General features: G+C 38.6%; 2 protein-coding genes and 1 pseudogene across 8 annotated transcripts in view; 1 reads left to right on the forward strand and 2 right to left on the reverse strand.

Moving 5' to 3' along the window:
* LOC114455502 (sterile alpha motif domain-containing protein 9-like) overlaps nt 1-20,276 on the forward strand; it is a 25,416-nt gene extending 5,140 nt beyond the window's left edge. Inside the window, exons 2-6 of one of the 6 annotated variants that reach the window (XM_028436779.1) lie at nt 1-60; nt 2,079-2,224; nt 4,669-4,752; nt 9,655-9,716; nt 15,542-20,276. The exon at nt 1-60 is cut by the window's left edge and continues 2 nt beyond it. In XM_028436779.1, coding sequence (XP_028292580.1) covers nt 9,693-9,716; nt 15,542-20,035 — 4,518 coding nt within the window. In that variant the 5' untranslated portion in view covers nt 1-60; nt 2,079-2,224; nt 4,669-4,752; nt 9,655-9,692 and the 3' untranslated portion in view covers nt 20,036-20,276. The remainder of the gene's footprint in view (nt 61-2,078; nt 2,225-4,668; nt 4,753-9,654; nt 9,717-15,541) is intronic. The other 5 variants (XM_028436780.1, XM_028436781.1, XM_028436782.1 and 2 more) reach the window with 5 other exon arrangements.
* Nucleotides 20,277-27,058: 6,782 nt separating this feature from the next.
* Nucleotides 27,059-60,625, reverse strand: LOC114454847 (CLIP-associating protein 1-B-like). Of its 2 annotated transcripts, XM_028435649.1 has the most exons (20): nt 60,402-60,625; nt 59,206-59,269; nt 59,009-59,011; nt 58,408-58,571; nt 58,258-58,336; nt 52,753-52,896; nt 45,877-46,014; nt 45,679-45,785; nt 45,425-45,550; nt 45,060-45,207; nt 44,749-44,971; nt 44,571-44,627; nt 41,417-41,607; nt 41,218-41,346; nt 40,360-40,566; nt 39,868-39,984; nt 39,574-39,713; nt 38,495-38,510; nt 32,949-32,957; nt 27,059-27,068 (listed from the first exon to the last, which is right to left on the reverse strand). In XM_028435649.1, exons 1-17 carry the CDS (start codon nt 60,608-60,610, stop codon nt 39,630-39,632), a joined length of 2,190 nt encoding a protein of 729 aa, XP_028291450.1. In that variant the 5' UTR covers nt 60,611-60,625; the 3' UTR covers nt 27,059-27,068; nt 32,949-32,957; nt 38,495-38,510; nt 39,574-39,629. The 2 variants fall into 2 exon arrangements, with proteins under 2 accessions (XP_028291450.1, XP_028291451.1); XM_028435650.1 differs by lacking the exons at nt 27,059-27,068; nt 32,949-32,957; nt 38,495-38,510; nt 45,425-45,550 and having other exon boundaries at nt 39,409-39,713.
* Nucleotides 60,626-65,668: 5,043 nt separating this feature from the next.
* Nucleotides 65,669-70,982, reverse strand: part of LOC114455721 (CLIP-associating protein 2-like) — a 9,252-nt pseudogene continuing 3,938 nt past the window's right edge.

Below are 70,982 nucleotides of genomic sequence, written 5' to 3' on the forward strand. Positions count from 1 at the left end.
ATGATGAACTTCATTTGAAGAAGAAAAAAAACTACAATGGCTGAAGGAAATGACAGAGATGTAAGTAAACATGATTAAATTAATAACTCACCTGTTTTAGCATTTAACACTGTTTCCTGTTTGTTTACTGATTTATATTTCTTTGTTTTCATCACTGTTATTGTTGTTTTAACCTGTAAAGTGTCTTTGAGTGTATTATTATTATTATTATTATTAATATTATTATTATTATAAATTAGTGGTGTGTGGTTAAACTCAGATGTTTGGACAGGACACTGAACTCTCAGACTATCATGATAAATGAACTGAAAAGTAAACAAGATGCTACTTTGGATGTATTCAAATCAATCTTGGAAAGAATGGAGAAGATGTGTCTGTTAATTACTGTTGATCCACTAATACTGGATCACTGTGACCAGAGGTGTGTTCCATAAAGGAGGTTCAACAAACTCTGAGTCTATCCATAAACTCTGAGTATCTGATTTTATTACAGCTGGTATGAAGTGGATCAATCAACCCTGAGTATGTAAACCTTGGGTTACTAAGATAAGATAAGATAAGATAATCCTTTACTGATCTCACAATGGAGAAATTCACTAGTTACATTTGGCATTAAGTAAGATCACTCAGGGTGTGCAGAATAGACAATAAATGTCTAATGTGAACATGTGCCATAAAAAGCCATCATCAATGGATCAAAGATAACACAAACTACCATGGCAACCACCTGGAGGAGAGTGATTTATTCACCCTGATGGTGAAATAATCAGGTGTTTATAGAGATATATGAGCCTGTTCTAAATGTGTTCACACAGAACGTCACTTCAGAGACAATAGTTGCTAAATCGTACGTGATTAGTCGTGCTTTTTGGTCGCTTCATCAATTCATCGCTCCAGTGACGTAACGACTGGGGAATAATAATAATATTATTTGTCTGTGGGGGCGGGGCATCATCACTGAGGGCTGATCACTGTACGTTTACAGCTCTTATCATAGACAGCTCCACCTGTACTTACAGTTTAAATGATCAACTCATAGAGTTTATAAAGGATGAGTTCACTCACAATATAATGATAATTTAAAAGGTGTATTTAGGGAGTATTCCACTTTCTTTGGCCCCAGTAAGTAGAGGAAGTCCCGCCCTCTCACTGTAGTGGCTATAGAGACAGTAACGCTGTCTGACATCATTTATATTGATTTTTAATGTAATGTAGTCGTCAGAGTCGTCTAAAAAACAGTCATTAAAAAGATGACTGAGTTTGGATTCAAACCCTCAACGTTTCCTTACCCGCTGCCCCACCGTAATACACAACTGATGGTGACTATACATACACCTGTATTACAGTACAAAACAATGTCACAATGTAGAGCCTTAAATATGTATTACTTTAAATTTACATTATCCACAGGTTTGTATCCAGTCAACTTTACTACAGACGTCAGTAGATGTTTTAATGTAGATCAACCTCTCAGTGTGTTTCACTAAATGATCTACATCTACAATGTTAGAAAGAAAACTACAGATTGATTAAAAAACACCTAAAGCAGCATAACATTAGTAATGTGATGTCACTAATGTGTGTCAGAGAACAGTGTCATGGTTCATTAAAGTGTTCCTTAAGAAGCAATGTTCAGGTGGGCGGAGCCAGGTAGAAACCCAGAGTTTCTTAGACAAAACCTGCCAGGAAGCAGGAGAAGTTCATGGAGAATGTTACCACGGCAACAGACTCAGAGAAGAACATACCTCGCTTTCTGGAATGGGATACTCTGAGTTTGAACATAACCTGCTTTATGGAATAACCCTCTGGACTTCAAGGCTACTGGAAATAATGCTAACCTGTAACAAGCACAATTTATTATCACTGATTGGCCTCCACAACACGCCAACTATAGGATGTGTCCAATCTTTTCATTTAGATGTTTACATTTCTTTTTAAAAACAATTACATTTACCACTTTATAATAGTATTCATATTTATTTTGTTGCAATGAGTGATTTTATTATTTATATTTGTATTAATGTTTAACTTGAATTGTTTTTTGTTTTGAAAGAAAAATGTGTTTTTACATTTGTTAGAAACCTGCTCTACTGGGTGTGACGTCACATCCAGGAACGTAGTCTAAGGTTTCGTTTATGAGAAATAAAACCAGTTTGATCCCCTTCACAGTGAGTCTGGATGTGAAGCTGCTCCACTGACTTTGGTTTAAAGACATTTATCAAAGGTAAGAACTTAAAGTGTGACTGTAACCATTGTTCTGCTGTTAAACATCCAACTACCATCCAACCTGATCGATGGTTGGATGTTTTTAAATAACCATAGTTTTCCAGTTTATGTTCATGTTTTCAATGCTTTGTTCACAGAGAGAAAATAAAAACAGTTGCTAGTTTAATCTCAGTGAATAAAGGAAATAAGGTTTCAGATTACAGGAAGTAGAAATATTAACTATTAATGTGACTAAATGTATATATAAACCTGTGTTCAGGTGAATTATTGAGTTCAGATGAAACACTTTTCTCACATTGTCATTATTGACTGAAATCAAACTGATCATTATACAGTAGTAGAGCGCCCTCCAGAGGACAACATGTGCACTAATAATAATGTGTTACAGCCTGTTTTCCTCTCATTTTACAATTATAACTATTTTATTTTCATTTATTTTTCACATCTTCCTTATTTGACTTCATTTGATTAGATCAACAAAACCAGGCTTTTCCTCAGATACTGACCACGTGGTAGGTAGGGGGCGGGGCTCTGACGTAGTGGATACACACTGAAGCACACAGGAAGTCACAAACACTTCCTTGTTTATATGTTACACAACCTTTACTTCTAGACTACGTCTCTTTATATATTGTAGATTGAGTGAATATTAAAATAATCAACCAGTGACATTTACTTGTGTTCTACGTTCTCTGTCCTACACAACACAAATGTTCTGACCCAGAACTAAATGTATCACAATGTGTTGAAGACAACAGGTAGAAACTCATTCTCTTTGGTTTAGAACGTTTCATCAACCATTAGCATTAAAAGATTTAAAATTCATTAACCTCAACACAGTTTAGGTCCTGATTATATTATATTATATTATATTATATTATATTATATTATATTATATTATATTATATTATATTATATTATATTATATTATATTATAATTAATTAATTATATTATATTATATTTATTATATTATATTATATTATATTATAATTAAATTATATTATATTTATTATATTATATTATATTATATTAATAATTAAATTATATTATATTGATTATATATTATATTATATTATATTATACTTAATTAAATTATATATTATAATTATATAGAATTAATTATAAATTATATTATATTATATTATATTATATAAGTAATTAAATTATATTATATTTATTATATTATAATATTTATAATTAATTAAATTAATTAAATTTATTATATTATATTATATTATATTATAATTAATTAAATTATATAATAATATAGATTATATTATTAATTATATTATATTTATTATATTATATTATATTATATTATATTTATTTATATTATAGTTATATTATATTTATTAATATTATATTATATTATATTTATTATATTATATTATATTATATTATATTAGATCACTATGTAAAGCTCCACCCCTCCACTAGGGCAGTGATAAGGTCTCTGATGAAGATTAATTTATATATATAGTTGATACTGAAGTTGAGTTTAGAAAATTTTAATTTGATCAAACATCAAATGTGTGTGTGTTTGATCAGATTACATTAATTTCTAAAACTATCTCTGTTTTTATCAAAAACCTAAATCTCCCACAGTTTGTTGCTCATCTTCAGCCTGTTGTTAAAACCATCCACACACATTATTAATCGATCAATAATTGATCCTTCAGTGGATCAACATGTTTAACTCTAAACATAGACGTGTAAATTCTCACTAAACACATCTTTAATGTTCATCAAAACTAATTTTGGAATCATTGTTTGGAAAATATCAGAATTTTTTCTCAAACTCTATTTTTTTTCTTTTTTTTTAAATTACATCATTTATAATTTATCTCAATTAGAGACAAAACATAAAATATCATTTTTATGCATTTGTGTTTTTTTTTTCTTAATAATTGAGTTTTTGACAGTGGTTTGAAATCCTTCTTTAAACGTTAACGTTAGTGAATTAATGAAGCTAATTCCATGTGCTAATGCTAATTAGCTCAGTGATAGAAAGGAGGAAGTGTTTAACTTATTGATTTATTGTACGTTCAAGCCTCACTGATGTAAAATTCACATTAGAATTCAATGATATATACTGTAACTCAACAACCTCTGGATAAATCAGAACAAATTAATCTGTCAAAACTTGATGAAGATGACTGTAAGGCACTAGTGGAGAATATAACTAAAGAAGAAATAAAGTTTATTATTAAAAAGCTAAAAAATAATCACTCGCCCAGTGCTTTGAAAGTGAGCTCACTTCCATTTTACATTATGTTCAATTACGCGTTGAGTTCAAAAGACCCACAGAAACGTTAATTTCTGTCATACATGAAGATGGAAAAGATCCCACACAGTGCGCCTCCTACAGGCCAATTAGTTTATCATGTAACGATGTAAAAATGTGAAGAAGACTAATTAATAAACTCATTAATCTGGACCAGACAGGCTTTATACCTGGAAAGCTTGGAATGAAGATAACATCATGTCAGTCGCTGTAGAACGTCTCACCCATCGATGATGAGAAGGTATTTGATCTGATGGACTTGTTCTTGAAATGTGTTATCAGAGATGGGTTTTGATTTAATGATTGGTTTGATGTATTATACACAAATCCCACCTCCAAGTACGTGTAAATGGTTATAGATGGTCCCCCCCCTCCCCCCCAGGGTTGTGGATTGTCATCAATCCTGTTTGCTATTAGCAATGAACCTTTGGCTGAATTTATTAGGACCAATCCATTAATAATAGGTATATCAGATAAAGTCAGGACTCACAAGCTATCATTTTCATTTTACATAGACAACATTGTCTGTATATTAGAGGCGACTGTCATACCTGAGCTTTTGAGAAGCTTGAAAGCCTCCAGTGATGTTTTGGGTTATAAAGTGATGATAATTATGGGTTTCTGGCCTCCAGATCTATAAAACACAGTTCAGTTTAACTGGTCACAGGGGTTTTGATACATGGGTATTGATCACAGCTGACACCTCTCTGTTGTATGAAGCTAATTTAAAAAAATGAATAAACCAAATTCATAGGGATTTTAGATAAATGGGAGATATTGACGCTCTCTCTTTTTAGAAGGGTTGAAACTATACAAATGAATATTTTCCCCAGGTTGTTATATTTGTTTTTGTCACTTTCCATCTGGATCCCAGCAACTGTTTTTAGGAAAAAAGGATTTCAAACCAAGAATCAAATTCACACAGCTGACCAACGCTAAAACATGCAGAAGCTTCAACCTGCCTAGTTTTAACTATTCCACTGGGAAGACGAGACACAACAAAGAAACAACATGGTTGACACTGAAATTCCTCTTCAGGCTCTGCTGTGATGCTCCAAAGGAGAATAAAAATGTTTGGGTGAAATGTACACTTCAAATGTTCACCAACATATGGATACAAATCAGGGTTCCTCTTTCCAATGAAGATCACAGATATTGCAGATTTGAAACCAGTAAAACTAGATTTTAGATTCAGGGAATGGGCAAATAAAGAGCTTTTATTGATAAATGATCTGTTACTTTTAACTAGTTACAAGAAAAATGTGGGATGAATCCAACAGATTTTTCTAAGTTTCTGCAGCTGAGAAGTTACTTGATCTCACACAGAGTGGTTTTCTCTTAAAACGCAGCCTTATGAACTAAAAGGATTCTAATTACAGGTGCTGGTCATAAAATTAGAATATCATGAAAAAGTTGATTTATTTCAGTAATTCCATTCAAAAAGTGAAACTTGTATAATGTACACCATCTTTTAATGTTGATGATTATAACTGACAACTAATGAAAAAATTGAGTATCTCAGAAAAACAGAATAACGTTCAATATTGAAAACACCTCACCAGAGCTGGGCATTGTTTGGATTTTAACGATTCCGATTCTCAATTTCAATTAATCTTCTAAACGATTCTTTGAGTTGTGCAGGTCAACAGGTCACAGATTTCACAGGAGAATGTTTTCATTTAAAAAGCCTTTACACAGGTTATTTTTATTCATTCACAGTTGATACAGTGTAATTTGGTTGCTGTAATGTACCTAAAGTATTCAATCACAAAGGTTTCCAACTGTAACTGGAAAAGTGAAACTTGCTGAAATAAAACTACAAACAAGTTGTCATCAGTGTAAAAAACATAGATCTACAGGTAGATGTGAAACTAAATAAAACAAACTCAAACCCAGGAACAGTGTCATGGTCCAGTGTGGGTGTGGACCCAAACGCAGAGAGAGAAGGAGGCAGAATGTAGGAACCAACCCATGTTTATTTACTAAACAAAAGTAACTTCAATCCAACGAGGCAGGAGCTACAGGGAACAAACCAATGATCCACTGTGTCCAAGCACTCAGCTAAATAGTGAGGGAAACTTGATTGGGAATGGGCCACACCTGGGTGGAAACATGAGGGAGCTAATCAGTCACCAACCAAGCACACAGACATCACTGGGGGGTGGAGCCACAAGCAGGAACACCTGAAACACAGACAAGAGTTAAACACATGACCAGACTCAAACCGAATAAACAAAGACAGAATAACTTAAAAAGGACCTTAAGGGTTAAATAACAAACAGTCATGTGACAAATCAATCAACAGTTCTAGTTGAGGAGTTAAGTTAATTTTGGTCGTTCTGCACTCAGGCAACTTGCGGCGATGACGCGCTGGTGACGACATAATCCAAGATGGCGGTGGCCCGGACTCCAGCCGACACAATTTAATAACTGCTGACCTGACAGTTTTCCAAAAGACGACCATTGACACCTTGAACAAGGGTTAGGGTTAGCCGCTTAACTTCAGAAAAGGCAGCTAGTTTCTTGGCTACCTCAGGGGTGTAGTCAGGAAAGAGACTTATCTTTTTGCCTTGTAAAAACATTGGGGCCGAACTTGCCCTCGGGAAAACTCCCTCCCTCTCTTGAAAGTAGTGAAACGTTACCACAATCGCTCTGGGGGGATCTCCATCTTCATGCTGCGGCCGCGGCCCATGGTGCGCACGGTCCAATGTCGGAACAAAATTTAGGCCTAGTATCTCCTTCAGCATTGTAGCAATCACTTCCGTGGTTTTTATGGACCCTATCTTGTCATTTAAGTCCTTTGTGCTCAAGTCAATGCGTGCCAAAATCTTCTGTTCTGAGCTAGCAATAGCCTCCATAACCACGCTCATATCCGGAGGCCGCGGCTGCAGCAACAGGTCCACGGAGCCCAAGGCTTTTGCAGCTTGGTCTTTACCACCTCTGGCTTTGCTCATTTTTCCGCCAATAAAATTCCAAAATTCACACATTTCTAGCTCATTTTATTGTGTGTTGGTCTATCGTCCTCCTGGACCTGCTGCTGTCTTTTTAAAGGATTTTAGTCCCATTTTATCTTCAATGATAAAGTTGGAAAATGTTTTAATCCTTGGAGATTTTAATATTCATGTTGACGACAGCACATCCTGCACAGCAGTGGAACTTTTAACAATAACTCAAACTTTTAATTTTGAGCAACACGTCTCTGGCCCCACCCATCAAAAGGGTCACACTTCAGACCTTGTTTTTTCACTTGGCCTTAACGTTGCCATCCTTTGTGTAGAGGATGTCTACATGAGCCACCATTGCTGTGTTTTATTTCATCACAGAGAACACTGCAGTTAGTTTCTCCACCATGTTTGATTCTAAACTGTTCTTAGAATGTCATGATGGTGAGAGCCTCATCCATAGCTTTAATAGCCACTGTGAGCTCATGTTGGATCAGGTTGAACCTGTCAAATCTAATCTGGTGACTCATAAAGCAGCGTGTGATTAATGATGGTAATCGTGATATGAAGGGAATATGTTGGAAAACTGAGCGTCTATGGAAGTCTACCAAACTTGAGGTCCATAGGTTGCACCTTAGGGAACTTTTGTCTTCTTTAAATGCCAGATGTGACTACTTCTGACAGCTGATCACCTTCTGATACCATCAACTCTATTGTTTGTGCTGCTGCTCTTCCCACACCTGTGTGTTGTAAAGCTGACAACAGTGATTTTCTAAAGTTTTTTATTGATAAAATTCAGGATAATAAAGATCAACTTCCAATGCTCTCGCCCTGCACACCTGGTGCTGTGGTGAGTGGTCCTCTTTTAGTCCTGGAACACAGGCCGATGTCTCAGCTCTGGTAACTAGAATGAAACCTTCTTTTTGTTCTGCCCTGTAGACATTTTGTAAAACTATTTGATGTTGATATTGACCCCTGGGTTATCAATCTGATCAACCTCTCACTTTCATCTGGTGTTTTTTCCAGTTCTTTTAAACATGCATTTGTGGAACCTCTTCTCAAAAAACCTCATCAGAGTCAGAATCAAAAATACTTTAATAATCCCAGGGTGAAGTTGTTTAATTAATCTGGACCCAACAAACCTAAAAAATGTCAGGCTCATTGCAAAACTTCCGTTTTTGTCCAAAGTGTTGGAGAAGATGGTCCCTGATCAGTTGATACCCTTCTTGGAGAAATACAATATTTTTGACACATTTCAGTCCAGTTTTCGTAAGCATCACTCCACAGAAACAGCCCTGCTTAAAGTATCTAGTGATCTTATGTCTGAGGACTCTGGAAAATGTCCTGTCCTGGTCCGTGGTTCCCCTCCTCCTTATTAGGGAGGAGCTTTAGTGTCTCTGCAAATCAGATCCTGTTTGACTCTTGTGCGGGGTTCCCCAAGGCTCTGTTTTGAGTTCAATTTGGTTTTTACTTTATGTTCTTCCATTAGGAAAAAATATCCAGAGCTTTGATGATGTTTCATATCATTTGTTTGCTGATGATATTCAGCTTTACTGCTCTTTGAACACCTCTGAGACCAGGAAATGAAGCTCTCTGCTTAAATTTAAAAAATGGCTCGGTGCAAATTCCCTCCAACTAAACTCAGACACAACGGAGATGCTGGTGATTGCTCCTGATGACGTCATCCCAGGGATTCACTGCTGACCTTCAGAGCGTTGCATGGTCAGGCTCCTCCCTCCTACATTAGAGACTTGTTGTGTCCTTATACTCCCTCTCAGAGGCTGAGGTCTCTGGACTTATCACCTGCACACAGTGCTAAAGCTACCAGTACCTGGTTTAAGGACCATGGTATCCCTGTTCTTGATTGGTCAGCAAACTGGCCTGACCTTAACCCCATAGAACATCTATGAGGTGTTGTGAAGAGGAAGATGTGAGACACCAGACTAACCCTTATTTCCTCATCTTCTGTAAATAGCTCCTATATTTATGTATTGTTTGTACCTGAGCATCCACTTTGATAATCAATGTCTATTCTATTCTGCCTAAAATTGCCTGGCCCCGACCATAGCTGAGCAGAAGCTATAATCCCAGGATACTGAACAACACATCTGATGTATATCCATGTGTTAACCTCATTAGACGTTCATTTACAGGACAAAACTCTTCTGTTTGTAACCTGTGCTGATGAATTATTATTTCAGGGATGATGAACTTCATTTGAAGAAGAAAAAAAACTACAATGGCTGAAGGAAATGACAGAGATGTAAGTAAACATGATTAAATTAATAACTCACCTGTTTCAGCATTTAACACTGTTTCCTGTTTGTTTACTGATTTATATTTCTTTGTTTTCATCACTGTTATTGTTGTTTTAACCTGTAAAGTGTCTTTGAGTGTATTATTATTATTATTATTATTAATATTATTATTATTATAAATTAGTGGTGTGTGGTTAAACTCAGATGTTTGGACAGGACACTGAACTCTCAGACTATCATGATAAATGAACTGAAAAGTAAACAAGATGCTACTTTGGATGTATTCAAATCAATCTTGGAAAGAATGGAGAAGATGTGTCTGTTAATTACTGTTGATCCACTAATACTGGATCACTGTGACCAGAGGTGTGTTCCATAAAGTGTTCTTAGTAGAACCAGGCCTACGGTTTAAACCTGGTTAGCTAAGCTATCCGTGAACATGCTGCCTTTTAGCATTTCATCAAACTCTTCTCAGCTTGGAGCTCTCTGGCTGAGCCAATCAGCTGACAGCGTTTAGCTTAAGTGCACATGTACAACTTCCTGCAGAGATAGATCACAGGTTTTACTCTGATTAAACATCCAATAGGAACCAATGCTGAGACCAACAGGAAGTGACATCATCTGTTACTGAGCAGTGAAAATTAATGACACGTTAAAAAAAAAAAGACTGGCTGTGGTTTAAACATTTTAAAAGTATTAAAGGGTTAAAGAAAGTGTTATTTAGTCAATTTATCATAAATAACTGATCATGTGATCACACACTGATCATGTGATCATGTGATCACACACTGATCATTTAATAAGTGTTTTAACACCTGTCAGCGTTTAATAAAGAGATGATGTAATTCATAATTAAATAATATGTAATTAATGAGACTAGTGAGTGTTTGATGAATAGTTTGATGATCTCAGCACTAAATGAACAGCAGGAGCAGCAGTGGTGCTGTTGGATGCTGTTGGATGCTGTTGGATGTCACATCCAACACTGTAGACGCTGCAGGTACAGGTGAGCTGTGCACGGAGGTACGTGCACTGTGTGCACGTCTCTTAAAGTGATAGTGTATCTTTGTCATTGGGAGCCTTAGTGCTCCGCCCTGTCCCTGAAGCCCCTCCCTCTCTGTATATCCACAGCTTTCTCATTATTAATCTCTGATCAATAAATAAACACATTTATACGTGTGGTAAACAGAGGTGATGATACACACGTATATATTATATATTATTACTGATGGTTTAAACACACTGTGATATCATTAATAATACGCTACACATTAAACATGGAATAATGATTATATCATCATTTGTATGGATTTAAAATTACTAGTACAGTCCCTGTCTGAAGTATGTATTCATATAGTGGGAGGAGCTTAAGTAGAGTTGTCCATTACCAAATGAGTATGTGTTATAAGGTTGTATGTACATAGAGGTGTACATACTGTACTCTGTAGTGTTATAAAAGGTTTATTTGTGAGTGTAAAATAAAATAGTGTGTTTGATTTATCTGGTTTAATTCTATGAGACATGGTTTATTTTTATATTTTATGTATTATGTATGTTTTTTTGAAGTCATTATGTGTATTTTTGTATCTTTCCGTTGTTTTTGTGCATTTTTGTATAATTAATGTTTTTTGTTGCCAATGTGTGATTCTGGAGTCATTTTGTGTATTTTTTGTATAAATATTTAGTTTTGTGTATTTTTAGTCATTTTCATATTTTTGCTGTCGTTTAGTGTATTTGGAGCCTTTTGTTTATTTTGTGCATTTCTGTTGTTGTTTTGTGTACTTTATGTACACAAAACAACAGGGTTAGGGTTGTTTTATTTTATTAATTTAGTATATTTTTTATGTGTGTGTCTGTGGATCTCTCACACACGCACACGGCTATAGAATAAAATAGTGTGTGTGATTTATCTGGTTTAATTCTATGGGACATGAACATGATAAATGTGTTTGGTTTTTACTCATTTTTATATTTTTTTGTTTGGTGTATTTTTCTGTAATGTATGTTTTTTGGAGTCATGTGTATTTTTGGTGTAGTTTTATGCATTTCTGTTGTCATTTTGTGTATTGTTTTATATGAATATTTAGTTTTGTGTATTTTGAGTCATTTTCATATTTTGTTGTTTGGTGTATTTTTCTGTATATATGTTTTTTGGAGTCTTTTTGTGTGTTTTTGTGCATTTCTGTTGTCGTTTTGTTTGCTTTTTGTACAAATATTGTTTGTGTTTTGTTTTATTTTACTAATTTAGTATATTTTATTATAAATAAATACCGTGTGTGTGTGTGTTCCCGTGAAATGTTTGAGACGCTGATAACCAAACTCCATAGACATTGTAACGCCAATCAGAAAAACAACAAAACTGCGCAAAACAAAATGTAAAGCTCCAAACTACGTGAGTGAGTAAATTAAAGTATTATCTACAATTAGGCTCCTATTTTTTTTTTTTTTAAACAAACCATGGGGATCATTTTAAATAACCATGAAATATTAACTTTAATAACTTTTAGCAGTACAAAAATGTTTTTAATATTGACCGTCTTCTTAAAACCCAAACAAACTGCGACACAGTGACATCATGAACCTGGAAGTAGCGCGCTCAATACCGAGAGTGCCGTAATGTTGAACGTTTTGCAAAGTATTTGGAAGCCGTTGACAAAGTTTAGCTCAAACACACACCACGTCAGGGAGATATTCACTCCACAAACACACACACACAGACCTTCTTCGCTTTATAGATAGATAAAACATTTACCATGATATTCTGTTTAATTAGGGGCTGGGCCTCGCCTCGAGCAACTATAATTCTCCCGTTCATATCTTTTTCTTAGATATTATTATTCATCTTCTGCCAAAACTTCGGCGTAAAACTAGTCCTAGCGCTTTGAGAAAACCCACGCAAATTGTGCATCAAAATGTGTGCATTGGTTGGGAATGGTATGCTATGACTTTTATAAGCAATCCGTGACATTTTTGCAGGATAAATCGCAAAAAAGTGCAAATTTAAGGCCCATTGAAATGAACGGGGAATGAGAATTTTCCAAGAAAATTTCATCAAAAAAATTGATGAAGAGGTTCTCTATGAGTTGTTTACATGTTCTCTGAGTCATTTCAACCTTTCAACTCTTCATCTTCACTCCTCTTCATCACCAACCCTCCTCTTGTGTGGAGTTTGCATGTTCTCTTCCATTTCTCTCATTTTACACCTACAACTTAGATCTTTAACTGATTTCCACCATTCAAACTTTGACATGTTCAGCTGTTTGTTCACTTTCAGCTCATACTGGGAATTTAACACATACCACACTGTGAACTGGATTTCTAACTGGTTTACTGGGCTAATGCTAGTCTAATATTACACTAGGCTAATGCTAATAATAACGTTAATGCTAGCCTATTGCTAATGTTAACTCTAGGCTTATGCTATTGCTAGGCTAATGCTATTGCTAGGATAATGCTAATAATAACATTTATGCTAAACTATTGTTTATGTTAACGCTAGGCCAATGATAACGTTAAACTAATATTATAGCTAGGCTAATGCTAACACTAGGTTAATGTTAAGCGAAGGCTTTATACCTGCTTTAACATCTGTATACAGGCCACTGGTGTCAATATTAATGCTAAGCTAATGCTAGTGGTAGGTTAATGCTAACGCTAGGCTAATGCAAATATTAATGCTAATGCTATACTAGGTTAATGCTAATAGTAGGTTAATGCTCACGCTATGCTAATGTTAACGCTAGGCTAATGCTACAGCAATGCCAATGCTCACGCTATGCTAATGTTAACGCTAGGCTAATGCTACAGCAATGCCAATGCTATTTTAATGTTAATGCTAGGCTAATGCTAATGCTATGCTAGGTTAATGCTAATACTCATGCTAGGTTAATGCTAATACTCATGCTAGGTTAATGCTAAGCCAATGCTAATGTTAATGCTAATGTTAGGCTAATAACAATGCTAAGGTAATGCTAATGGTAGGCTAATGTTAACATTAGACTAATATGAATGTTAATGTTAGGGTAATGCTAAAGCCATTCTAATGTTAATGCTAGGGCAATGCTAATGCTAGGTTAATGCTAATGTTAAGTTAATGCTAATGGTAGGCTGATGCTAAAGCTAGGTAAATAATAATGCTAGGCTGATGCTAATGTTAGGCTAATGCTAAGTCAATACTAATGTTAATGCTAACACTGGATTAATGTTAATGCTAGGTTAATGTCAATGCTAAGCTAATCTTAATGGTAGGCTAATGTGATTGCTAATGCTAGGTTAATGCTAATGCTAGAGTAATGCTAATGCTATTCTAATATTAATGCTAGGCTAATGCTAATGCTAGGTTAAGGATAATGCGAGGAAAATGATAACGCTAGGCTGATGCTAATGCTAATACTAGGCTAATGCTAACACTAGGCTAATACTAACACTAGGGTAATTTTATGATAGGTTCAAGCTAATGCTCGTGCTAGGTTAATGCTAAGCCAATGTTAATGCTAACACTAGGTTAATGTTAATGATAGGCTATAATCAATGCTAAGCTAATGCTAATGGTAGGCTAATGTTAACATTAGGCTAATGTGCATGTTAATGCTAGGCTAATGCTAACACTAAGTTAACGCTAACAGTAATGCTAGGCTAATGTTAACACTAAGTTAACGCTAACGCTAGCCTATTGTTAATGATAGGCTAATGCTAATGCTAATACTAGGCTAATGTTAATGCTAATCCTAGGCTAATGCTAACACTAGGTTAATACTGGTCTAATGCTAACACTTCATACATGCTTTAACATCTGCATACAAGCCACTGTTGTCAAAGTTGCGAAGAAGTCACGACACAGTCATACAGACTTACCATACTGTATGTGGTGTTTCACACACACACACACACACACACACACAGACACATTTAAACATGCATTAACATCTGCATAGAGGTAATTGGCATCAAAGTTGCGACACAGTCATACAGGCTCTCTGAGTAGTTTACAATCTAATGCGATTGCTAGGCTAATGCTTCAGCGTCCGGCAACCGCCCTGAGTCCCTCCCACGATTTCCACGGAAATTGTCTAGTATTAAAGCTGTATTTTAAAGTCTTTTTGACTCCTTTTTCCTTTTGTAGATATTTGTTGAATGTTTTAAAGCATCACTAAATGAGTTCTTTAATAATGATGACGTGGTTTCATGAGAGTGAGTCAGCAAATTAAGTAGATCCTGCTGCTTAAACCTGGTCAGACAGGTTTGACCCACGGACTGTGTTATTATGGTAACCAATATGTTTTCCCTTTGATGAAACAGTCATTTCAGTTAGAACATGGCTTAATACCCATTCTTCTACACAATAGGTAGATGGTTGGGGGATTCCTCGTGACCTGTTGGTACAGGTCATCCAGTCAGATAGGATGAAATAGAATGAAAGTTACTTATGTAGCTGTGGTTCTATGAACCCAGGATGACCAGAGCAGTCAGTCATTTGGAATCTTTGTGTTTTCATGAGTAGATTCTAAAGAGAGCACCTCTGACTAAACCGGAAGTTAAAGACGTACCGGGTACTCCGGGTTACACGTGACCAGTGTGTGAAGCACCGCCTCTGGCAGCCACCCAGGATTCATAGAACCGTAGTTACATCCGTAACATTTGTTTTCCAGGCAGAGTCCGGGTCAGATCACAGACACAATGATAGTATTCACCATGTATGAACAGATTTTAAACATCCGTGTTTTACCACACAGATGACTGTTATATAGAGCATTGGTGCAGTGTGTCCCTTAACTTTATATGTCATTTGAGTTAATAAATCATAGTTTATTAAATGTATGGCTTTTTTCAGAGTATGGAGGAAGATCTTCCACCTGACATCAAGCTCTGGACTAAATGTGACGTCAGAAAGTGGGTTCGCAACTTGGACGGTGATGAGGAACGTGTTGCTGAGAAACTATTTGAAGAAGACGTTGATGGAAGTTCTCTTTTATCATTAAATTCACAAGACTTTAAAATTATAGGTGTTAAACTTGGACCTGCAAAACGTATCATTCAAGCAAAGGAAGAGTGGTTAAAAGAACATCCAAGCCAGTCTGTAAGTCTTTGCAAGCCATATCCATTTGACAGGTACCATAATGCAGACAGATATACTGAGAACAATGTTCTACAGAGCATGGAGTCAGGTCCCTCAAACCTAATAGAGCCTTGCCATGAGTTCAAAGCTTTCACCAAGACAACAGATGAAACTAAAATGAAAAAATTTACTGATGAAACGATACGATTTGCAGCAGCATGTATGAATAGTCGCACCAATGGTACCATACATTTTGGAATTGGAGACACAAAACAAGGCTTTAAACATGGACAAGTATTGGGGGTGGATGTGGAAGACAAAGAGGATTTTGCCAATAAATTAGAAAAAGCTATTGAGGTTCATTTTGAGCATAAATATGTAAAAGATGCAAAAAAATGCATTAGACATCCTCGGTTTGTTGGTGTACTCAGTAGGAACATGACATCGTCCACCAAATATGTGATAGAAGTAGACATTGTTCCTGATTCTTTGATCTGTAAGGAAAACTACTACCACACAAACACTCATGACATGACCACTAAAAAAGCCAAGAAAAAGATCAATGAAACAGAAAATTCCCTGCCATCCAAACAGTTCTTTGTGCGAGAAGGTGGAAGCACTGTGAACCTCCTCACACAAACCCCAGAGGACAAGAAAGAGAAGCGTTATCAAGATGTTCTTAATGGGATTTCTGAAGTGTCAGAACTCAGGAAACATGCTGAAGAAGAACACCTCAGTAGAGTTAAAAGCAGTACTCAAGGTCATCTATTGGCCAACATGATCACTGGTGGTTCGTTGTCTATGGATAAGTCACACTTTGAGCATTATGTGGTCGTCTCAAACAAATCCCATCCAAGCCAGCTGGAATCCCTGGCATTTCTTGTTGACCTCAATCCAGTTGCTGTTTTAGACTTTGATCCGGAGTCAGATAGAGGTGGACTACAGAATCATCTGAATCAGTCAATTCTTGTCAATGTACATTTTCCAAAAAAGTATAAAATTACTGAGAAAGTGGAAGATATGGTAAAGAGGTTGAATTTAGCTCGGAACACAAGCTGGGTCTTCTGCAACGGTGGTGCTGATCAGGAAACACCGTCAGAAATAGACCAGTGGTCGATGGAGAAGGGAGCTTCAGTTCGAGATGTTATTTCATTCCTATGTCGACCAGATGTTCTTCCACAAAACAGATTCCTGGTCATTTTCTTACTTTTGTCGACAGTAAATGATATGATGGACCCCATTGTTGAGACGTTTTGTACTTTCTCACAGGAGCTCAGGGGTACTCACCAAATTCTTTGCATATCTGACAATAAATCAGGATTTACTTCCTGGAAGAATCTGATTGAAGCTCGAAATAAAATTGACATCTCCCCTAGATGTATATATGAGCTCAGTTTTACAGAGGTCAATGGCACAATTCTGAACCTTTGGTCAGAAAAGCAAAGATCTCTTCGTTTTTTACCCTGTGGGGGTGGAAGTACAGTTGTACTTGCAAAAAAAGAAGAGCAAAGTATGAGTACTTTGGAGGTCTTGTGCACAAATGAATGTGAAGGAGGAAATAAGGACATCATTCCTCTAGAGGAGAACTTCTATAGAGGAGGAAACGTGACATGGTGGAACTTCTACATCTCAGAACAGCCCGGATCCTCACAATTCATTAAAAGAGACATGCTTGACCACATCTTAAACCACATTGTTCCAGGTCTGTGTTCTTTGAATAAAGTGTGTGTGGTGCTCAACCTCAAACATCTCCCAGGATGTGGGGGAACAACTTTGGCCATGCACACGTTATGGTCCTTAAAAGACCAGTGTCGCTGTGCTGTGCTCAGGGAAAACCAAGCTGACCAATCAGAAATTGCAAAACAGGTAGTCAAACTCTTAACGTGTGAGAGTAAGGAGGTCCAACCAACGGTCCCAGTGTTACTGATGATCGATGACTTTGAGGATGAGGATAAAGTATCTGACCTACAGGAGCTCATTGAAACTGAATGTGAGGAAAGAGGAATCCAGTCCAGCTCTGCTCTGGTGCTTCTCCTGAACTGCAGGAGATCAGAGTCCTCTCACTCCATCCAATCATCTCCAGATACTGTGTTCATTGGAAATGATCTCTCTGCCAAAGAGCAGACAAAGTTTGAAGCAAAGCTGAGAGAAATTAAAAAAACACACAAAAATGCTGACACATTTTATGGTTTCATGATAATGAAGGAAAATTTCCAGCCAGCATATATTCAGAGTGTGGTCAAAGCCACTTTGAAAAGATTTGATAGAAAACAGAAAGCAGACCAACTCTTTGCTGTTTTGGTTTTGTTAAATGTTTACGGCAGGAACGCCTCCCTCTCCGTCTCCCACTGTGAAGAGTTTCTCAATATTCAATCAAAACCATTTTGTGGCAAAAACAAAATTGAAGATGAATTTGGGAAGCTTTCACCTCTGCTAGGCCGCTGCCTTGTTGTAGGAAAAGTCAAATTCAGTGCTCTCAAAGTCATCCATTGGCGTATTGCAAAAGAGTGTTTGAATGAACTTTCATCCACTCACAATATGAAGAGAGCTGAAATTGTCGACATTCTACTGAACACAGACACAGTCTATGGTTGTATACAAGGCACAGACTATTTACTGCAAGAACTTCGCTACATTTTGGTGAATCGACAATTGTCCAGTAAAAGAGAGAATAAATTCTCTCCTTTCATTGAAGACATTGCACGTGAGACTCCCGGCCTTGAAGAAAGTGTACTTGAAAATGCATCAAAAAGATTTGAGAAAGATGCTGTTGTGTGTCAGTTGCTCGCCAGGTACAATTACCTGAGAAAGAAAAACTTTAGAGAGGCCAAATCCTGGGCTAAAAAAGCAAGAGATCTTCATAAAGACAGCTCATACTTTGCAGACACATCGGCACAGGTTATTAAGCATGAGCTGAAAAATGCTCTTGGAAACATCAAAGAGGAACCTTTGGTTCCAGAAAAACTGCAGCACTGTTTGAAACTGGCTCAAAAAGCAACAGAAGGTTTCAAAGAGACACAAAGACTAGCAAGGAAAGAGTCAGTCCAGCGACTGAAAAACAAATTCAACAACACTTTGCACAACACATCAGGTTGTCAGGGAGAGATAGAAGTTGATGTACTTGTTATTGAGATCCTTGAAAACATCCCTGTGTTTTCAGCTCACACAGTACGCCATGATATAATGAGCCAAGTTCTTGCTGGAAAACTTGTGCTTCAGAGTTTAGAAGAAAAAGATCCACAAAAACACAGAAACAAACCTTTCTATGACATCCTCAAACAATATAAGGAATACCTGCACTGCCTCAAAGGTAGGATGAAGGAGAACTTTGACTTCCTGGACAAGATCAGTATTAATCTAAGTACCCAATTTGGACTGAAGGCTGATTATAATCAAGACTTGGAGAAAAGGCTTTTGAACTTTTTCAGGCAGTATAGAAGGATTTTCTGCAACACCACTACGCCTGAGTTGAACCTACCTGAGTTACTCAAGGCCAGACAGTTCCTTGAAATGGAAAAAGTTGACAGCTACACTGGGATTCTGAGTTATCTCTCTGAAGGCAAAGCAGTTGGAAAACTGGAAGAGTGTGCTAGAGAATATGAGTATCTCTGTGCACGAAATCAAAACGTGAAAGACTGCATCAACTGCATCTATGTCAGTGTTGTGTTGAGTTGTACTAAAAGAGAATCAAAACACATTCCACCGTACCAGGTACTACTTCACAGGTTGCAGGACGTTTTAAGGAACCACATTTCATTGAAGGATTCCTCATCAACTTACTTCATTGCCGTTGTCCTTCTGTGGCCATGCCCTCTATATCCTACTAAGTGTGAAAGTCTGGAGAAATACATCTCACTTCTCAGGAGCTGTTACCATGACGATATGAAGGAGGTCTACTGTGGCAAGTGGCCTGTACTTCATTTCTTTTTGGGGAAAAAACATGGTTATGATCGACTGGTACATCTGAGACAAATCAAAGAGTGTTTTAAGTGTGAGCCAGAACAGTTTGTTTCGATGTGGAGAAACGGACAAATATGGAAAGATGAGGAAGTGAAGGAGCTCCTTCTCAGGGTCACTGGTGAGATACACAGAGATGTGATCCTGGCAGATGCAGGAACGTTTAAGCTTGAATTGACTCCAATGAGCCGCAGTCAGATCAATGGTTACTGGGACGGTTGTAAGATGTCCTTTTTCATTGGTTTCACCATGAAGGGTCCCACTGCACTCGATATTGTGCCTGTGCCAAAAACATTGGGGAATTACTTCTAGAAGCAGAGATAGAATGAGAAAAGATGGCTTCAAGGTATTTCCTGTAATAATAAGACCTTTTAACCAATCATGGTAGTGAGTTCGGCAGAATAATCTTTGTGTTTTAAAAACCAGTAACAGAAAATCTAAAGATCAGCCTGTGTTTATAAAGCATTTATTCAAAGCCTGCTGTGATGTTACGTCCACAAATGTCACTGATTTATTATAACATTCTGTAATAATGTGTGTTTTTATATCATGAGCCTCAAACATTACTTATCAGTTACATCTGTGGAATCTGTATTTTACTGCCATACTTTTGTTTTATGTATTTTATTTTGCCTTAAGCATATTTTTGCATGTCATTAGGACATTTATGTGAATATTCCCAGGTAGGAACAATTATTTGTTATGTTGGTTCCGCTGGGGCGTTTTAGAGTGATGCACACCCCAAGCAAGGAGCACAGCTTGGCTTATCAAGGCCACGGTTTAAAACAACAAAAGTGCTAAATAAGACCTCATTTCTGCCTTGTAGTTATGGGTCAGCCAGCGAGGTATGTTTTATATATTTTATGCAATTTTATGTCTTTATTTTACACCTTGTTTCTACCTTATGGTATTCTTATGTTGTGTTTTTAGTTCGACGGTGGCGTCGGTGAAAACATTGGTGTTATGCTCAAGCTATGTACAACATTAAACTTTCAAGCCATCAGTACAAAGAACTCTGAATGACGTTTTATTAAGTAAGACGAGGTGGAAGTGATAGTCGAACTCGGACCTGCATGATTCCCGGCCCCCTGGTGGCGATATCGCGTCACTGCACCAAGGACCAAGCTGCTGCAAATGTTTATGGAGACACGTGTTCAACAGTTGCTACCTCAACAAGACGTCCAGAGGCCAGACATTCAAGTTTATGTTTGGAAAAGTGACACAAGGAGGGAGAAACAATAAGGAACTGTGTTAAGCCTGACAACAACAGTAAATAAGGTAACAAGAAGGGAATTAATGCAACCAAGTTCACAATTAATTTCTCAAGTCAAGTTAATAAATAAAAAGTACATTTTCATCAAGTAATAAGTGAAAAGAGAAATAAGTAAATAAAAATATCAATAAAATCAAAATGTCAGAAACAAATGAAGTTGCAGAACAAGCTGCAGAAGAAAGGCAAATCGAAGAAACCTTAGAGCAAACAGTGCAAGTTGAGCAGCGTAAAAGTGAAAGGTTTCGCACACTCACAGATAAAGGAAAAGAATTTCACAAGGAAAAGTTACAAAGGCTGCAACGTCACTTTGACAGCATTTATGACAGATGGAAGGCATTGATTAAAGTTGCTAAAAAATCTGTGATAAAGGGAGATCCAGTAGACATTCTTGAAAGACATATAGACACTGTTCAAAGAGAAGTAACTGAGCTTAATGATGTTTATGATGAATATAGAGCAAATGACGGCCCACCTCAAAACATGCGTTCCAAAATAGACAAATGCACATCAGTGACTGACGCAATTGTGAAAAATGCTAAATCTCACATTGAAGGAGAAAAGCAAGAAGAGATCGTATGGCCTGATGCTAGCTCTATATTTGTATCCTCTAGCTCTGTTGGTAGTTCAATTCATAGTCTGTCTAAAGCCACTACAGTTGTTTCTAATGCTTCAGCCAAAAGACAAGAAGCTGCTGCAGAGTATGAAGCTACAAGGGCTGTGCTGCAGATAATGACTGAACAAGAGAGACATAGAGAAAAAGTGCAAATGCTCGAAGAAGAAGACAAACGCATAACTGCAGAACAAGAAGCAGCCGCAGTGTCACAACGCCTCCTAGAGGAGAAAGAGGAAACTGAGCGCAAGTTTAAAAGAGAAAAGGAGAAAGTGGCTATGATAAAGAGACAACAAGAGGAAAATGCTGCAAGGAGAAAGTCACTTGAGAACTTGAAAAGAGAAATTGAAAGACTGGAAAATCTCAAAAGATTCAATGCAGCGAAGGCAAAACTAGAAGTTTATGATGAAGACTACTTTGCAGTAAAGCAAGAAAGTTTCACTCTAAATCCTGCAAATGTACAGATATCAGAGCTCAAGAACATTGCTCATATGCCCTTACAATCACCAAGAGAGTCAAACATCACTCATGAGAGTACAGGTGAGCTTATAAAGGTTTTGGCAGAAGCTATGTCAGCTAATAGACTACCTATTCCAGAACCCTCAGTATTTAGTGGGGATCCACTTAAGTTTAAGCATTGGAAGGCATCCTTTCAAACTCTCATAGAGAGAAAGAACATTCCCACTGCAGAAAAGATATTCTTCCTACAGAAGTATGTAGGTGGCACTGTTAAAGAAGCCTTAGATGGCTATTTCTTGATTGGGTCTGAAGAGTCATATGAAGCAGCATGGAATATGCTCAATGAACGTTACGGTGAGCCTTTTGTCATTGCTATGGCCTTTAGGGACAAGTTACACTCCTGGCCAAAACTCACTGGTAAAGATAGTACAGAGTTAAGAAAATTTGTGGATTTTTTAAAAAGCTGCCAATCTGCAATGATTAATAATGATAATCTGAACATCCTCAATGATGGTATTGAGAACCAAAAACTTGCTGCTAAACTGCCAGACTGGTTAAGTAACAGATGGAATCGAAAAGCCACAGAGTACCAGCTGGAGCGCAGACAGTTCCCACTCTTCAGTTACTTTGTAACGTTCCTGTCAATGGAGGCAAGTATTGCATGTAATCCCATTACATCATACCAAGCCATAAGACAAATTGACTCTGACAAACCCAAGACAAAACCTCAATTTACACCCATTCAGAAGAGACAAGATACAGCAAAAATCTTCACAACCAACTCTACTGAAAGGAGCATGGTGTCCTGTGTCCTTTGTAAAAGGGCAGGACACAGTTTACACAAGTGTTGGAAGTTCACTGAGAAACCAGTAACTGAGAGAGTTAAGTTTATTCAAAGTGAAAAACTATGTTTTGGCTGTTTAAACACTGGCCATCTCTCCAAAAATTGCAGCAACCGGATGACATGCAGCACATGTTCCAAACGCCATCCCACTTGCTTGCATGAAGAAAAACAAAGACAAGAGACAACGAAAGAACAACATAAAAAGCAACAAGTAAGTGAACAAAAAGAAACCAAGCAACAAGTAACACAGTCACAAGATACAGTCAGGGAAAGTACATCTAACAGAGTGACTCATGAAAGTAATAATACACAGACATCTGCAATAGTACCTGTCTATGTATCCACAAACAGTGAACCAAGCAAGGAAGTACTTGTCTATGCTCTGCTGGACACACAGAGTGATTCATCATTCATTCTCAACGAAGTAGCAGACAACTTGGACACAAAGAAAACTCAAGTTAAGCTCAAACTATCTACAATGTCATCTAAGAAAACAACTGTCCCATGCACAAAACTTGAAGCTCTGCAAATAAGAGGACTGTTTTCCAAGAAGAAACTTACTGTGCCAGTTGCTTACACGCGTGAGTTTATACCTGCTAATCGTGGTCACATTCCTACTCCAGACACTGCAAGGGCTTGGCCACATTTGGAGCATCTCATTGAACATATTGCTCCACCACTGGACTGTGAAATAGGGCTTCTGTTAGGGTACAACTGCCCACAAGCTTTAATGCCTAGAGAAGTTGTATGTGGAGAAGAAAACCAGCCATATGCCCAGAAAACAGATTTAGGCTGGAGCATCATAAGTTACTGTGATTCATGTGAAGCAGTCAGTGATGTGATTGGAGTAAGTCACCGCATCTTTGTAAGACAAGTAATACCAGAGACTGAATTAAATACAAAGCTAAAGAATGAAGTTCATTATGTCTGCAAGACACAAGTAAAGGAAGTAACATTTCCAGATATAATCAAAGCACTCGAATCAGACTTTTCAGAGAGAGCAGTGGAAGAGACAAGCATTTCACAAGAAGATCTTCGCTTCCTCACAAAGCTACAACAAGGAATTAAACAAAAGCAGGACGGATATTATGAAATGCCACTGCCTTTCAAAAACGACAAGGATACTGAAGTCATGTCTAATGACCCTGAGCTTAAAACAGTTCATGTGCTCAACACCAAGGTACAGGAAAAGAGAACAATACTAGACCGTCTTATCAAATTCTCAGACTGGAGAAGAGCTGTTAAAGCTATTGCTCGTCTAAGGAAATTTGTGAAAGATTTTAAAGGAGTCTCACAAACAAAAGGTGAAAACACAAATGTTAGAGACAGAGAAGAAGCAGAACTGTTCATAATAAAACTTGCACAAGAAAACACATTCAGCAAGGAAATCAGAGACTTAAAACAAGGAAAAGACATTCAACTTAAGGATAAGACACACAAGTTGCACAACCTAAGTCCATTTGTTGATGAGCAGGGAGTACTTAGGGTGGGAGGACGTTTAACAAGATCTAGTCTTCACCCATATGTCAAACATCCTGCCATTATCCCAAAATCAAGTCATGTGTCGTCTTTACTCATTAAACACTTCCACGAGAAAGTGCGGCATCAAGGAAGAGGAATAACTGTCAACGAGCTGCGTTCCAATGGCCTATGGATTACAGGATGCAGCAGCGCAGTTGCTTCACACATCTACAAGTGCACATCCTGCAGAAAGTACAGAAGAAATACTCAAGATCAACGGATGTCAGACTTACCAGAGGATCGAATGGAAACGACACCCCCATTCTCCTACTGTGGTATTGACTGTTTTGGACCTTTTTTTGTGAAAGAGGGTAGAAAAGAACTTAAAAGGTATGGTCTTCTCTTTACATGTATGTGTTCTAGAGCAATACATATTGAAATGCTAGATGATCTTACTAGTGATGCTTTTATTAATGCGTTACGTTGTTTTATTTCTATTCGTGGACATGTAAGACAAATCAGGTGTGACCAAGGTACTAACTTTGTAGGTGCTAAGGGAGAGTTTTTGAATGCACTGAAAGACTGTAACAAAGAACAGTTGAAACAATATGGATGCGAGTTTGTTCTGAATACCCCCTCTTCAAGCCACATGGGAGGTGTTTGGGAGAGGCAAATAAGGACTGTTAGAAGTGTTTTAACTGCTATTCTAGATCAGTCCTCTAAGAGACTTGATAGTGCTTCCCTCAGAACATTCCTTTATGAAGTTATGGCTATTGTCAATAGCAGACCATTAACAGTAGAAAACCTATCGGATCCAAGTGTAGAACCTCTTACACCAAATCATATTCTTATGATGAAATCCAGTATCATTCTGCCTCCTCCTGGCGAGTTTGTGAGTCAGGATCTGTACCTAAGAAAGAGATGGCGCCAAGTTCAGTTTTTAGCCAATGAATTCTGGACAAGGTGGAAGAAAGAATATCTTCTCAATCTTCAACAGAGACAAATCTGGCAAAAGGATAAAAGGAACACAAAGGTGAATGACATTGTTATTCTTCAAGAGGACAATTCTCCAAGGTACAAGTGGAAATTGGCAAGAGTAACGGAAGTATATCCTAGTGCGGATGGAAGAGTCAGAAAGGTAAAGCTTTTGCTCAGCGATTCAACCTTGAATGACGACGGAAAAAGGACTGTCAAACCAGTGTATCTTGATAGACCAGTACACAAAACAGTTTTATTGCTAGAAGCAGATTGAATATGTTTGTATAATGTTGTATTTTAAAGGGAAATCACAATAGGTTGTGATTGGTGGGAGTTTTACTGCCATACTTTTGTTTTATGTATTTTATTTTGCCTTAAGCATATTTTTGCATGTCATTAGGACATTTATGTGAATATTCCCAGGTAGGAACAATTATTTGTTATGTTGGTTCCGCTGGGGCGTTTTAGAGTGATGCACACCCCAAGCAAGGAGCACAGCTTGGCTTATCAAGGCCACGGTTTAAAACAACAAAAGTGCTAAATAAGACCTCATTTCTGCCTTGTAGTTATGGGTCAGCCAGCGAGGTATGTTTTATATATTTTATGCAATTTTATGTCTTTATTTTACACCTTGTTTCTACCTTATGGTATTCTTATGTTGTGTTTTTAGTTCGACGGTGGCGTCGGTGAAAACATTGGTGTTATGCTCAAGCTATGTACAACATTAAACTTTCAAGCCATCAGTACAAAGAACTCTGAATGACGTTTTATTAAGTAAGACGAGGTGGAAGTGATACTGTATTTTACTGTTTTCTTCAACAAACAAGTTACTTTTTAAATCTGCTTTAATAGGATAACAGATCATGTACAGTATATGTGGCTCTTATCAAACAGAAAACAAGCTTTAAAAGTTATTATGTACATGTATTGATTGTTGTGATTCTTTTATAGATATTGATCAGTTGATCTTTGCTCTAACACAGAATTGTACTCATGTCTCATGTGTGGTTGATTTTAAAGCACTTTGTAATAATGCTTAATAAAGACTGTTTAAATGATATTATATACAGCTGTGCAATTTTCATTGACAAACTTTAACTATAATATTTAACATTCTTTAACAAATTCCCATTAAGTTTGAGTCCAGGTGAGGTTGAAGAAGCACAATTACTGCTGACCATATGTCATAAATAAATATATTTCTGACTAATAATATTGTAATGTGATGATGATTAAGATCAATGTGCCACTCGTAACCTCAACCATTAACTCCTCCCTCTGCTCTGGTCCAGTACCAACAACTCAATCTGCTTTATATGATCAAAAACATTCAACAGCTTAAAATCCATAAGTACATTAAAGTCGGCAAAAAAAAAAAAAAGGTAACATTTAGGGCTGTAACGATACACAAAAATCATGGTTCGATACGTACCTGGGTTTTTAGGTCAGGATTCGGTTCATTTTCGGTACAATATGGAAAAAATGCAAAACATAAATATGTTTGTTGTTTATTCTAAACTTTAGTAAACCAACAATACATTTAACATTTTACAGAATATAAAAAATACGATACTGTGTGCAGCCTGGTAATAATGCTATAGTCATGTTGTTATCCTGGATCAACTTATCCGTGATCCGGTAGCATTAAACTAGGATAGGGGAGAGTGGGATATGTTATGACATAAGTTACCATGGAGACTTATTCTGTGGAGCTAGCCTGCTACAGATCAGGCTAAGTTCCAGGATCTGTTTAATCTAATCCTTTATCTCAGTCATAGTCACCACAAATAGACCCACTACACATAGTTATCATATCAGAATCAACTTTATTGACCAAGAGTGTATGAAAACACTTGTCTTGGTGACCTGTGCTCTCTCTGATAGTGTAACATTAAATAATAACAATCAACTAGAATAAAGAAAAATAAATAAAAAAAGAAGTATAAACATAAATATAAGAGTAGTTAGACTAATATGTGCAAACTAAATAAAAATAACAAGATAATAGTAATAATAATAATAACGAAATAAAATAAAAATGCAATAATAATAATAAGATAATAGTGCAGTAGTGCATTGATGATTTAAATGAAAATAATATGTCTATGAACATTTCGCAGTGACAGGTTGATCCAGGGTTGTTATGTTTATTTAACTAGACACGCTGTCATTATTTAAACATTTGTGATCATTAATTGCAATAATTTTACATAAATGATTTTGCTATTATTAAATAATGTAGTTTATATATATATATATATATATATAAAATACACATCCCATATAAATATAAACACACAGTAAAGAGTAACATGATGTTCCTTTATTGAATCATCAGCACTTAGTCAAAGCATAGTGTATAACAATAATACATTATCAGAGCTCTATATAATACACCATGCATGTCTACACACTGCAGGACAAATCCATCTTTAACAAATAAACAGAAATGACAGGCCTGTATACACAGTATACAACACAACACAACATAGACAATATGTAACGTAAATGTACAAAATAGATCTGAACTGAAATAATTCATATTGATCTCTGACTAAATGACCGCTGTCATCATCTGGAAACATGACGTATTGTCCCAGTCAGTGTGTTGGCACTCTGGAAGCCCCTCCCCTTCCTTATTCAGGCCATAATGTGGAGGATAGCAACAATAATGTCACATGTGTCTGCGCTGACTCTCAGGTGCTGCAGACACCAGAACGTTCCTTCAGGAGGACGAAGGTCATTCTTGTCCTGGCGTGGGCTTTGTTGTAGGTTGTGGGTCTGTGATGGTGTTACACAAAAGGTCTGAAGGTAGATATGTTGTAAAATGTGATGTGAGATTGTGTATAAAAAATCTACACTTGAAATAAATTTAACGTCACAAATGATGGAAACAAATGTATAAACTGATATTTACACATAAAGTTACAGCTTGTAATCCAACATTCATTCACATGATTTTTAATTACTTGTATAAATGATGGTTTACAACCACAACTCTCTGGTTATAACGTCTCTAATCTACCGCTACACTAACACTAAATACTTTTCTCCTGTGAATCTGAGCTGCTTGAGTTTTGTAACACATTTTGTGAGACGTTTGTAGCAAAACTGATTCATGATCGTAGAAATGGCCCCTCCCCCCCATGTGTGGGATTGACCAATCAGAAGCGAGGATTTGGAGACAGCAGCCAGTGATATGACTGAAACAAAGTCATTTTTATTCACTGCAAAGGCAGGATGCTGATATTTACCTCCACAGATTGTTAGAAAAAGGTTGTTAGAGTCATTTATGAACATAAATATTCATAGACAGTGATTCTCTTTGTTTATATCTAGGGTAACGCTATGTGGAGATGAGGACCTAGAGCTGACAGCTGATGCAGTCGTTAAGCGTTTAATGTATTTTACAAAATCTTTATTTTTATGAGACAGTTCACATACATGTTCATTGTTTTATTGCTTTGTCACGTTATACAGATTGTAGATCAAGTGTTTTGATATGTTTGGGGAAATTGTATCTCAGGTACATTATGTACATTTCTTCTAGTCTTAATAATAATAATAATAATCATTAGTGTACTTCTAACCAATCATAGCACTTAGGTATGATAACAGATGACAGTTCCACAGTCTGATTTAAGTCTCATCTCTATGGTAACCCTAACTGTACATACATTAAACAAGCAAACATCAAAATGTCATGTCAACTTTTATTTACTGTTAGGGTTAGATAACCCTAACCCCAACACTGTTACCTGTGCACCGGAAGTAATTTGGCTGTCTGAAAAACCCGGACGTGTCAGACTGGGAGTCTGTGGCATATAGGCTATTGACAAGTTTTCTCGTCAATGGCACTAAGTGAGTTAAAGTTGCATTTTACACTTTCTATAATGATGAATATTTTTCATTACTGTTATATGATAAATCAAAAAAAAAAATAATCTAGACATTTCGTTTTCTAAAAAGAGAGCATTATTTCAATGCCAATCCACACAAAAAAAAAAAAATCAAAAAGTTATAATTCTGAATAAGTTGTTTTCTTGTGTATTTCTAGATTTTTTTTATTTTTTTATTATATATTATTTTTCAACAGGATAGGTAAAATTCAGGGACACATTTCACTGTAGCTACATTGGATATGACATTACATTATCATGTTTTATAAGTGTACAGGAGTGGGGGTACATGGCTTCACATTAAAGGTCTGAAGGGGTACGTAGTTTGGGAACCACTGTATATGGTTTAGATATTGATCACCTGACAATATATCCTCAAAATCCTATACTTTCAGATCACTTCTTGTTATCCTTTGAATTCAGAATATCAGCCAGCTTAAATTCTGAGAGTAGAGTACACTATAGTAGATCACTGTCTGAAAAAGCTGTAGCTAGATTTAAAGAATTAGTTCCATCATTGTTTACCTCTGATCCATATGATATCTCAACAGAGAGTAGCTATCAAAGTCTAACGTAAGAGTAAATAGATGATCTTATCAACAGTGCAATGTTGTCACTGTACACAGCTCTGGATGCTGTTCCTCCGCTTAAAAAGAAGACGATGTGTCATAAAAAGGTCACTCCCTGGTATAAATCTGAATTGCGTCTTTTAAAACAGCCATCGCGAAAATTAGAAAGGAAGTGTCTCTCCTCAAACATGGTAGAAGTTAATACTGTCTGGAGAGAAAGTTTATTAGTTTATAAAAAAAAAAGCTCTCCGCAAAGCTAGAACCTCTTATTATTCAACTTTAACAGAGGAAAACAAGAACAATCTTATTTATTTTATTTATTTATTCAGTTTATTTCCGACATGGTTACATTCACTTTTTTCTTTTTTTTTTTTTTTTTTTTTTACATTTTTTGTACATGCCGAAAAAGGAGACGAGAGAAGCAGTTTGCTTATCCGGGTCCCGTCCCCTGTTTTACCATCGCAGATTTACATGGGTTTACATGTCTCTCTGGTCAAACATTCTTGATTTCTTCTGAACGTCCATCTGTAGTCAGTGTTGTCCTCTCTATCTTTGTTTGTGTTGGCCTTGTTCCCTGTCAGACGTTGTTAGCGTTCCTCCAGTTCAAGAATAGTTCCTCTTTCGAAGGTGTTTGTAAGGTTTTTCCCTTTTCATCCACAATGTCACCTTGTTTTGTCTCTACATCAAGGGTAATCCAGCTGTTGTTAGTTCTATTGGCAGTGTTGTATTTTCCACTGTCTGATGATGGGATCAGATCCAACTTGTATAAACACATCACTACATCCCAGTTCACAAGCAAGGCAGTATTTTAATGTAATATATCTTAGTTCATAAGCGTGTTTCTAACTGCTGTTGTTAGTTTTATTGGCAGTGTTGTATTTTCCACTGTTAGATTTAACTTGTATAAACACATTATTATATCTTAGTTCATAAGCAAGGTAGTAATTTCATTGTATATAAAAAAAATCGTGTTTCTAACTGCACATATGACAATAAACACTTTGAATTTAAATTTAATGTAATCCTTAATCACCCCACCACCTAGTAATTGAAATGAATAAATGACAGACCTTTTTTACTCTTGGTTTCCACATTTAATTCAGTCTCCGTAAAATAATCACAGTCTGAGTTTTGTTTCCAGTGTTTATATAGATCTGGGTCCATATCCATGATTACCATCAGTAGTGTTGTTGTTTAGGTGGATCCTTCGTATTTTCCCAAGTTGTCCATCGTTTTGATGAGAACTGGTTTTCCGTCCTCTTCTTCCAGGATGTAAATCCTGCAGTTTTTTGACCAAGTCTTCATAATCTTTCCTTCTTTTTTTATTTGACGTGCTTTCCATGCAATGCTTGCATTTTGTTTCGTCAGGTTTTCATTGATGTACACCTTCGTTCCCTTGAGTTTATTTCCTTGCTTGATTATTTCTCCTTTGAATTTTATATTCGTGAAGGTTATTTTTACAGCTCTGGTATCATTTCTCTTTGGCAGGAGATGGCAGGAGTTGATGTTGTCAGGGTTCAGGACAATGTCCTTCGACTTCAGGAAGTCAATGACCTGTTGTTCAATCGATTTTGTTTCTTCGTAACTCCTGGGTTTTATCTTTAGGCCTGTGATGATGACATCTTTCTCTCTTTCCTTTTGTTCCAGCTGTTCAACCCTCGCGTTCAACAATTTTATCTCTTCAGCATTTCTTTCATTCTTTTCTTTCAGTACCTTTGTTTCGCTTTGTAGTCTTTCCAGTGAGTTTTCCAGCGTCTTTTCCAACGACTTTATCTCGGCAGATAGGTTTTGTAGACCCTCGCGTATCATCTCCTTGACCTCTTCCAAACCCGAATTGGGTTCTGAAGGGCCTCCCTGCGGTTTTTTCACCATTTTCCTTCAGTCTTGGGCCCAGTTTTTCAGGCTGTTCAGGCTGTTCAGCTGTAGCCAAGGTCGTGTTATCGGAGCGAATGAAAACACGTCTGCTCTCACCAAAGACCAGAGAATGAATCTTCAGTTTCTATTCAACACTGTAGCCACGCCCACCAAAAGCCACAGCTCTATTCCTGTCAACCTGAGCAGTGACGACTTCATCAATTTCTTTACTGATAAAATTCTAACAATTAGAAACAAAGCTAATGTCCCCCCTGCAGGAGTGAGGTCTATCTGAACTGACCTCAATAGTTAGTGCTTCTAAACCATAGGTGGGCAAACTACGACCCGCGGGTCACATCCATAAACAAAGACGCATGTTTGGGAGATAAAGCTGCAGGTAACAATGATGCTTTCACAACCACGGGAAATCACACCTGTTAACCATTGAATAAACTTCATGAGGAACATTACTCATTAACATATGATCCAGTCCATTACAATATCATAATTATGACTGCATTTATTTGACTTTGTCCTGTAATGCCTGGCGTCCCACTAGGTATGGACAGAAAATGTAAAATGAGGAAGAAAGCAGAGTTAGATTGGTCACCGCCATAACAAACCCACGAAGCAGCAGCAGCAGAGCTTACCCATGGTAGAAACAGAAAATTGGATACCTGGTCAGACAAAACAGTTCTTCCACGTCGGATAAAGTAAGATGTTTGTTGTTGTTGTTTTTTTATTGTGGAGTCTCGTGGTGTCGCGTAAATACGGTTGGCGCTGTGTCAGTTTTGCGGTTCTCCTCCTGGTGCGTCACGGAGCTAAACCGCGGCGCTGACACAGCCATACCCATCTGCAACCATGAGTGGTCCAAAGAAAAGAAGAGTCGACAGTGAGTGTTCATCAAAGAATGGACCAGTAAATACTTGTTACTGTAGTCTGGTCAAAGGCTGTGTGCCTTATTTGCACAGAAATCTTAGCAGTTTTAAAGGAATACAACATCCACCGTCACTTTTCCTCCTAGCATGCTAATTATGCTAATAACCAGTCAACGCAAGAACGCACGGCTACCGCTCAGAGGTTGGCAGCTAGTTTGCAGGCTCAGCAAAACACCTTTATCCGTCAAACTGCCATCCAAGAATCAAGCACAAAGACAAGTTATTTACTGGCATTCAAATTAGCAAAAAAACAGCAAACCTTTGTCTGAAGGACAGTTTCTCACAGAGTTCATGGTAGAGACAGCAGGCGACTCGCCGTGTTGGGCTAACTGAAGAAGACTTAGCTAGCAAGCTAAACCAAAAAGCAGAGTCATTTACATTATATTCCTTGGCACTGGATGAAAGTAATGACATAAAGGACACTGCTCAGCTTTTATCAGACGGATTAATGACAGTTTTGAGATAATGGAGGAGTTTTTGACAATGGAATCCCTAAAGGGGACAACGTGGGTAGAGGACTTGTATGGCAGCGTGTCGGGGTCATCGATAGGTACAAGCTACCTTTGAGTACGCTCGCCAACGTTACCACAGATGGATCGCAGAAAAAAACGTTGGCCTGCTCAAAAGAATCCAGGACAGGGTGAAAGAGGACAACCCTGAGAAAGAGGTCATTTTCCTCCACCAAGAAGTCCTGTGTGAATCCGTGTTGTAGTTTGACCACATGGTGAAACCAGTTGTAAAACTAATTCACTTTATTCAGCATCGTCAGTTTATTAAGTTTCTTGAAGAAACTGACGCTGATCACCAGGACTTACTGTATCACTCCAACGTCTGCTGGTTCAGTCTGAGGACAGTGTGTGAGCTCAAACAGGAGATGATGTCATCTTTAGAGCTACGTGATGAAGCTGAGCTGAGAGACACAGACTGACTTTGTGATGTAACTGTGGACAGACTGACACACATGAATGAGCTGAACGTTAAGCTACAAGGAAAGACTCGTTTGTGGAGGAAATGTACACAAACGTCCCCACCCTGGCTACGTTGAAAGATGACCCTCGACATGTGAAAAAATACAGGAAATCACTGAATGACCTGCATAATGAATTCTGTCGTTGGTTCTATGATTTTCAGCTGGTGTCATGTCCCTTCACACAAAACCTGAAACGGATCCACTGTTTCAGTTGGAACTGATTGATCTCCACCGTCTTAAAGGAGAAGCTGAACTGTCTTAAGAGTCTTTTAATGTAACGAACACCAACAAAGCAGAAACACATCCCAGTTGACAACAAAACTAACACCAGACTTTAACACTAGAAGTCCCACAGAGGGGTCAAATGAACGTTTTACCTATAAAACCCAGAGAGGTGTCATTTGACCCAAAGGATCTGAGCTAACGTCTGTCCTCAGCTGCTTTTGTTATGTCAATGAGGCAGTAAGTGTTGTACCACAGGAGGGGCCCTGCATCCTGGGTTCAGGAAGAATTTCAGTTAATATATAGTTATATACAGTTGCATTGATATTTTAACTCTTTTTGTTTTTTTTTTACATGTGTTAATGGATGATGTAAGAAATATATATTTAAAATTCTCATAAGGTGGAGGCTTTAACCCTCTATGACACAACAACCTGTTTTCCTGATTTTGTCATTTTTTGTATAACATCTACAATTTTACTATTTATTCCCCACAGCACAAAAGGCTGCATGAAAATAGGCTGTTCCTATAGGTATGGAAATGATCCCAGCTCCTCCCTACCCCACCCCAACCTGTGAACATACTCTGAACACATTCTGAACATGCTATGATTTCATCAAACTTCATAAATTCTGATGCACGTCAGTGTCTTGACCAGGTTGTGAAGGGATTGTGATAATAAATATATATATATATAATTTTACACTATGGCCCTTATTATACAGTTTATTGTTGAGAGGCACACCCAGGTTCTTGAAGTGCTCAGTAACAATGTCTTTACTGGATTTGTCTCAGGCCCCATTTACACTACACATTAAATCTGATGTTTTCTGTTTCTTTCAATGTTTGTAGTCTGTGTTTGTTCTCCCCCAGCATCAAGCAGAACGAGTTAATAAACGGGGCATTGTGACTTTAGCTTCCAGGGCACTTCCCCCTAACATTCCAGACTTCCATTGTTAGAGTCAGGCTCTCCCCCCTGCTGATTTCTCAGGTGATTCATTTACAAATGAATAGATGCAAATTGTAGCCATCAGAGTCATCAGTTTGGTCCTAGAGTTCATTTGACCCTGCTCTGGGACTTCTGGGGGGATATAGAAATCCCTGGGACTTCTAGTGTTAATGCACTGGTATAAAATCAACAACACTGTTCCCACTAAAAGTGGATGTAAGTTAACACTAATGCTTTTTATTATTTATGTTTGATATGTGGTCACCACATGATGTTCAAATGGTACAGAAATTTGCTTTTGTTAATGAGTGACATAATAATTCATAATAAATCAAAAACTAAATTAAACTAATTACCTGCATAAAAACAAATGTAAAAGTTCAGCAAAATATACAAGAAACACTTTGTTTACAATCTGTGACAAAAAGCTTAAGAAACAAAAAAGGAAATAAATGTTTTAAATGAGATTAAAAGTTTGTTTGTGGTTCTGCTTCACTTCACATGACATGTTTACACATTAATTACACGATACATTTTGTTCCTGGTCTTTAATTTAATGCTCTTTTAATTTCTGATACATTTTAGGATTCTAAATTTGCCTAATAATGATCTTTATTGTCGATGAAAAAAGGTTTTTGAAGAAGATTGACATGAAATTGAAAATATCCACCTGTCATGTTTCCGATCCCCCACCAGGGGGCGCACCACACATTACTAACAGGCCTGTCTGTCATTAGATCTACAAACATTTCTTTAATTTTGGGTGAAAGTTGCAAATCTGTAGCATATGGTTGATTTGTTATGAAATTCTCTAAATTTGAACTTTAGACAAATTAGATGTTTGCATCGGTTGCTGGCCCCGCCCATCTGTCAATTTTTAAAAGTCCCTGTGGCCCCTGAGCCCACCCAGGTTCTAAACCAACAACCTGTCTTTTAGATCCAATCCCATCTCCACTATTTAAAGATGTTCTTCCACTAATCAGCACTAATATGATGAACTACATTAATACATCTATAGTAACAGGTTATGAACCACAGGCCTTTAAAACCACTGTAATAAAACCTCTCCTTAAAAAACAACCATTGATCCATTTATAGATCAATATCTAATCTACCTTTTATTTCTTGAAAAAGTCATCACAGGTCAACTATGTGATCACCTTCATAGGAACAATTTATAGAGAGCTTTCAGTCTGGCTTTAGAGCCAATCACAGCACAGTAACAGTAACCAATGATCTCCTCTTAGCCTCAGACAGAGGGTTGGTCTCAGTTCTGGTGATCTTAGATCTCAGTGGATCATCATCTACTGCTGCAGAGACTGGGATTAAAGAAACAGCGCTGGGTTGGTTTAAATCCTACCAATCAGACAGAACCACTTTGTTCATGTTAATAATCTGTCCTCAGCACAAATCACAAGGACAGCCTTCTTCTACCTCTGTAATATCTATAAAATCAGGAATATCTTGACCCAGAGTGATGCTGAAAAACTAATCCATGCATGTGTTACATCTAGATTAGATTATTATAACTCTATACTGTCAGGATGTCCTAGTAAGTCACTAAAAAGTCTCCAGTTAATTCAGAATGCTGCAGCTAGAATACTAACAGGTACTAACAGGAGAGAACATATTTCTACAGTATTGGCTTCTCTTCATTGGCTTCCTGTAAAATCTACAATAGAGTTTAAAATTATCCTGTTAGCATACAAAGCTCTACATGATCTAGCTCCTGTATATCTATAGAGACCTGTTAGTGTCCTATCATCCAGGTAGATCACTCTGCTCTCAGTCTGATGGTCTTCTGGAAGTTCCTAAAGTGTCTAGAAGTAGAACAGGAGGCGGAGCATTCAGCTACCAGGCTCCTCCCCTTTGGAACCAGCTCCCAGTCTTACTACAGGAGGCTGCTACTCTCTATACCTTTAAGGCTAAACTCTAAACCTACTTATTTATTAAAGCATATACTGTATAATAGCATTAACATAAACACTAGGAACAAAGATCTAAACCTAAAAATAGGAACTAAGAACTAAGATTATTTAGTAGAACACCAACATTATAAACATGATCCACCATCTACACACATAGCTCTAATGGCTGTAATGAGATGATGTCCAGTCAGACACAGTTGTACCAGGTTGTAGACCAGGGGTGTCCAATTCCGGTCCTCGAGGGCCACTATCCAGCATGTTTTAGATGTTTCCCTCTTCCAACACACCTGATTCAAATGATCAACTCCTCATCCAGCTCTGCAGAAGCCTGATAACGATCCTAATCATTTGAATCAGGTGTGTTGGAAGAGGGAAACATCTAAAACATGCTGGATAGTGGCCCTCGAGGACCGGAATTGGACACCCCTGTTGTAGACCAACCCCCCACTTCTGTTGTATAACCATCATACTGCTCACACTGATATAAACCACATAGATCATTCTAGTTCCACTCACACATAGTTTAGCACCAGGTGTTGCAACACATGATGACCTGATAATAATGTATCATATTTTTCTGCAGTCAGTGTCTTCTCCTCGTCCTTCTCTCTCTGCTCTGTTTCAGGTGAAGCTGATGATGTCACTTCCTGATCTGTGGTTCACGGCTCTAGTCTGGAACACTCTGATGTTCTATCTCTATATCCTGTTCTGTTGGTTCTGTCCACTAAATGTTTGTTAATGTGGATCTTGTTGGGTTTTTTTCCTTTTTATTATGAATTTTATATTTTGATAAGCACTTTGAGATGATTTTGTTGTAATATAAATAAAGTTGAATTGAAATAAGAGGGTAAATCTCACTATGAGGTGGTCTAATCCAAACTAAATCTCTAAAATCAAGTCAACCTTTATTACATAACATACACACCTCATACATTTCACTCATAACATGTATATAAATCTGTGTATAGCCAATAGAAACCTTTAATAATCATCATTTGAATGATCTTATTATCAATATGCTTGTACATTATTAATATTCTCATTTGTTACAATAAATGCATGAATTATACCTGCTTTGTTATTAATATATTAATAAACAAGAACCCACCTTATTAATTAATAACCCATAAATTAATCTTTAACTCAGTCCTCGTTACCTCCTGGCAAATCTTAATGATAATATTATTAATAATTAATATCATTTTTCTCATCATTATCTTTACCTAATGTCTGGACTCAGAACATCATGTTCTCCACCCTGGACTCTCCTCCTGGTCCTGGTTGCAGCAGGTGGAGCTCCTCCCCTTTTATTAACTGTAAGTTAAGCCCCTCCCACCCCACTATGGTGACTCTGATCAACTCTAACAACTGCTGTTGAACTGTTTCATAAAGACTTGAATCCATCGTGTGTTAGAAGCACTTTAGTGAAGCTTAGGAGGAGCTCAGAGTAGAGCAGAGACCAAACAGGTGGAGCTCACTTTGTTTATTCCTTCTTTACATCGTTACAAATCCATCACAGGTGGACGTTAACAAAAAGCTTCTGTACATTTCATCATGAGAACGTCTCAAGTGCAAATAAAAGGTATAAATACAGGCTTGAATAATTCAGGACAAAGAGGGACTACATGCATAGTAGCAAACAGATGCTAGCACATGCTAACCAGTTAGCAAACACCTGTGGGACAACAGATGCTAACCAGTTAGCAACAGTCAGTGTTGCTGTTTAAACAAGCTGAACTTCTGTACATTCATTGACTTAAATAATCCAACGCCGCTCTCTCCTGTGAGGCTAACATCCAGCAACTAAAAGGCAGCGTGTGTTAGCGGTTAGCGCCCCTAAAACCAGACCAGGAAATTAAGAAGGTCACACTGGTCATGACCTCAGCACTTCCTGATCTACATGGTCACATGACCTTCAGTCCTGCTCAGCAGTGACGTACCTTTGAAGAGCAGCTAATGCTAGCTAAACATGCTAGCACTGCATTGACACGTGCTGCAGCTTACATGCTAGCTTCTGTGCTAACGTGCAAACAAAGTTAGCTCACATGTTTTTTTCCAACATGTGAAAGATTGTGAAGTTGTGCAAGTACACGTGTGTGTGTGTGTGTGTGTGTGTGTGTGTAAGGATGATGTGAGGATCAGCCAATCCTGGAGCTTCACCAACTTCCTGCTTTTCTCTGTTGACTCCTCCCACTTTACAATCACCGTATAATGACTCATCAGAAATTAATAAAGACACTTTTACACACTTTGATTTTTCCATGAAAGCAGCAGCAGCGACTTCACTGTTATTGTGTGTGTGTTATTGTGTGTGTGTTATTGTGTGTGTGTTATTGTGTGTGTGTGTTATTGTGTGTGTGTTATTGTGTGTGTGTGTTATTGTGTGTGTGTTATTGTGTGTGTGTTATTGTGTGTGTGTTATTGTGTGTGTGTTATTGTGTGTGTGTGTTATTGTGTGTGTGTTATTGTGTGTGTGTTATTGTGTGTGTGTTATTGTGTGTGTGTTATTGTGTGTGTGTGTTATTGTGTGTGTGTTATTGTGTGTGTGTTATTGTGTGTGTGTTATTGTGTGTGTGTGTTATTGTGTGTGTGTTATTGTGTGTGTGTGTTATTGTGTGTGTTATTGTGTGTGTGTATTTTTGTGTGTGTGTTATTGTGTGTGTGTGTTATTGTGTGTGTGTTATTGTGTGTGTGTTATTGTGTGTGTGTTTTTGTGTGTGTGTTATTGTGTGTGTGTGTTATTGTGTGTGTGTTATTGTGTGTGTGTTATTGTGTGTGTGTTATTGTGTGTGTGTTATTGTGTGTGTGTTATTGTGTTATTGTGTTATTGAGTCTTTAAAAGTAATAAATAGACGAGTCCATACGTGTCTCTGCGTTCACAGGAAAAGGAGGAGTTAGCTAGCACTGTTAGCTAGCTGTGTTAGCTGTTAGCTAGCTGTGTTAGCTGTTAGCTAGCAGTGGGAGGAGATGTCTGAGGAGCTGCTACTGTTGCTGTTCGTCTGAGCTCGTTTGATGTAGAGGTTCAACAACTTCATCTGCACAAAAACAAACACACACACACACACAATAAAAAGACAAATATATAGATTATTATATATAGATTATTATACACGTCCATGGTTTGGAAACAAGCTGAGAACATGATAACTCTGTTAGAGACCATAGTGTGTGAGTGTGTGTGTGTGTTACCTTGCTTCCAGTGAGTTGTATCAGGTGAGGTTTGAGTTCTTCACCAATCACAGAGTAGATAGCAACCAGACAGAAAACACTGGCCTTACGTACACTGCTCTCTGTGTTATCATAGCCCTACACACACACACACACACACACACACACACACACACACACACACACACACACACACACACACACACACACACACACACACACACACACACACACACACACACACACACACACACACACACACACACACACACACACACAGCAGTCGTGTTCTGAACACATCTTATACAAACCTCGTGTAAACAAACAAAACAAGCCAGAAAAACAAACTAATGCAGACATTTAGGAATTATAAAAAATGCAAACATCTTCGTAACAGTTCTGGAACCAGACGTTAGGAACCGGTTCCTAATTGGAACCGGTTTTCGGTGCCCAGCCTTAGTGTTCACTCCCTCTATGTTTCACTCTATGTTTCACTCTATGTTTCACTCCTACCTGCATCAGTCCAGGGATGATGTCTGGCAGCAGCTGCACTAATGAGTCCTTGTTGATCCGTTCGATTACTTTGGTCTGGACTTTGATGGCAGCCAGGTTAACAGGATAGTCAGCAGTCTGAACAATGGGACACAGAACCTTGATGCACTGATCAGGATGAATGGAAGCAGCCAGGGTGGAGGAGGTCTCCTCTGCAGCACGCACCACCTACACACACACACACACACACACATAGAAACAGAAACACACGCAGCTAATGTCAGGCTAATGCTAGGCTAATGTTGAGCTAATGTTAGGCTAATGTTGAGCTAATGTAAGGCTAATGTTGGGCTAATGTTGGGCAAGGGTAAGGCCAATGTTGGGCTAATGTTAGGCTAATGTTGGGCTAATATAAGGATAATGACGTGCTAATGTTGGGCTAATGTTTGGCTAATGTTAGGCTAATGTTGAGCTAATTTAAGGCTAATGTTGGGCTAATGTAAGGCTAATGTTGGGCAAGGGTAAGGCCAATGTTGGGCTAATGTTAGGCTAATGTTGAGCTAATGTAAGGCTAATGTTGGGCTAATGTTGGGCAAGGGTAAGGCCAATGTTGGGCTAATATAAGGATAATGACGCGCTAATGTTGGGCTAATGTTTGTCTAATGTTTGTCTAATGTTTGGCTAATGTTGGGCAAGGGTAAGGCCAATGTTGGGCTAATGTTAGGCTAATGTTGGGCTAATATAAGGATAATGACGCGCTAATGTTGGGCTAATGTTTGGCTAATGTTAGGCTAATGTTTGTCTAATGTTTGGCTAATGTTAAGCTAAAGTTAAGTTTTCACAAACCAAGCCAAAAGACTCTCAGCAGAGAAAGTGTACCTCCTTGTGAGAATCTTTGTGAGCTTCCAGGGTCTTCATGATGGTTAGCTCAGCGTAGTTCTTGAAACGTGCCGGCTGGTTCCTGAGGATCTCCTTCAGGACCCTCAGGGCCAGAGCTCGGATGGTGTGCTGGGAGAAACAAAGGACATGTGTACATGTCCTGTCTGAGAAAGGCTCCACAGAAAGACAAACCACTCACATCTTTGTCTCCCAGGGTCTCCAACAGCAGCAGCAGGATGGTCTTAAAGTGCTCGTCCCACACCGGCAGGTTGTCCTCTCTGGTGATCTTCAGCAGCTCCACCAGGGCTCCTTTACGCTCCTCAGAGCGCTCGTTGTGGTTGGACAACTCCTTCAGAAGGTCGGCCACCAGGTCAGAACTGTCCTGTCCTACTGCACGGCCCACGACACAGAGAGACATAGAGTCAGAAGGACATAGAATTATAGACATAGTCATATAGACATAAAGTCATAGAGTCATATAGACATAGAGTCATAGACATAGAGTCATATAGACATAGAGTCATAGTCATAGAGTCATATAGACATAGAGTCATATAGACATAGAGTCATAGTCATAGAGTCATATAGACATAGAGTCATATAGACATAGAGTCATAGTCATAGAGTCATATAGACATAGAGTCATATAGACATAGAGTCATAGTCATAGAGTCATATAGACAGAGCCAAATAGACATAAAGTCATAGAGACATAGGGTGTGTGTGTGTGTGTGTGTGTGTGTGTGTGTGTGTGTGTGTGTGCGTGTGTGTGTGTGTGTGTGTGTGTGCTGGCACATGAGTAAAAACACTGTCTCTGATTGGCTACCATTAAACATGACTCCTCCTTAGCCAATCATAATCTCTCATCTTGTTTCTAACCCACCTCCTCACTACAGCTGTGTATGAAACCAGGGATGTTTTCATAACAGTTTATTCTATCAATACATGTAACGCACCACATTTAACCTTCAGTAACCATAACAACGTTATAACGGTGTAAAAAGTCATTAGTTAGATTACCTCATTACTGAAAAACAAACGCTGTTACATAACACCGTTATTTTAAACGTAGTTATTCCAAACACTGGTCATAAGGACATAGACATATAGACATAGTCATATAGGCATAGAGTCAGAAGGACATAGAAATAAAGACATAGAGACATTGAGACAGAGTCATATAGACATGTTGACATAGAGTCATGAAGACATAAAGTCATAGAAATAAAGACATAGAGAAAGAGACCAAGTCATTTAGACATAGAGACATAGAGTCATAAAGACAGAGTCATAGAGACAGACATAGAGACATTGAGACATAGAAACATAGAGACATAAAGACAGAGTCATAGCCATAGAGACATAGACATAAATACATAGAGACATTGAGACATAGAAACATAGAGACATAGAAACATAGAGACATAGAGACAGAGTCATAGCCATAGAGACATAGAGACATAGAGACATAGAGAAAGTCATAGACATAGAGACATAGACATAGAGACATAGAGACATAGAGAGAGTCATAGACAGAGACATAGAGACATAGAGACATAGAGACATAGAGTCATAGAGACAGAGTCACACAGACATAGATACATAAAGTCGTAGACATAGTGACATAGTCATAGAGTCGTAGAGTCAGAGACAAAGAGACATAGAGACATATAAATATAGTCATAGAGACTCAAACACAAGAACTTCTCTGAACCAAACCAGTATCTGACCCAGTGTTACTCAGTACAGCCACATATTTACACAGACAGCATCAATCAGGCTGAAGTAGGACAGAAGAGAGTCAAAGCTAAGGCTAAGGCTTAAGATAAGGCTAAGGTTAAAGCTAAAGATAAGGCTAAGGCTAACACCTCAGATACACAGGAGCATAGAAAACACTGACCTAATCATGAGGAAAGAATCAACTGTTAGTGGATGATAGACTGACAGTAAATCATGTTCCTTTCGTCTTCCTTATTGAAGCAGCAGCAGCTCTAACGTATCAATCTACAATGTCTCAGTCCTGATTTATCAAGTTAAACTAAACTAAACTAAGCTAAACTAAATTAAGCTAAGCTAAGCTAAGCTAAGCTAAACTAAACTAAACTAAGATAAGCTAAGAAAAGATAAACTAAACTAAGGTAAGGTAAGCTAAACTAAATTAAACTAAGCTAAGCTAAACTAAACTAAACTAAGCTAAACTAAATTAAACTAAGCTAAGCTAAGCTAAGCTAAACTAAACTAAACTAAACTAAGATAAGCTAAGAAAAGATAAACTAAACTAAGGTAAGGTAAGCTAAACTAAATTAAACTAAGCTAAGCTAAACTAAACTAAACTAAGCTAAACTAAATTAAACTAAGCTAAGCTAAACTAAACTAAACTAAACTAAGCTATGATAAGATAAACTAAACTAAGGTAAACTAAACTAAACTAAGCTAAACTAAACTAAGGTAAACTAAACTAAACTAAGCTAAACTAAATTAAACTTAGCTAAGCTAATCTAAACTAAACTAAACTAAGCTAAACTAAACTAAACTAAACTAAACTAAATTAAACTAAACTAAACTAAGCTATGATAAGCTAAGATAAGATAAACTAAACTAAGGTAAGCTAAACTAAATTAAACTAAGCTAAGCTAAGCTAAACTAAACTAAACTAAACTAAGCTAAACTAAATTAAACTAAGCTAAACTAAACTAAACTAAATTAAACTAAACTAAACTAAGCTATGATAAGCTAAGATAAGATAAACTAAACTAAGGTAAGGTAAGCTAAACTAAATTAAACTAAGCTAAGCTAAACTAAACTAAACTAAGCTAAACTAAATTAAACTAAGCTAAACTAAACTAAACTATGATAAGATAAACTAAACTAAGGTAAACTAAACTAAGCTAAACTAAATTAAACTTAGCTAAGCTAATCTAAACTAAACTAAGCTAAGCTAAACAAAGCTAAACTGAACGAAACTAAACTAAGGTAAGCTAAACTGAATTAATCTAAACTGAGCTAAACTAAACTAAACTAAACTAAACTAAGCTAAGCTAAACTAAACTAAGTTAAACTAAACTAAGCTAAGCTAAGCTAAGGTAAGCTAAACTAAGCTAAGCTAAGCTAAACTAAGCTAAGCTAAACTAAACTAAATTAAGCTATGGTAAGCTAAACTAAGCTAAGGTAAGATAAACTAGGCTAAGCTAAGCTAAGCTAAACTAAACTAAGCTAAACGGTGCAACAGTGATTGAGTCGAGCTCAGACAGACGCTGTAACAGTTCCTGTAGGGGGAGGAGCTTAACACAGAGCAATGAGGAAATGTTTACAAACAGGTGAGAGAGGGGCGGAGTCAGAGCTGATGTCTTTACCGGGAGCGAATCCTTTAGGGAGAGTCTTCCTGTTCTCAGCGCTCTCCTGATGTCGGCCTGGAGCAGGGGGTGGGGCGAGGGGCGGGGGGAAAGATGGAGGGTGGATAGAGGATGTGATGCAACACCAACCAGTGAGTGGAACAGAAAAGCTGCTCGGCCAGTCGACCAATCAACTCACAGTCTCTGAACTGCTCCACGTCGTCATCGAACACGGCCTCCTTCAGCGCGTTCTTATCGTACGAACTGATGCCGTACGGACTGAAGTCTCTGGAACGCGTTCCACAGAAAGAACGAGGAGACGGAGTGTTGAGCAGAGACGTCTTATTGTCCAATGCCGTCCTTCCTCCTTCCACCACGTCCACCACACGACCAGCATCACAGGACACGCCCTCTTTACCAGCCTGGACACAGAGGGACAGAGTCGGTCTATGTACAGGTGGACCCTGTCCTGGTCTCAGACTACCACAGTATGTGAAGCTTGTGACGTACTGCATCATCCCTCTTTCCCTCTCGTCTCATTGGCTCACTCAGATCCTCCTGGCTGCGGTAGCTGAAGCTCTGGATGGCCTCCGTCACCCCTCGGAGTGAGCTATAGATCTCCTCTGAGTTCATGTTCTCTGTGTCGTACTCCGTCATGCTGCAGACACACATCACAAATGAGCTTAGCATTAGCATGCTCACACGTTAGCATTAGCACAAAGGCAGACATGACATGCGGCAAACACATACAGAGACACACAAAGGGTAGAACTAGCTCAGCATTAGCATTAATGTTAGCATTAGCACAGGAGGGACATGACATGCTCCACTAATGAAAGCACATGAAGAAGCTCAGACTGTGGGGTGGGGGGTACCTGGGGGAGTACGCTCTGTGCAGGACTCTGAGGGAGGGGACAGAGGGGGCGGAGTTAGGCTGAGCAGAAGCAGCAGGGGCGGAGTTAGGCTTTGAGAGGCCGTCCACACCCCAACCCCACAAACGACTGCTGACACAGATGGGTGTTTAAGGGTGGGGGGGGGACAGGACACCAGAGGACAGAGAAAAGAAAAAAACCACACTGAGCGTCAGAAGGTGAGAACACAGGAAGGAGGAGGAGTCACCATTACACACCTGGGAGACAGGCCGCCGTGGGAACCATTTGTTGGAGACGTGAGGGGACTGGTTCTGCTGGGTGGGTGACGCTGGGGGGTCCGTCCAACGGTGTTACTGGGAGAACCCTGTGGGGGGGTAGACCATGAGTGGTTCTGACCACACCTACACTGACCACACCCACACTGACAACGCCCACACTGAGCACACCACACTAACCACGCCCACACTGGTCTTCAGGTGGCTGTGCAGCAGCCTGGTGGCTCCGTCCTGGAAGGTTTTGGGCAGAGCCCCCAGCAGCATGGAGAACTCTGGAGTGTTGAGTTCAAACAGAGAGATGAGAACCACCTGAGCAGCCTGTGGACACATGGACAGCACCGCTGGTCAGATGATGGTCACATGTTATCATGTAACGTTTAGTACAACCATGAATCAATGCATTCACTGCTTTTCCTTTTCACTATGGTGATGTATGTGAGAAGCTGTAATCAAGTTCAAAGCTCTTTGAAACCATGGAAACCATCACTTACAGTGTATCACTCCTGAACCTAGTGAAATACTGTCATTATGGAGGGTGTCAGTGAAAAACCACAATATGCAGTTAGAAGTACCAGGAACCATTTTATACTTTCATTTAAAGAAAACAGGTTATACAGGTGAACAGGTTATACAGGTGAACAGGTTATACAGGTGAACAGGTTATACAGGTGAACAGGTTATACAGGTGAACAGGTGCAGACTGATCATCCTTTGTGTGATTACAGACGCAGGAAGAAGACGTTCTATGGAGGACGTGTTGGTCCAGCTGATTGGACACAGCTGTAGTTATGTGTTCAATTATATTTATTATATTATATATAAAGACTGCACAGCTGTGACAGGCTGTGGGTTAAAGTAGATGTGACTGAGAACAATAAGAACTATTCCTGTGGATGTATCAGATCTTTAGACACTCTTTATTAAATATCAGTAACTGGAGGATTAAGTTCAATTCATTTTTTAAAGTTATGATAACAACAGGCCTTGGAAACGATCACATCAGGTCATCCCACGCACTTCAGCCTCAAAATACAGAAGTTTTTTACCAATTGTTCAGTGATTATTCAATATTCACTCTGTAAATGTTTAGTTTGATCTGATCAATACTTTATGAGATATGGGCATTTAGTGAGGTGTGTGTGTGTGTGTGTGTGCGTGCGTGCGTGTGTGTGTGTGTGTGTGTGTGTGTGTGTGTGTGTGTGTGTGTGTGTGTGTGTGTGTGTGTGTGTGTGTGTGTGTGTGCTCTGAAAATATGAACATGTACTTTTTTTAACTATTTTCATTGGCCCATAACTGCATGTGGGAATGTTAGAAAATAACCTCATCTGTTTTAATTTACAGTATAAAGGTTGCTCTTTATTGAGATATAAAACTACTGTAATTTCCAGGCTATAAATTACACTGTTTTATTAGCCGCATTACAATAATTTAGCAATTTTTAAAGAAAAATTCACACAAATGCTGCAGCCTAATATAGGCCACACCCTATTGGCTAACGAGGGTGCCCGTCAGACAACTCGGCCAATCAGAATGGGCGGGTAGGCGGGCTGCTGTAGTCATGTTAGGTTGCTGGGAAATGTCCGTGTTTTAACTGATCAGTTTCCTTTATTACATGAAGTCTCCTCTTCACTGCTCCATGTCTACATATCAGTACATTTACAGCTTTTTACTGTAACCACTGATAAACCACTTCATCTGCTCTTACCGTGAACTACCACAGAGCGATCACAGCGACTCACACTCTGAGTCAGAATACGGACGTGATCACTTCTGAACAAATCCAACGTGGTGACTTTATGCTGTTATGTTATTATTATAAACTGTCTGACTTTTACTGTATCCACACTGTAGCTGTAGCTGTAGCTGGCTCTCTCTCTCTCTGACGTTTATCTGTGTCGTTGCTATGACGATGTAGTGTGCATCATGACAAAATGTAATGTTAACAATGTCATAGTTCCACCTTTTCTAATGTGACTGAGCTTCATTTTGTGACGGCATGAAGCATAAAAAAATGGGAAAAATCCACAATTTAGCCACGTTATTGTTTAAGGTTCAAAGCGTGAGAAAAAAGTAGCCGCTTATAGTAAACATATAAAAAAATATGTGACTTCATTTTTACTTCAACTGGATTATTTCACCACTCGTGAATATTGAAAATCCTTTAAATGAAGCCACTGGAGGTTGGCTCTCTCTCTCTCTCTCTCTCTCTCTCTCTCTCTCTCTCTCTCTCTCTCTCTCTCTCTCTATATATATATATATATATATATATATATATATATAGATGTGAGGACTGTTCCAGGTGGAACTACATCCACGGACTTTCAGCCCCACGTGACGTGTGGGTGTGTCTAATAGATGCACTGTGAACATGCAGGAAACAAACACTTACTGTATATAGATTAATCAGATTAATGAGATTAGACATAAGCAAACAGGAGGGAAACATCACTGATGTCCACAGCCTGGGAAAGCTTTGCTAACCAGTGTTTTCTGTTGTTTGGTCAGTTTATTTTGTTACACACACAGACACACACACACACACACACACGTGTCACACTCTAGTTCCACTGCCTTAAAGGTTGATGGTTAACACCGGGTGTGCAGGGCAGTGCGTGCTGGGGGCGGGGCTACCTGCTTACACTTCTGTTCTTGGTTGACCTCTGCAGAGCTGAGCTGATCCCCATGAAGGTTCTGGGTCACAGAGCAGAGGGGGCTTTAAAGTCATCCTTTCAAAATAAAACACTCTGAAAGAAGCCTCAAGTCATTATGCTACCACCACCATGCTTTACAGTTTGCTGTGGTCAATAACCACACACACAATTTTATACACGTGTGTAGATGATTGTGTGCTGCTTAAAGCCATAAAGTCCACAGAGGTCATCGACCCCCCAGTTATCAATGTTTACATCATATACAGCAGGGGTCACCAACCTTTTTGAAACCAAGAGCTACTTCTTGGGTACTGATTGATCTGAAGAGCTACCAGTTTGATACACACTTAAATAATAATTAGGGAGAAAAAAAAAGAGAAAATGAAATAATTCAATTTCACAGTGTTCTTTTATTTGAAAAACACATAAAGTAAAGAACAAATTCTACAGTACCCGTGCAAATGGTAAATGGTGGTAGTAGTAGAATAAATAAAATAAATAACATAAAATTAAACAAAAAAGGCATACATTGCATAAATTATCCATCAATCTATGCAATGTATGCTTGAAATAAAAATAATCAACAAAAGGAAAATTAAACATAGCCTATACCGATTACACCTCTTCTTATGCAGTGTAATCGTCATTATTATTACAACAATATTATTATTACAATAATATAATTAATTAATTAATTAATTATATTATTGTCCAGCTGGAAACGACGCTCAGTGAAGGATGGTCCGCCCGGACAATGTCGGGCAGAAATCAGGAGAAAATCGGGAGGGTTGGCAAGTATGTATTAAACACAAAAAACACTTTACATTTTAAGTGTTTATATATATGTATTGTCATTTCTAAGTTACATGTAAGTGTGATTTAAACAAGAATAGCTAAATAAATAAATCTATATATATTGTGGCAGCCATGGAGGGGAAGCCGTCTGCAAAGGATTGTGGGAGTGCACAATGGTGTTCTGTTTTAGCACTTTAGAGTGGAATTGTGCACTTTGTTTAGCCATGTTCTGAAGTGGCTGTTAAATATAAGTTGTGTCTTCATGTTATGTAATGAAGAAGGTGTGTTGTGTTTGCACCGTGTGTCAGGTCTGTGTGCGCAGCAGTGACTCTGCACACTGTGCATGTATAGAAGCTTAATTAAAAATAGCACCACCTGCAGGTTTGGGTGTGTGTGAAAAGTAATAAGTAGTCAGTGTCTCGTGCCTCCGCATCGATCGCCACAATATAAAAGCTCACTGGTAAGTGCTGCTATTTGAGCTGTTATTAGAACAGGCCAGCGGGCGACTCATCTGGTCCTTACGGGCGACCTGGTGCCCGCGGGCACCGCGTTGGTGACCCCTGATATACAGTGTACATACCTTACCGTACATGCTGCCTGTTACAGCCGCTCCTGCTTTTTTCATACTTTTTCAACCTTTAACTTGTTTTAACTCATTTTTCTTCAGTTACTTCCTTATATTGATTTGCTTACCTACACTTTAATAGTTTTTGATTGATGATGAACGCGCTACTTTCCTCCAGCGGACTCTACCGAGCTCACATTGTTTACACCAGAGATCAGCTGATGAGGCTGGTACGTAGACCAGATCAGAGAATATCCTCAAACATCTGGAGAAGGACTCATAGAGGCTGCAGAGGAGGTAAAAGACAACTAACAAAGCCAGGTTGAAACAGCTTATGGACAAAAAACCTTTTAAACTGAGAATCTCCTCGGTTACCATGGGCAACGTGAGGTCACTGACAAACAAGATGGAGGAGCTAACGGCACTAGTCCAGAGTCAGAGGGAACATCAGGAGTACAGTTTAATATGTTTTATGGAGTCATGGCTGCACCAGGATATTCCTGATGACAACGTTTCCATCGAGGGCTTTCAGACTGTTCGGGCGGACAGGAAGTGACCGGGAGCTGCAAGAACAAAAGGCGGGGTCTTGCTGTTTTTGTAAACAACTGGTGGTGTAAAAACAGCACACATCACCATCAAAGAGCACATCTGTTGCCTGGACATTGAACTGTTTGCTGTTGGGCTCCGCCCATATTATCTGCCACGTGAGTTTTCTCATGTTTTAATGGTGATTGTTTACGTTCCTCCTGCTGCTAACCCAACATCATCCTGTGACATCATTCACTCAGCCATAGCCTGGTTACACCCATTCATCACCATCTCAGGAGATCACGTTCATCTCAACAAGACTTTGGTTTCACTCAATATGTGACCTGTCCTACCACAGAGGAGAAGACATTAGACCTGCTGTATGCTAATGTTACTGATTCATATGGCTCCTCCCCTCCCCCCCCGCTGGGTCGGTCAGACCATAACCTCATTCATCTCAGCCCCTGGTATCTGCTCCTGGTGATACGCCAGCCTACGACCACGAGGACAGTGAGGAGATGGTCAGAGGAGGTGTTTGAGACGCTGAGAGGATGTTGTGAGGCTACAAACTGGGATGTAGTCTGTGAGCCACATGGACAAGATATTGATAACCTCACAGAATGCATCACAAATGATATGAACTTCTGTGTGGACACCACTGTCCCAGACTGTGAAATGTTCCCCTAACAATAAGCCCTGGGTAACAGAGGACATCAAAGCCATCCTGAACAATAAGAAGAGGACTTTCAGAGATGGTAAGAGGGAGGAGGTGAGATAAATACGGGGGGTTTAAAGGGACAATCAGAGAGGCTAAGGTGGAGTATGGCAGAAAGCTGGAGATAAAGCTTCAGCAAAATAACACCAGAGAGATCTGGAAAGGGATGAGGACCATCACTGGCTTTAAGTCAACCACCATCAGAAGGTTGGACGGTGGTGTGGACCAGACCAACAAACTAAATCTGTTCTTCAACAGATTTGATACTGTCTACTGGACCCCCTACTGTCACCCCTAGTCACACCTCTGTGTGAACCATCATCTCATCTCCTCCTCTGGCTCCCTGAACACCCACACACCTTTAGACTGTACTGACCCCCCCCCCCCCACACACTGCCTGCTCTCTCCACAATAAACATCACAGCTGACCAGGTGAAAAGACAACTGGTGAAACTCTCCTCTCACCTGGACGTGGCAACGAGCCCTGTGAGAGTCATGTTCTTTGACAGAGATGCAGGTGGACTCCTCCATTGTGTCCTGGATTGTGGACTACTTAACTGGCAGACCACAGTATGTATGTCTGAGACACTGTGTGTCTGATATAGTGGTCAGCAATACTGGGGCGTGGCCCCTCAAGGGACTGTCCTCTCTCCTTCCTCTTCACCACCTACACCATGGACTTCAGCTACTGCACTGACACCTGTCATCTCCAGAAGTTCTCTGATGACTCTGCAGTGGTTGGATGTATCAGGGAGGGGGGTGAGGTGGACTACAGGGCTGCTGTGGACAGCTTTGTCACATGGAGTGAGCTGAACCATCTACAGCTCAATGTGACAAAGACCAAGGAGCTGATTGTGGACCTGAGGAGAACCAGGAGGCCAGTCAGACCTGTCTCCATCCAGGAGGTCAGTGTGGACATTGTGGAGGAGAACAAATACCTGGGAGTGGTGATTGATAATAAACTGGACTGGAGGAGGAACACTGACTCCCTCTACAGGAAGGACCAAAGCTGAGGTCCTTCAACATCTGCAGGAAAATGTTGAAGATGTTTTATGAGTCAGTGATGGTGAGTGTGATCATCTACGCTGTTGTTTGCTGGAGGAACAGACTGAGGGTCACAGACACCTACAGACTCTACAGACTCATCCACAAGGTCAGTGACGTTGTGGATTAAACTGGACTCTCAGAGAGGAGGAGCCTGTCTAAGGTGGAGACCATCTTGGTCAATGAGTCCCACCCACTCTATGATGTGCTGGTCAGTCACAGAAGAACCTTCAGCACCTTCAGAACCTTTAGAACCTTCAGCACCAGGCTGATCCAACCACGGTGCTCCACAGAACATCACAGGAAATCCTTCCTGTCTGTGGAGATCAAACTGTATAATTAATCACTAACCTCACAGTTTGATTGTTGTAAATATCTGAATCATATTGTTATAGAATTGGTATAATAATAATAATTATTATTACTTTATTATTATTAATATTATAATTATTTATCCTACTTAATTTTCTACTACTGTAATGTGTGTTTTTGATCCCTATGTTTAACAGTCTTTTTCTTAATTATACACTTATTTATTGTTATAAAATAAAATTATTTTATTTTATTTGTTAACGTTTTCATTCTTTTATTTATGTTTTTTTTTGTGGCTGTAACATAAGCAGTTTAATAAAATAATTCTGATTCTGATCTTGACCAACAACAACATCTGAGCTCCTTAGAGACACTTTTATCATCAGGACATTTAAAGTTTGATCAAAGCCAATAAACGTTGAATAAAAGTCAAAAGATTCACGTACCTTACGAACGTCTGAACTCTTGGGTTCTGTGGTCCATGTGATAATGCGTGACACTGCCAGGCGGGTCTCGCTGGAGTTAACGAAGTCTGTGGGGTCCATCTGTCGGGCCAGGGCCTCAATGTACTTCAGAATGGCCACTTTCACCTGAAGAGGTTGGATCCATTAGACCAGGTCAGTAGTAACGGAATCTACTCTAACAGGGTTGGGGTCAATTACAATCTGTTGCTGTTGTAATTGTAATTGAATTGTAAAGTTCAGATAATTGACTAAATACAAATCTATGGTAAAGTGACATAAACAAAGGTTCAGATGCCCACACCATCTGTCCATAAAGCAAGGAATCTCTGTCTGTCTGTCTGTCTGTCTGTCTGTCTGTTCCTCAAATATCTAAGTATGGAGTAAAAGAATACTCCCTGGATTCTGTAAAGCGTCTTTGAGTGTCCAAAAACAGTACTATATAAAATTGATGTAATATTATTATTATTATTATTATTATTATTATCTCTGCCAATCAGGCTCAGAATGACCTGAGACTTTCAACATGGCTGCTGCTTGGTTCAAAGGTGTGCAACGTGGGATTTGTTTGGACTGTAATGATACAATCATAAATTATTTAATGAAATTGTTCACCGGGAGCGGAGCCACCACAGTCACGTGTGCGCCACAGCCAATCACTGGAGAGCTGGGACTGATGACATCATCACTGTAAAGTGAGAACTGATGCCCGGCCCAGGCACAGGCTCTGTGTCTGGGTAGCAGAGCTGAGACAGGGGGGCTGGAGGAATGGTGCTTCACGGCCGCCCTGTGGTGTGGAGCTGGAGGAGGGAGGAAGCCGCCTGCCTGTGGACCACAGGCCCGTGCGGAGGACCACAGGGTCAGGCGGACCTTCTCGGGGAGAAGTCCCTCTTGGCACCACGGTGCGGGGCGGCGGGGCACACACACCGCCTCACGGGCAGGCAGAGGAATAAGAACGAGTCTGCACGCCATTGAAATGACCCTCACTAATACTAACCCTCTATTATTATTAGGGGAGAAGGAGAGAGAGGTAAGTCGTGAGATGTTCTGAGAGTCACGTGACAGTCTGTGAAAACTCAACATGGCCGCCCGTTGCCTTGACTAGTTTACCAACTCTGTTTACTTGCACATATTCAAGATGGCGCCAACATGTACCGGCTGCCGTCTGCCCGCTCTGCTGGAACTTTTGTTTGTAGCCGCACTGATTGGTTTTCTGTGCCAAAACATCACTGAGCTGATAGTTTACGACCGTCAGGCACTTATTGATCTTAATCGTTCACATGAGGTACGTCTGGGCTTCAACTCTAAGGATCAAACATCCAGACTTCCTCCTCACTTGGCGTCAGTACCTGACTTCCTGCTGCGCTCACCTGTCCTCCGGAGGAAGCGTGCTAAAAAACGTGGTAAAGGTGGTGGAGTCCTGTTGAGGATAAAAACGTTCTGGAGGTCAAACCCTGGGACTGATCCTGGACGCCAGTTAACATATGGATTACGGTGGATTCAGTCCGTGGCTCCAGTGCGTCTGGTCTCCGGCTTGCGTCACCTGCCACTCGAAGCGCCGCTCCGCAGATGCCGTCACCGGCTTCGGGGTGTGGATCACGGGTGGCTTCGTCCGCGGCGCCGCAGCTCTACACAGGCCGACGAGGAAGTGACTCTACGCCTCGGCTTGCAGAATGCTAAATTACTAGCCAACAAATCTCACCTCCTGAAGGACCTTTTTATGTCCCAAGGATTGGATCTGATGTTCATTACGGAGACATGGCAACGGGAAGATGACTATTCCTATCTATTCCTAGATGAATTCTCTGAGTTTATGTCATCTATTGTTAAACTGTGTATTAATCCTTGGTGATTTTAATTTACATGTTGATAATTCCTCCTGTCCTATGGCAGCTGAGCTGATGTCTCTAATGGACTCTTTTCACTTTGTGCAACATGTGTCAGGTCCAACACACACTAAAGGTCATAGTTTAGATTTGGTCTTTTCTTTTGGTTTAATGATTGACCATCTGGGTATTGAAGACTTACAAATAAGCGATCATTGCTGTATCATATTTAATCTGTCAATCACACTGGTACAGACTACTTCTAATGTGAAAAAGCAGAGACTCATTCTTAATGAAGCAGCAATCAGTGGATTTTCTGCCTCTTTTGATCCAACTACATTTGCTAGTTGTGATGATGTTGACACTTTTATGACAAACTTTAATAGCCATTGTTTGTCTGTTTTGGACACAGTAGCACCAGCTAAAAATACTCCAGGCTCTAATAAGAAACCTTGTCAGTGGATGAATGAAGCTATTTTTAGCTTTAGGAGAAGCTGCTGGAAAGTGGAACGGTTGTAGAAAACCACTAAACTAGAGGTGCACAGACTCTATTTAAAAGAAAAGATAATGGAGTTAAATGAATTAATAAAGCATGCCCGCTCTGCTTATTTCACTAATCTTGCTTTGCAAAATAAGAGAAACCCCAAGGTTTTGTTCAATACTATTGAAAATCTTGTTGCACCCTCACCGTCCCATGTGTCTGTACACACACAGGAGGACTGTAACAATTTTTTAAATTTCTTTGTAAACAAAGTACAAGACATCAGGGCAGACCCTGCACCCCTCTACATCAACGGTGAGTGTGTGGAAAGGGTCCACACCTTCAGATTCCTCGGTGTCCTCATCTCTGCGGACCTCTCCTGGTCAAACAACATCTCTGCGGTTACCAAGAAGGCCCAACAGAGACTACATTTCCTGAGAGTCCTCAGGAAGCACAACCTGGACTCAAAACTGCTGCTGACCTTTTACCGCTCGACCATCGAGAGCCTGCTCACATACTGTATAACTGTATGGTACGGGAGCTGCACTGAGGCAGATAGGAGGAGGCTTCAGAGGGTAATAAAAACGGCTCAAAGGATTGTTGGCTGCCCTCTCCCCTCCCTGACGGACATCTACACCTCACGCTGCCTCAACAGAGCACATAGCATCATCAAGGACAGTTCACACCCTGGTTTCCACATGTTCAACCTGTTGCCCTCTGGTAGGCGCTACAGATGTATCAAAGCTAGAACAAACAGACTCAAGAACAGTTTCTTTCCGAAAGGCATAACCATTCTGAACTCTCATATGCACTAAATCTACAATACCATACACTGTTATGCAATATTATCTAACTGGTGCAATATACTGGGTAATGTGCAATAGTTTCTATGCAATATGCTGGCACAGTATTATGTTAATACTGATATGAGTGTGTGAACTTTTTTTAAATCTATTTATATTGTATTCTTATTATTATTCTTATGTTTGTATTTTTATGGGGAGCTCTATCTCATTACATGTTATGTAATGATAATAAAAGGCTATTCTATTCTATTCTATTCTTCTAGCATCACTCCTCCCTTGGTTAGCTTGTGCAGTGCATCAGCCCCTGTGAGCTCATGGTCCTCCTTCACTCCTGTCAGCCTACAGGATGTTCAGGTTTTAGTAGAAAGATCAAACCCTCATGGAGCTCTGGAGACATTGTTCCTACTTCACAGCTTTTAAACGTTTTTGATGTTGTTGGTCCTTTGGTGGTAAAATTAATAAACCTCTCACTTTTATCTGGCTCTGTCTCCAGCTTTTTTAAACATGTGATAATAAACCTCATTCTTAAAAAACCCAATCTTGATCCAGGGGAGCCTATAAACTACTGACCCATATCTAAGCTTCTCTTCATGTCTAAAATCATGGAGAAAATGGTTGCTAAGCAGCTAACCTCATACATGGAACAGCATGATATTTATGATAAATATTAATCTGGTTTTAGATCAATCCACTGAAACTGATCTTCTGAAAGTTTCTAGTGACGTGATGATGTCACTGACTCTGGTCGTTACACAGTTTTAGTTTGACTTGATCTGATGCTGCCTTTGATACAGTAGATCATAGTATACTGGTTGATCCACTTACATCTGAGATGGTTTTCTGATACTGTTCTCCAATGGTTTACATCTTATATTAATGGAAGAACCTTTAATGTTACTATTAATGATGTAATGTCTAATATGTCCAACCTGTCATGTGGAGTAACCCAGGGCTCTGTTCTGGTTCCTGTTTAGTTTTTATTGTATCTGATGCCTCTTGGTCGTTGATCCATGGTTTTAAAAAATTATCTTATCATTTTTATGCTGATGATATCCAGTTGTACTGTTCCTTTAATGACTCAGCGTTTCACTTTTTATCAGAGTTCTTAGATTGTATATCCTGTATCAAAAACTGGTTGTCATCAAATGATCTCCAGATAAATTCTAATAAAACATAAACTCTGATCATGTGATTAAAAGTCTCTTGGTGATCTGGGCTCATCTGTTAAAACCTTGTGTTTGATCAGTTCATGTCTTTGGAGGGTCACTGTCATCTACTGACTAAAACAGTTTTTATCATCTGACAAATATCTCTAAAGTCAGACATTTATTATTAAAATCAGATCTAGAACTGGTCATACACACATTTATATCATCACACATTAACTATTGTAATTTTAATGTTTTAATAAGTCGACCCTAAACAGACTCCAGATCGTACAGACGCTGCTGTCAGACTTTTAACTGGTGCTTCTAGAACATCCCACATTACCACCATTCTTTCTACTCTGCACTGGTTCTAGTGAAGTTTAGAATAAACTATAAATAGGATTTTAATTTTTATTTATCCTTTAATGTTGCTGTTCTTATGATATTCACTCTTGTTTTATTATTCTATTGTGTTGCACTTGTAAATTTACTACAACTCTGTACAGCACTTTGTGATTTTATCTGCAAAAAGCACTTTATAAATAAACTACTACTACATATTAACACTTCATACAGTTGAATCCACGCCACCAACGAGAGCCGACCACGCACCCTCTCACCAGCCAGAGTGGAGGACCTCGAAGAGTTCCTCCACTCTAACCCCTAGTACGTGATGGACCTAAAGCCGCGAGCACATCAGGTAAGTCTGCTAAACGTCGAAAAAACGATTAATCTACGGATACGTCAGATCTGGAGGCAGAGTCTCACACTGAGGTCCTAAAAAGGGGTGTGGTCGACTTACTGCACCAGGACTTTCAGGAAATGAAGACTAGCCTGGAATTTGCAAACCAACAAATTCAGGATTTACAAAAAGTCACTTTCAAATATCATCCTGTTGCATGAAGGTTTTTGCACGTCCACCTTCAAACACAACCTCATTTAACCAGTCATGACAAAGCTACTGAACCTCTATACATATTGTACTTCATACCGTACTTCATACTGTACTTCATACTGTACTTCATACTGTACTTCATACTGTACTAGTAAATATTAATACCAATATATTCATTGATTAGGAAGCCTAACAAAGTAACTGAAATAGATGAGAAACTAATTAAATGATGTATATTATTTATTAGTTATTCTGTTTCAGAGCTCTTACTGACATGATATCATCCATCCATCATCCATCCATCCATCATCCATCCATCGGTTCTGCTTCTCACCTTGAGGTTGGGGGTCTGCGTCTGATCCACAATGAACCTCATTAAGATGTTGAACTGTTGGTCGAATGGAAATGACTCCCTAAAGTGAGAAAGACAGAGTTTAAACTAGACAAACATCAGTGTGATCAACAACAGGAAGTGGATGTGGACCTGGTGACGTCCAGGGCCTTCTGGACCTTGGCCTGCACTGAGCCCAGCAGGTCCGCTCCCATCTTCTTTAGTAGCTGAGTCAGCAGAACAAAGAGCCAGTCCTGGAGGTCCTCCCTGTGGACCGTGATGAAGTCCACCAGGGTCTCCAGGAACATGCTGAACACCTGGATGGAGAGCAAGGTTCAGAACATCACACAAATCATCTCAGCTGTTGTTCTTATTCTAATATAGACTGTAAACAGGAAGTGTGTGTGGATGGTTTTAAAGGGTCTGATGATGATGATGATGATGATGATGATGATGATGATGATGATGATGATGATGATGATGATGATGATGATGATTTCTACACTTTAAAAAGAAACATTTTATTCATCTTCAGTTTGAAGCTCATACAGTTTGAAGTAAAACAAATATATATTAATTTCATAAATAACAATATTAGATAAATAAATGAATGAAATAATAAATAAATAAATAATATTTGCATAGACTAATTTTTTTAATGTGTCCTTTTCAATTATATATTATTGATATTGTGTTTGTATTGTGAGGTCAGTGTACAGTCCCAGCTCTAATAGATGTAGAAGGTCATACTTACTCTCTGTTGTTTCAGCCACATGAAGCAGACCATGGGATAGAGATATAGATATATAGATATAGATAGAGATATAGAGATATAGAGATAGAGATAGAGATAGAGATAGATATATAGATATAGAGATAGACAGAGACAAGAGACACAGGATTAGTAGCAGAATAGTTGTGTTACTGTGTGTGTGTGTGTGTGTCCGTTACCTTACTATGTGGGTCTGCAAACATCCTGGTAAAGATCTCACAGAGTCTCTTCAGCTCCACTCGGCTGCAGAGAAATCAAAGAGGAGGCGGGGTTAGTGCGTGAGCCATTGATTGGTCCAGTTCCTCTTTAGAAAGTAAAGAAAACATCAGAACCTGGAGCTCAGTCTGATATGGTCTAAAATAACCTTACTTATTTATTTATTTAATCACATCTTTAATGTCCCACAGTAGAATAGAACCAACAACCCTCCTGGTTAAATGCCCACTTCCTGAACCTTTACCTGAATCTACATCTCAAAAATTAGAATATCATGAAAATGTTTGATATTTTTTCCAGTCATTCCAGAAAGTAAAACCCATATATGATATAGAATTATGACATAGAGTAAAATATTTCAAGCCTTTATTTCTTGAAATTTTGATGATTATGGTTTACAGATGATGAAAATCCCAAAATTCAATGTCTCAAAAATTACAAAATTACATAAGATCAATAAAAAAAAATATTTTAAACAAAATATGTTGTTGGTAATCTGGCCAGTAACCCTAACCCTGAATCTATGTCTAATGTCTAGATGAAGGTGAGAAACACCAGACCAGAAGGATGTTATCAAAGCAACCTGGGCTTCCATTAGACCTGAGCAGTACCACAGGTTGATCACCTCCATGCCACGCCCTCATGCCACGCCCTCATGCCACGCCCCATTGATGCAGTTATTCATGCTAAAGGACATCCAACCAAGTATTGAGTGAATAGAAATTAACATATTTTTAGAAGCTTTACATTTTTGTGTAAAATATCCTTTTTTATTGATCTGGTGTAATATTTTAGATTTCTGAGACACTGAATTTTTTCCATTATCTGAAAACCATAATCATAAAAAACTCAAGAAATGAAGGCTTGACATATTTTACTCTGTCATGAGCCGACACACAAACCGTGGCTCAGTGGTACAGTGGGTCGTCCAATAACTGAAGGGTTGGGGGTTTGAATTCTGTTCTATCCAAGTCATTGTTGTTGTGAATGTGAATGTTGGTGGTGGTCTGTAGGCAGCCATGCTACTGTACCACCACTGGTTTCTGTAACTTATTTAAACGCGCTTTGAGTTTCCATGAAAAAAGTGTTTTATGACATTATTATGACATCATGACCATAATGTTATAACCACACACTGATTTAATGAACACACACACACCTCAGTATCCTCTGGCTCTTGAGGAGGTTCTGCAGGCCCAGTAGCCCCTCCTTCCTCTCAGACCAGTTGGAGCTAGCGCAGTGGTTCAGAACCTCCGCTACGTCCTCCGTCTGACGCAGATAGTGAGGAACGCCTCCGTTACGAGAGCTGTAGGAGCGCTCTGAGCACGCGCTGGACGCGTCACTGTTAGCATCATCATCAGAGTACATCCCTGGAGACTCATACCTCCGCTCAGGGCTTCCTCTGTGGAAGAGCCAGGCAAACAGGAAGTCACACACCAAACAGGAAGTCACACACCAAACAGGAAGTCACACACCAAACAGGAAGTCACACACTAAACAGGAAGTCACACACTAAACAGGAAGTCACACACCAAACAGGAAGTCACACACCAAACAGGAAGTCACACACCAAACAGGAAGTTACACAGCAACAGGAAGTCACACAGCAACAGGAAGTCACACAGCAACAGGAAGTCACACAGCAACAGGAAGTCACACAGCAACAAAGCATAAGGAGAAGTGAGGTTCAATACAAGCAGAGATCAGATTACAGATGTTGGAAAGGGGCGGGACCAAAACAGATGAAGAATGTTCAGGGTGTCTTTCACAGAAAAAGAATTTTATCAATTTCTTTTTGAACGTTGTAAAAATTTGTTGGAAGGGTAAAATTTGTGAATTATTTTGAAAGATACTTCTCTGACCTTATTGTTTATGATATATCGAGCTGATATTTTTATAGTTAAGTTTATTTATACATGAGTTCCAATAAGATATGACTAATGATACAACATCTTTTTGAAATAAAGAGCGTTTTCAACAGTTACTGTTGAATGTTGAACAAAAGCAAATTTGACCAATTTCAGTTTTAGTTTAGTAATAATGTTGGTTTCTGTCCTGCTGTACTTTTAAATGACATAATTACAGGGATCACATTTATAACAAAGTTAAAGTCAGTGATAGGAATTATTAAACTATATTTTCAGATAAAATGATGATACGTCATTAATGATCCATGTTTGTAGATCAATGACCAAGAGAAGCATTTGTTTGTGGAATTTAGATCGTTTGGATTATTTCAATATTATAATTACATAATAGAAGAAAGTTTAGAAAAAACACATTTTGGAATAAAATTACAAATGGAAAATGGATTCTTGATTAATTGTTTCAGCCAATTTATTTTGAATGTATTATTTAAGGTGTAAAAGTCTAAAAGTTAAGGCCTTATTGTATGAGGTCATTATTACTGTTTTTCTTAATATAGTGGTTTTTATTTCTCCATATAATTTAAATAGCATCCTGTCAATGTCTGTGGAGACTTTTTTATTGATATCAAGAGATAACGCTGCATATGTGAGACGTCTTCAGATTTAAATTCTACCTCTATATGACAAATCTCTTTGTAGACATTGTTTACATTTTTTTCTGGGCTTTGTCAATAATTCACTTGAAGTTTTGGTTGCATGTGGTTTATTCATTTTTAAAGATTCTTAAATACGTGATAGAGTCTTTTACAGATGAAGGGATGTCACAATGTTTACGATCAAGTAATTTATATTTCTTTAATTTAAAGCAAAGTCCAGATGCAGCAGAGAAACAATTGATCAAATCAATAGACATTAGTATCTGAGGTATGTTTTAAAACAATTTGTATCATCATGAAGCTGAAGATAACGATGATTTTAATAAACTAAGCTTTATAGAGTCTGAGTACAGAGCAGGTTCTATGGAACGTCCATGTTTTAGGAAGAATCCAGGAGAAACACCAGTTATCTGATTGTTCTGATAGCAGCGCTAAAGCTAGAGTCAAAACCACATGAATTTATGTTGAATCGTGTTGAAGGCCTTATAAAAGAATATAAAGCTGCATAATCGGAGCATAAATCTGAATAATATAATTAAATCAAGAACTAATCTGATATTATTTGAGATACAGTATGTCTGTTTCTCATGAAGCTACATGAGCTTCATCAATAATATAGTCTACAATTGTTTTTATTCTTCTAGCAAAAATCAGTGTAAATATTTGATAATAAACCTATAAATAATTCAAGGGAGGTCTGTGTGTGTGTGTGTGTGTGTGTGTGTGTGTGTGTGTGTGTGTGTGTGTGTGTGTGTGTGTGGATGTGTGTCTGTGTGTCTGTGTGTCTGTGTGTGTGTGTGTGTGTGTGTGTGTGTGTGTGTGTGTGTGTGTGTGTGTGTGTGTGTGTGTGTGTGTGTGTAGTAAATATCTCCCTGACGTGGTGTGAGTTGGACGAGTGGTGAATAATAATAATAATAAAACGTGTCTGAGGAGGCGTGTCATCATCATAGGATGTCTGCATAGAGAGTCCTCCTGTTACACTGGATATAAACACAGTGACTGATGCTTCATATCTAATCATTTATATTGATTTTTAATGTAATATTATCACCAGATTCATCTCTACGTCATAAAATATGTCATAAATAAACACTGAAGCGGGACGTGAACCCACGACCCATTGCTTTCAAGAGCAGCGTCACAATTCACTGTGACATCATAACTTCAAAGATGTATGATCTACAGATTTAACTGTATAATAATATAAAACAATAAAAGTGTATTAATTTAAATGATCATCTCCTTTATATTATCTACAGGTTTGTATTCAGTGAACTTTACTACAGACGTCAGTAGATGTTTTAATGTAGATCAACCTCTCAGTGTGTTTCACTAAATGATCTACATCTACAATGTTAGAAAGACAACTAATGTTTGTACAAAGCAAACAAAATAATAAAAAAAATCATAAATCAACACAACATTAGTAATGATGTGAACACGTCTGTGGTGTGTGATGTCACTAATGTGTTTCAGAGAAAAGGGTTAAGGTTATTAAAGTGTTCAGCGTGGGCGGAGCCAGTAGAAAACCAGGGTTTCTTTGATAAAACCTGTCAGTGACAGGTTTAGTTCATGGACAATGTTGCCATGGTAACATACTCAGAGAGATCATACCTCATGTTTAGGAATGAGATACTCAGAGTTTGAACATAACCAGCTTTATGGCATAAACCTCAGAATAACACTACAATGGCAACAACAAACAATAATTAAAACAAAAATATAAAATGAGTAAAAAAAAAAACCCAAAGCATGTCTCATAGAATTAAACCTGGGAAATTTCACACGTTATTTTACTTTGTACCTGCAAATATACCCTTAATAATGCTACAGAGTATGTTATTATTATGCTCGGGCACTGTATGTCATTATTTAATAATGAGATTGGACATGGTATTAGGGTTATAAGGCCTTGGGTCAAGGTGAGGGTCAGGGATTCATTACACACACATTCTAATGTAGTTCTTTAGAGAACGTTTTCTAGAACTCAGAAGTGATCCAGGCCTGGACTCAGGTGTTCAATAGCAATCGATCACTTGAGTTTCTGTTAGAGACCCCAAAAAACAATAAGTAGATTCTTCATTTTATTCTGATTCATAAAGTTTAGTATAAATATCTGAGCAATAATTAGATATTTTAGGGTCATCTGTAATGTCTCCATTCATATTTAAAAACAATCAGCAGTATTTGTCTCCTCCTACTTTTCACTAAAACACCTTAAACATGTCATTCATTAGTTTTGTTGGTCGTTTAATTGTTCACGTTCACTTTGATGTGATTTCTCTTAGTGATCAAAGTTCATAAGCTCTCAAATAATGTTGATAGTTTTAAATTTCAAAAGTTCCCAATTTCTACAAAATGATTTTCAAACAAGGATTTATAGCAAAACAGATGAATTAATGAGTGAACAGTGTCACGTGATTAAAATAGAAGTGTTCAGCTTCCAGAACCAACTCTATGGTTATTATTGGGTGAAATGTGTTTATGGTCTGTTAGAGGAATAGAAAGTCTATGTGTGATAAGCTAGTTTATTACTCCAAATATCAGTTACATCACATTATGCATAAATTGTATCAAGGTTGAGGTCATAGAACAGTTGGCTTGAGGAGAACATCTATCTTGTAGACCATCCAGAGCAATATTAAAATCTCCACCAATCACTATCATTGTGTTTGGATATTTTCAAAGAATTTTCAGACTTTGAGTTAAAAAACATGATTCTATTATCATTGACCTTAATAATCAATATAAAGAAATACCTTCACACTGTAAAACAACTCCACTGAAGGAGTTTTTCTAGATAGCAGGAAAACAAATATCATAACCTCTCTGTGCTTTACTAATATGTATCGTTCTTAACAGAATGTGTCTCTTGCAAAAAAAAATTTTTTTGTTTAAAGTTCTGTCTCAACCCCTGGAATGAAGAGAAAAAACAATGTAACAAAGAAGTATTAAGAACAAGTACTATAAAAGTAGAACGTCTGTAGTATTACAATATAGACAATAATCTCTATCCCTCAGTATTGTAAAGCAATAAATGGTAAATAGACATGATTTATATAGAGCTTTATCACCACTGAAACAGTCTCAAAGCTCTTTACATATCAGCTCATTCACACACACACACACACACACACACACACACACACACCAACACACACACACACACACACACACACACACACACACCAGTGGGACAGGACTGCCATACAAGGCACTAGTCGACCACTGGGAGCAACTTAGGGTTCAGTGTCTTGCCCAAGGACACTTCGACACATAGTCAGGTACTGGATCGAACCCCCAACCTCTCGATCAGAAGACGACCCACTACCACCTGAGCCACGGTAATGAACTGTTAATGAACAAACTCCAACAAATGAAATATTACCAGCTAAAATGACTCATATTAAATACTGTAATCTAATCTCTGCTTGTATTAAACCTCACTTATGTTTTAAACTTGTATTGTTTGGTCATTTTCAATATCCATCTATGAGAAAGAAACAATTCTATATAATTAACCTCATTATACTTTTAGCTAATTGGTACATTCACAAATGTCGTTATACAAAACAGAAACCACTGCTTTTTATTTTGGAAAATGAAGTCAAACAATATGTGAAAAACATCAAACACTCCACGAACATGAAAGCATCAAGACTTTTAATTGATGTTATTTTCAATGTTTTACTCTGAAGCTGTACCTCTGTTTGTCTCCCCCTGGTGGTTGAATTTACACTTTTTGTATTGTACTGTTTTATATGTTTGAAAAAAACAAAAGTTACACAGCAAACAGGAAGTCAGACAGCAAACAGGAAGTCACAAGGCAAACAGGAAGTCACAAGGCAAACAGGAAGTCACAAGACAAACAGGAAGTAGATGCAGCATCAATGAAGAACAATGACTGAAAACAATCAAAAGAAAACAGTCATCGTGCGATGAGAACAAGATGAACTACGGGTGGGGCTGAAGCCATTTCCATGTTCATCTAAATGTTACAAGGTCACACCAAGGTCAGAGAAAAGCAGAAACTACCTTGTTCCTGGAGTCTCCTAAAAGCTGAAATATGAAACAACCAAGAGGGAAAGATGAAAGAAGGAGCAGAGAACAGTTCTACTGCTGAAGCTAAATTAGCACATTTACAACTAGCATGCGCATTAATGCTAACACACACGGGACAGACACATCAAGTCCAACACATGTTTTTAGACTAAGACTCAATGTTAAGATCTTAAAGAAAAGTGACGACACATTAAATATCACCTTTGATCCTCCCTTAGTGTTTACTGTAAAACTATAAATGTTCGCTGACACCAACCTTCTCCACTAGCATCGTACAACAGGTAGGTTTGTGTAGCAACACAAAAAAGTAACACAATTAGCAGATAAGATAACCACAACAATATCACAAATAATGCTAACCTGTCAGAAACAGAATAAATCCCTCTAGTATCAAATGTTTACATTGTAACTGTGGTTCTTTATCAGTAACATATATGTACAGTATGGGGTATGACTCCCTCATATAAGGACATTTCTTCATGCACGGCCACACCACACAGGTTACCAATAAAACACCTGCACAGGCGTGGATTCAGTGATAGTTTTGATCGACACGTACAGTTTAATGGGAACCGCATGAAGACGAGAACCTGCACGTTTTACAGCAACAAACCCACAACAGGCCTGTGTGCAGGTTTAATAAAGCAGTTGGATTCTAATAGCATCATTAGTTTAAAATCCTCCTGTTAACATACAAAGCTCTACATGATCTAGCTCCTGTATATCTATAGAGACCTGTTAGTGTCCTATCGTCCAGGTAGATCACTCTGCTCTCAGTCTGATGGTCTTCTGGAAGTTCCTAAAGTGTCTAGAAGTAGAACAGGAGGCAGAACGTTCAGCTACCAGGCTCCTCCCCTTTAGAACCAGCTCCCAGTCTTACTACAGGAGGCTGCTACTCTCTACCTTTAAAGGTAAACTCTAAACCTACTTATTTACTAAAGCATATACTGTATAATAGCGTTAACATAAACACTAGAGCAGACATGGACTCGTCTATAAACATTTACAGACCTTAGAGTCACTGTTATCTAATCAATAAACAGGAAGAGATTGATCATCTTTATAATAAGTGCTGACTAGGCACTAGGAGTGAGGCCCAAGACCAACACATGATGACCTGATAATAATGTATCATATTTTTCTGCAGTCAGTGTCTTCTCCTCGTCCTTCTCTCTCTGCTCTGTTTCAGGTGAAGCTGATGATGTCACTTCCTGATCTGTGGTTCACGGCTCTAGTCTGGAACACTCTGATGTTCTATCTCTCTATCCTGTTCTGTTGGTCCTTCTGTCCACTAACCACAACCAGTCCACGCAGATGGCTGCCACCTCTGAACCTGGTTTTAACAGAGATTTATTCCTGTTAAAGGAAGTTGTTTCTTCTCACTGTCACTAAATACTTGTTCATGTGGATGAATTTTATATTTTGATAAGAGCATTGAGATGACTTTGTTGTAATTTGCGCTATACAAATAAAGTTGAATTGAATTGTTCTAGCAGTGGCGTAAGTATCGTTCTAGCGGTGCTGTTAGCTTTGTGCTAACATCCATCCCTACAGATGAGGTGAACATACCAAAGCATCAGCGACCGCAGCCTCCACCTCGGTGCCCGTGTTGAGAACCCTCATGGCATTAACCGATGCAGAGATTCTCGCCTGGTGAATCAAACCATAACGATCTGAAGCAGAAAAAGACAAAAACAACAGTTATTAACGAGAATAAAAGGTTATGGGAGGGAAACAACCTGGAGAACTATTCCTAATGTTAAAGCTGATAACGTTACCAAATACAAATAAAGAAAGAAAGCTTTGAGGAGAACCTGCATGCACCACAGCAAGTGAACAATGACACCCTGATAAATGCCTGCTCCCATAATGCACCACAGCAAGTGAACAATGACACCCTGATAAATGCCTGCTCCCATAATGCACCACAGCAAGTGAACAATGACACCCTGATAAATGCCTGCTCCCATAATGCACCACAGCAAGTGAACAATGACACCATGATAAATGCCTGCTCCCATAATGCACCACAGCTAGTGAACAATGACACCCTGATAAATGCCTGCTCCCATAATGCACCACAGCAATGAAAACAATGACACCCTGATAAATGCCTGCTCCCATAATGCACCACAGCAAGTGAACAATGACACCATGATAAATGCCTGCTCCCATAATGCACCACAGCTAGTGAACAATGACACCCTGATAAATGCCTGCTCCCATAATGCACCACAGCTAGTGAACAATGACACCCTGATAAATGCCTGCTCCCATAATGCACCACAGCAAGTGAACAATGACACCCTGATAAATGCCTGCTCCCATAATGCACCACAGCAAGTGAACAATGACACCATGATAAATGCCTGCTCCCATAATGCACCACAGCTAGTGAACAATGACACCCTGATAAATGCCTGCTCCCATAATGCACCACAGCAAGTGAACAATGACACCCTGATAAATGCCTGCTCCCATAATGCACCACAGCTAGTGAACAATGACACCATGATAAATGCCTGCTCCCATAATGCACCACAGCTAGTGAACAATGACACCCTGATAAATGCCTGCTCCCATAATGCACCACAGCAAGTGAACAATGACACCCTGATAAATGCCTGCTCCCATAATGCACCACAGCTAGTGAACAATGACACCATGATAAATGCCTGCTCCCATAATGCACCACAGCTAGTGAACAATGACACCCTGATAAATGCCTGCTCCCATAATGCACCACAGCAAGTGAACAATGACACCATGATAAATGCCTGCTCCCATAATGCACCACAGCTAGTGAACAATGACACCATGATAAATGCCTGCTCCCATAATGCACCACAGCTAGTGAACAATGACACCCTGATAAATGCCTGCTCCCATAATGCACCACAGGGAGAGAACGCAGAAACCTTTGATCATAGAAAGAAAGCAAATCAGGACCCACAAACCACACATTTACAACTGTACAACATCATCACATCATAGAGTAATACAACGACTAAAGCATGAGGTTCAGTCTGTGGAATACACAACACAACAACACAACTACACAACACGATTACACAACACTTCCTTCAGGTACTCCACAAACACAGACTTTCACTCAAAGATGAGTGACGCATGCTGGGAAAACTGACAGCCTCTACGTCACAGGACGCGGGCGGAGCATGCAACTCAGGGATCTGGGTGGGCGGAGCTTGCAGGTCACCTGACTGGCTGTGAGGGTCAGCCGTGGACAGAGCGCTCGTTGAGCGGGAATGACGACGAGAGGCTGGTTAGAAACAGCAGGAGTAGGATTAGACACACACACACACACACACACACACACACAGACACACAGACACACACAACACAGACACACACACACAGACACACACAACCCACACACACACACAGACACACAACACACACACACACACACAACAACACACACACACACCACACACCACATAGTGAGAAGTACACAGACGGTCAGTAGGTATCAGAGGGCGTGACTGGGGGGGCGTGACCAGGCTTTACTCACCTAGAGGAGTGAAGCCACGGGCGGGGCTGGTGTCACGACTGCTCTCCGACTGGTGTCACGACTACAGCCCTGACTCATGCTGGGGCGGGGGATACGACTCCGGGCTGGGGTGGGGGGCACAGGGAACACACACACACACACACACACAGAAACACAGAAACACAGAACAAGAAGAGGTCAGTGTATGAGCTACAGACAGAGCTCACACACACCTTCGTTCTTTGGTTTCTTACGCTTTAAAACAAATCAAACAAATAAACCATGTGGTTATTTTTGTTTTACACAAATTCATTATATGTCCCTTAAAATATGTTTTTATACTTAGTTATATAACAGTGTGTCATCATTAACATGTTAATGTTAATTATAATAATATTAATAATATTATTAATAATATTTATTGATAATAATAATCTGAATAATGTTTATTGATAATAATGATAAGATAATATTAATAATAATAATTATTTATTGATAAAAATAATAATATTAATAACATGCTGTGACACTTTTTTCCATCTGTTACAGAGAAATCAACTGTTTTATTACTTTACTACTGCAATATAGTAAACTAATAGAGTCGTAGTAGTAAAGTAATATAGTAAAGTAATATAGTAGTAGTAGTAAAGTAATAGAGTAAAGTAATAGAGTAGTAAAATGGTAAATGGACATGATTTATATAGAGCTTTATCACCACTGAAACAGTCTCAAAGCTCTTTACATATCAGCTCATTCACCCAATCACTCTCACATTCACACACCAGTGGGACAGGACTGACATGCAAGGCACTAGTCGACCACTGGGAGCAACTTAGGGTTCAGTGTCTTGCCCAAGGACACTTCCACACATAGTCAGGTACTGGGATCGAACCCCCAACCTCTCGATCAGAAGACGACCCTCTACCACCTGAACCACGGTCGCCCAGTAGTAGTAAAGTAATATAGTAAAGTGATATAGTAGTGGTAGTAAAGTAATATAGTAGTAGTAGTAAAGTATAGTAGTAGTAGTAAAGGAATAGTATACGTAGAAAAGTATTACAGTAAAGTAACAGAGTAGTAGTAGTCAAGTAATAGAGTCGTAGTAGTAAAGTAATATAGTAGTAGTAGTAAAGTAATATAATAGTAGTAGTAAAGTAATACAGCAAAGTAATAGAGTAGTAGTAGTAAAGTAATACAGCAAAGTAATAGAGTAGTAGTAGTAAAATAATAGAGTAGTAGTAGTAAAGTAATATAGTAGTAGTAGTAAAATAATACAGTGAAGTAATAGAGTAGTAGTAGTAAAGTAATAGAGTAGTAGTAGTAAAATAATAGAGTAAAGTAATAGAGTAGTAGTAGTAAAGTAATATAATAGTAGTAGTAAAGTATTACAGTAAAGTAACAGAGTAGTAGTAGTAAAATAGTAGAGTAGTAGTAGTAAAGTAATATAGTAGTAGTAGTAAAGTAATATAATAGTAGTAGTAAAGTAATACAGTAAGTAATAGAGTAGTAGTAGTAAAAGTAATAGAGTAGTAATAGTAAAGTAATATAGTAGTATAGTAAAGTATATAATAGTAGTAGTAAAGTAATACAGTAAAGTAATCATAGTAGTAGTATAGAAAAGTATTACAGTAAAGTAACAGAGT

This window comes from Gouania willdenowi, chromosome 21, assembly GCF_900634775.1.
Source record: "Gouania willdenowi chromosome 21, fGouWil2.1, whole genome shotgun sequence".
Taxonomy (NCBI): Eukaryota; Metazoa; Chordata; class Actinopteri; order Blenniiformes; family Gobiesocidae; genus Gouania; species Gouania willdenowi.

Bases quoted from the DNA above. Each gene is read 5' to 3' on its own strand.
- LOC114454847 (XM_028435649.1), bottom strand. From the start codon at position 60,610: ATGTACTCTGATGATGATGCTAACAGTGACGCGTCCAGCGCGTGCTCA. The intron at 58,337-58,407 runs GTCCACATCCAC...TTCTCACTTTAG, and splicing joins AAGGCCCTGGACGTCACCAG to GGAGTCATTTCCATTCGACC. The intron at 46,015-52,752 runs GTACGTGAATCT...ATGTGTCCACAG, and splicing joins AGAGTTCAGACGTTCGTAAG to GCTGCTCAGGTGGTTCTCAT.